This window comes from Trachurus trachurus (assembly GCF_905171665.1).
Source record: "Trachurus trachurus genome assembly, chromosome: 7".
Lineage (NCBI taxonomy): Eukaryota > Metazoa > Chordata > Actinopteri > Carangiformes > Carangidae > Trachurus > Trachurus trachurus.
This window is the reverse complement of record NC_139901.1, coordinates 10039007-10101295: the sequence shown is the minus strand read 5'-3', so window position 1 is coordinate 10101295 and position 62289 is coordinate 10039007. Positions and strand designations below refer to the sequence as shown.

General features: G+C 40.5%; 1 protein-coding gene across 3 annotated transcripts; it reads right to left on the bottom strand.

Annotated features, from left to right (window-relative positions):
- Nucleotides 1–4167: 4167 nt before the first annotated feature.
- LOC310989010 (solute carrier family 41 member 1-like) lies at nucleotides 4168–51380 on the bottom strand. Of its 3 annotated transcripts, none has more exons than XM_083975856.1 (11): nucleotides 51307–51380; nucleotides 28383–28732; nucleotides 20065–20172; nucleotides 17785–17856; nucleotides 17532–17676; nucleotides 16258–16404; nucleotides 14888–15032; nucleotides 14141–14220; nucleotides 10959–11093; nucleotides 10228–10376; nucleotides 4168–8774 (listed from the first exon to the last, which is right to left on the bottom strand). In XM_083975856.1, exons 2-11 carry the CDS (start codon nucleotides 28689–28691, stop codon nucleotides 8601–8603), a joined length of 1464 nt encoding a protein of 487 aa, XP_083831982.1. In that variant the 5' UTR covers nucleotides 28692–28732; nucleotides 51307–51380; the 3' UTR covers nucleotides 4168–8600. The 3 variants fall into 3 exon arrangements, with proteins under 3 accessions (XP_083831982.1, XP_083831980.1, XP_083831981.1); XM_083975854.1 differs by lacking the exon at nucleotides 51307–51380 and adding an exon at nucleotides 31060–31256; XM_083975855.1 differs by lacking the exon at nucleotides 51307–51380 and adding an exon at nucleotides 29766–29893.
- Nucleotides 51381–62289: the final 10909 nt, after the last annotated feature.

Here is a 62289-nt window from a genome sequence, read left to right as displayed (position 1 = left end):
TAAAGATTAATTTTATATAAAAGAAGAAGGGTTTCAATATTTTACTTTGCATGGGAAGTTACTTGCTGTTTTGGCTTTTGCACATAAATTGATGCCAAATAGAAATCTCTTCTGAGGAACTCTAAACTTATCATATCACATCTTCCTTTTACTTTGCTGAGAAAACCCAAGCTGGAGAACTAAATCCAGGTCTTATCTTTATTCGTCTCTGCACTCGCTGACCGTTTTTCAATTTGTACGTGCGAGTCATTTCCAGGGAAACCTGCAGTCACTCCTCAGTTTCAGTAAAAGCTTGTTGCCATCCCTCTTCTATCACTGTCTGTATTTAGCTCTGGGCAGGTAGGCTGAACAAACAACCACATAGCTGTGGTTGGGAGCTGGTGGCAGCCCAGGGCTACTCCTGCTCAGAGCTCTCCTTGTTAGGGTGGTGGCAGGCACACGAGGGGTTAACCCACCTCCAGTCATCTCCACCGCACTGAACAGCCTTGTTCAGCTGGGTCACTGAATTTACAGGAAAAGTACAGAGGTTAAAGTAGGACAATGTTTATTAATGACCTGAAATGCAGAAGTGTTCGTTTTAACAAAGGGTAGTTTGACTAATGGGAAAGTACACCAGTTTTACATTACTCTGTTAGCAGGTTTTGTGAAAAAGTTGCATTGTGGGTAATTGTGGATAGATCACAGATCTGATTCTGTGAATCAAATTTGATACTCTTTTCTTTTCTCTTTTTTTTGAGGTTGTCAGTATATTCTTGAGACAGGGGGTAAAATCATCCAACATGTTAACATCAATTAAACTGATCCAGTTACATCTGCCAGTAAACCAGTATCTAAGAAAAAAATAGGAACAGACTTGTGTTGTAAAAATGTATATTGAATGCATTTAGACTTAAAGTAAAAGTGTTTCTGTTTCATTTTTACAGTAGCTCCATAAATTCCTACAAGAATTGTCAGCTTGGACTAATAACAACCAAGAGGAGCTCATGCGATTCAACTTAAACATTTCCAAAAATAAACGATTAATAAATATTTACTTTGTTTTGAACAAACAGTTTAACAAGAAAACTACTCTGGAAATCTGTATCTATAATTAGTTCCAAATTACAGTTATTTCCAGAAAACCTACCAAATGATTAAAGAAGAAGCTGGAGGCTGGGGAAATAAAAGGTTGCTTTAAAATCCCACTGTCTGGCAACATGAACACAATTACTATGTTATATACGTGATGATCAGTGCTGTCTGTTGGTTTAGTGAAGAAGCCTCTATCTGCATCTGCCATCTATAATTTATGAATTATTTCAGTCCCAGCTGGATCCATATCAGGTCAAAATGTTTAAAGAAAAAAAACAAAAAAGGTCCCACATCTATACAGCATTACACTGTCTCTAATTACTGCAACCAATGTAGCCTGGATGAACTGGACCTGTCATGTCTTTGTGGGTTATTCCTGGGAACAAGAATTTAAACAAAACTCATCTTCTCCATTAAAAGCATGCAAGTGCATGTCAAGACAAGTTGGCACTGAAGTGGCAGGAAACCGTTTAGACTCTTTTATCTTCCACATTTCTCTAATAAAATATTTCTCTTTTTCTATGTCAGTCAGGTCAGTGTCGACCCACTCTGGAAACATTATATTTTTCTTGCTTTGAATGGTGCAATATCTGTGTGTGTCTGTGTTCAAAGTTGTGTGTTTGTATAAGTGACTTCCTCCTTGTATTCAAGCCTTAAATTTTGTGCCACCGTGTTTTTCATTGGCTATGGTTGCATGATTGCCATGGATAGATTACATGGGTTTTCATTTTTAAAAGGTTCTCCTTTGTAGCAGTGTGTGATTTAAGCCATAATTTGCAAGAAGCTGTAACTTGCCAAAACCCAATCACACCCTCAATGATATTTTTCTTCTTCTTCTTCTTCCTTCTGGCTGGACAACATGCTGCACAAAATATATGTTTTACCTTTTAATTTCCTTTTTCTTTTTTTTTTAATTCTGGAAAATTCAGAACACAAGTAACAAGTAGCTTGTTCTTTCAAAGAGACTACACAAGCTGTGTTTCCATCTCAAATACCCAGACGCTGCTGTGTATGAGCACAGCTAGTCAGACATTTTTCTGTAGAGATGTTCCTTTAGTCACATTGGTGACTTGGTGAGTCACTGTGAACCAGAGCACAATCTGAAAGGATCTCCAGTGCACCAGATGACTTGTGCCACAAAGCTGTGAATGTGATGATTGACTGAAGGTTCGACAAATACAATCTGTTAACAGCAGAACGCTGGGTGTGTTTGTTGTCTTTTATTGTCCGTCTCATAACTCATTTTTCTCACGGGTAGTTTGAGTCCCTGTGCTGATGCTAGAGAAGATTTCCACTGAGTTAAAGCAGAAGTAAGCGATCCGGTCGTTTTGGCTAATGCTGCGTTCCAGGCAGGCTTTTGAAAACGTAAATTACAGCTTCAAGTCACAACTTACGATTTTGTAGCGTACCAGGCAACCCACTCGTGTTTTTCCGACCTGTTTTACCTGTGAAAGTCACTATAACGGCCACTCGTAACTTCCGACCCGTGAACTCGTACCAGATCGAACTGGTACGACTTCACAGGTCGGAAAAACACGAGTTACGAGTTTCCTTGAACGCAGCATAACAGTCCACGTCCCTACGTCACCACATTCACGGTGTCCCTTGGCTGCACACACAGCCCTGCATGCCGTTCTCTCTCCTCATTGGATAAAAACTGTAGGATACGAGAAATGTTTTCTCCTCGGCTCAGAGCAGAGCAGAGTGACTGACAGACCCGTGTTTCGGTCCAAACACTCTATGTAAGTGATTGCTGTCGGAAGATATAACTATTTAAGACTTATATTAACACAAATATATCACTTACTTCTGCTTTAAAGTGGACAATGGTGACCTTTTACTCTCCTCAATGCTCTGCGTATGGCTACCTCCTGCACCAAGCCAGTAATATTTAAAAAGAAGCTACTTGTAAGTTTTCCTAATGCTCCACAGCTAACATTAGCATCAACAGCTGTTTACTTTACAATCCAGAACAGCATTTCCAGAACTTTTCCAGCTCATGGCCCATTTGGAGATCTCCAAGAGTTTTATGGTTTTTATGGTCTGGAAGGCCCAGGTGAACTGCATCAACCTTACAGCCCTGTGCTGTCTTAACAATCACCATGGCAGTCGGAGGGTTGTTCACGAGTTGAATTTTAGACAGACCAGTTGTGATACAGTGACCTGTTTCTAAAGAACATGTAAACTGCAATAAAAATGTAATTGTATACTTTTTAGGTGAGTAGAGCATCTTTCAAGTGATTCTGACCATGTTCACGAATAGGCAAGCAGGGGGAAAAGGGATCTACAGTATAAATGAAAGCTATCAATCAGAGTTTTCCAGTGTTTACATAATAAATCTGAGTATCATCATTAAAGCAAAATCTGACTGCAAATCACAAACTGCCAATAAATTACAGGGTCTACTAAAAACATAAAAATATGGCGGCAGATGAGTGTGGAGCTATAAGGAGACTTCAAATGGACACAAAGCAGATATGAAAGCATTGTGTTTCTGTTCATTTCTATTCTAGAGGTTTAGTGCTGCACTTTTAAGGATGGCCATTAAGGTAAGAGTCAGAAAAAGTAACGGCATGCAGCGGCTCTAACAGTGCAACATTTCATTCTACAGGGATCCCTATCAGCCTCTGACAAATCACCGAGCAGAGCAGGTGTTATATAGACACAAGCACATTCATCACACAGGTGAGTGTGATCTACTTGAAGCACAGTATGAATATAAACTCTTTAGTGATGGTATAACTGTTGCTTTATTAAAAATGCTGGGACCTAGTGTGTGTTTTCCTTTTTCTGACTCTTCAGTTCCTTTGGATGTGTTTGGCTTCTTCTCCTGTATTGATTTACAGGCACATTACTGACGCCAGTTAGCGCCACCAACTGTTTCTCAATGAGCAACTGATATTTAAAACAGCTGTGGGAGGAAACTTAAACAATCTGAACCAGCAGTGGACAAAACCTGACTATCATGATACATCATTGGATGCAGACAAAGTTCTTTTTTTTTTCTGGCTGATTAATTATGTGATGCTGCCAAAATAAGACCGATTTCATTACACTGTCGGTTTTTATTAAAATATAATTAGCCACAAAAAAAAAAAAAAAAATCACATAAACACTCACCAAATATTTGTCACATTTTTTGATTCCACACTTGATTTTTTTTGCGCACACAATAGGACAGCACACTGTGGGTGTGGAAGCTTGAGGTGACAGTGAACACAGCGAGATTAGAAAATGAAGGCATTTGAAAAGCCCCTAAAGTTGTCATGTGGCAGTGTCAACACTGAAGTACAGTACAAAGTTTTGCCTACAGAAAGCAAGAGAGAGAGGACTGCTGCGATTCTGCGGATAAAGCTATCTGTTGACATTGACATGGTTGTAAAATGATGAGATTTTAGCTATAAGACACAGTTAATTTTAAACATTGATTTTGTTTTCAAGGCAACAATTAAATCAAAAGTGCAAGTTTGCAATCAGATATTTTGCCATCATACTCTTAGACACACAGTTAATAGGGCTGGATGATAAATCGGTCTTTTTTGTCATTTAGGCTATTTTTTGAGAAAACATTTTTAGGAAATATCATTAATTCTTAATGAACTATATTGTTTAGTGACTTATACCACTCCAGTTGCTAAATATAAAGCTATAGCTCACAGAAAGTTAGCCATGCTTACTCAGCATTAAGACTGCTGGAGAGGAGACATGGAAATGCAAACAAATAATTGCATAATGTTTTTTCAAATTAAAAGTTAAGTTACATTTTCTTTTGAAGAGTCACAGCATGAGCTACAGAACAAGCTAATCTTCGCTATTTGACCACTGGCTTTAGCTTTAGTTTTATATTTTATTAAGCGTAATGATCCAGAAAAGTGAGGTGTCTATGAACTCATCCATGTTCTCATTTCATATTTCTGTCACCTGTGATTTTAGTAAAATTACATGTCACAGATATCAAAAAAACAAATTCAGTTCTGTGGTATAGTCTAGGTCTAGGAAATTGTGTCTTTAAACATCAAAATATTACATTCATTACCAACACCGATGAGACATTCTGTGATAATGGGAGAGATTTTACGTTTTATCGTCCAGCCCAATCGGTTAAGACACACTTATGTGCTGGTACTACACTACCTTAGCTCTAATCACAGTATCACAGTTAACACATCAATCTCATACAGTAAGCTTGAATGATACAACTGTGACTCAAATGGTACGTATTTATACTCCATTACCTTCTAGTGTAGAAAGTACTGTGTAACAGTGTCACAATAACAGCTTTTAGTAAAGCACTATGAACACTGAAATAGACTACCTCACATTAATATCCAGTCATTGATTAGACAGGTTGTTTTCAGAAATGCCTCAGATTTCAGTGTTAATAAGGTTTGTCTTTACAAATTGGTACGAGTAACAGCAAACATGTTCCACGTGATGGAATGAGTGCATTTACACACACGTTTGTATTTCTGTTGTTTTGGGATACTGTGTAAATCTTTGAGATTAAGCTCAAACATAAATTAAGAAATGCATGTATTACAGCAAGGATGTAGTCTATGAAATATAGTCTCCTAGTACAATAACACTTGGACATAATATGACCCTATGAAGATGCCTAAAAAAATATTAAAATGTTACATGACTGGGTGTTACTTCAAACAGAATGCAAGGTGAATTTCAGATATGAAGAAACAAAAAGATAACAAAGCTGTAATAAAGTTACAGGAAAGACAAAATTAGACACAGATTCATCCTTGGTGGTGCTAAAGGGGCGCTGCTTCCTGTTGGGAGGAGGTGGTGGCGATTGTTGTTTCACAAGACTTATAATTCATCCTGTAACTGGGGTATGTCTTCAGCCGGTTAACATTCTAACTTCAGGAAAATAAAAGATGTAACTGAGGCAAGAGTTAACATCTGTGTTGCTTTCCAACTCTGGAGACAGCTCTTGACAAGAGGAGGAATACAACTTAAAGCTCAACTTGTAATGTTTCTTCTAGAGATGCTAACATTAGCTACATACTGTAGCATTAGGAAGATTTAACAGATGCAAGGACATGTCTCTGCGTGAGCTGAAAACATTTCAATGGATCTAAGGGGTTCATGAATTTTGTCTCATTAACAACAGCGCTGGAGGAAAAGGGACAGAGTGAAAAACTGAAGGAAAAAAGTAACAAAACACTGGAGTTAAAGGTGAGTTACAGTTAGTGTGTGTATGATGTGAGGCCAGTTCACCTTGCTGTCTGTCTAAACACTCTTTAATTAGCGTGCATGTATATGCACTCACTGTAGTATGATGAGGTTTTATGGTTCTGACAACGTCATAATGAGCAGTAAGGCAGTAAGTGAGGGAATTCCCAAGATGCTCTGCAGCTAGACACTTGATGTAATCATAACCCTGGGTTTATGGTTGAAAAAACAAAACTTTTGCATCAGTTGACTGCTTTGTTTTTTTACACTGAGTGGCACAAGTTCACAATAAAGTAAATATTGCTAAATACTTTTTTTCAATATTGAGGCTGCTTTACAAACAGTGAGAGATGTGGACACATTTTTTTCCAAGTGCTTTGGAAGTGGGCATTTAAACATCTATTATAATGTAGAATCTCATTGCTTTGATTCATTATTTCATTATTTTAATGTGCCAGTTTGATGGCCTTGTGTATACCTACTCTATGTGTAATGGAAATGAATACATCTATGCATATTGGATGTTATTGAGACAGTTTTTGTGGGGGACAATGAAGGTTTTAAGTCACAAATGTGACATGTTCCATGGAGACAAATAAGTCCTCTTACATTGCTTTGGTAATTTGATGACTTGATGAAACTGATTTCCACATAGAGGAGGATGAGTGTGTGAAAACAAACAGCTGTCAATGGTCACAGGGATTTACACACAGACCTATAACTGTCGTTTTGCTAAGTGATGTTTTACAATGCAGGGAAGGAACATTGAAGGCAAAAACTGATATTTTGTAAAATGAACTTTCTTGGTAGATGAGAAGACTGACACCAGAGTATATTTTGGAAGCCTGGAGACAGGGGAAAACAAGCCAGACATTTTCCAGACACCAACAAGCGTACAAAACAGAACTTGTAAAACATGTTTACACAAAACCCAACACAGCAAAGCTAGCTAGCTGTTTGCCATTTTCTAGTCTAGATTTTAAGCTACATTAGCCAGCTGCTGTCATGAGAGTGCATCAATCCCCTCATCTAAGTCTCTGCAAGAGAGTCAATGTGTTTGTGTTCCAAAATGACAAACATATATTAATATATAATCTTTAAGTGTTTTTTAATTTTGTTACATTTGTCTAGAATTGTCTTTAATCCTCACTATGTGTATCGGTAGGTGCCATCAGAGACACAGGGTGGGGATGCTGGACACAAACACATCAATTATAATTGTCAGAAACTTGCTGGTGTGCGCCCCTGTCCCTCCCAAACAGTCTAAATGGTTGGTTAAGTTCATCTCTGCACCTCCTGCCCATCACGTACCATTTACAACCTGTACATGAGGTGGAGCTGCACTGCACTGTTCACAACTTCATGTTCAAGACTGATACAATCTCTAACCACACCTCCTAGTGTCATCCTTCTTCCTAATCACACTTTTTTTCCACTGTGGGGTCATGTCACTTGGCTCTGACCATGAAAATATGTCATGCTATCTGTCTGTCAGATGCTGTGACAACTGTAGAAACTGAAAAATGAATTTGGCTAAAACCTTAGAAAAATTGGGGATTTTGGTTATCAGACACAGATAGAAGCACATTAGATGGATAATAATGGAGATACACTTTTTATCATGTGATGGTGTTATTTTTGTGCATTAAACAACATCTTTTCCATTTGTTAAAAAAGTAATAATGATTCCAAACTCATATATTTGACATAGACCCATGAAAATTCCAGTTAGTGTACAACATAGATCAACCGCCACAGCCTCTAGCCTTAATGCATAGTACAGCCCGCCCAAGTGAGGGCCTCTTTAAGTCTGTTTGTTCAATTCAAGTTCAATCAAATTTCAGCAAACGCTGTGTTTGTTCGCAGAAAAGGCCATTGAAAAACATTTCATCTGGCCTGCACAGTTGATTTGCTGCCATGATGTCCTGCTTCTATGATGGGAAGTTGCTACATGTTCCTCTGATAAAGCCAAACTCAAATTTGTTAGTGCAGGAAAATTAACAACAGATATAAAGAGGAATGATTTCTCAGTCCAATGTAGTGTAGCAGATGTTCTGAAGGACAGAACTAGACTTCATTCAAGTCTTGAATAAAAGAATCAGGTCCAGCTGTGGGCTGGCAAACCTTTCACCCAGATTGATGGGTGTAAATGGGTGGGTGTCACATGTGCCGTCTCTTCACCAGTGTAGAGGTATGAATTTGTGACAGATTCCTTGATATGAACTGGCCCAGTGATAGAGATCAGAAAATGCTTTATAGTCTAATCAAAAGCATCTCTGTGCAAATAAAAATTGGTGCGGCAAGACAGTGGCTGACTAAGAGTTCATGGTAAAGGGAGAAATTCATAAACCCAGGCTCTGAACCAGTGAGACGCAGCGGAAGCACAGGGCCAGGAAGCCGGTGCCCAGCAGGTCCCCCAGGGCAGTCAGGTAGGGGATGGAGAAGTTGTCAGGGTCCAGACTCCTTCTCCACATTAAACGGACGATAAGGTCGGCAACATAAAGGAGAATAGTCACCTAAAGAGACAAAAAGCAGATCTGAGTTGGCAGCAATTAGAGGAAAATAATTATATAAACCATGATATTTAAAGCTTAAATTAGCATCATTCTGTACTGTAAGAAACTGAAAAAAAGAAAAACCCAGAGAAAGAAAGAAAACAAACAGCAAATTTTATACATCCTGATGCAAATCATTAGCATTTCACTATGGCTACAACAAGGGCCGTTGCTAGGAATTCTGGGCCCCCTGAAAGAATACTAAAGTGGGCCCCTACCCCCTGACTTTTCCACTTTTTTTTTTATTAGACTACATACGTATTATCATTTTTTATTTAGCCTTTTATTTACTTTTGATGTTAATGCAGCATTACTATGAGTATTAGTCAGAGTCTCATGCAGAATAAATCAGTCATACAAAGATTAGACTACTGGGGTTTTTTGTGGGCCCTACTGGTCGCTGGGCCCCTAGAATTATCATCACCTTTCTCCCCTATACAACGGCCCTGGCTACAACTACTATTAATCTATTGACTATTTCATTTATATAGTTTATATCTATATGATCAAAAACAAATGGTTCACCTTGAGGAAATCAAAACTACAAAGAGTTAAGATTCGTTTGGATCACATTTACTGTGTTAGGGGCTAGAAGCATGATCTCAGCCCTGAAATAAGTTTTAAAAACATGTTTACCAACTGACATCTCTCAGTTGGAGGCTCCATCACTATCAGGAGCACCAGGCTGCAGATGAGATGCAACAGATCCACATGATGCTGATTTTGGCATGAAAGGGCATTAGGTTATTTCTCTCCACATCTGTGTAAGTTTTGTGCTTTGTTTCATCACATTACCCAGTCCACTGACTCAGCAACAGCTTCCTATGAACAGTGAGATCCTTCAAGGTCTCGCTGAGATTTTGTGAACTCGAGCAAATATGAAGACTGAGCTTTATTTGAATCTCCAAGAGTTTATTGAGATTTCCGAGCACCCGTTGACTCGATACCAAAGAACACAACATCTAATTTGGTGCAAGAATACAAACACGACCGTCAAACATTGTGTGTTTAATGAGTGTCAGATTTGTGCAAACACCGAGCAGCTGAGATGATGTTATGTTGAGGAGGTCAGGAAGGTGAGTGAGGCAGCAGTGTGGTGTACTTCTGGTTCTATCCTGGAGCGAGTCTTTATCTCACCGAGCCGCTGAAACACCAACATCTGGCACGGGCCAGTTCACAGCTAGGTAACAGGTGGCAGCAGCCATTTTCATCAGGCTGTACAAAGTCTTACAATGTACCTTCTGATGACCGGTTTCCACAGTTTGTATCAGAGGGCCGTGTGAAACTTCAGGGCCAACTCAGGGCCACGGAGTTCATGAGAAACCGTTCAGTGTTTACAGTACCACCGCTGGCAGGAACACTTCTTCTGTTTCATTGCAGTAAAATACGTGTTCAAAGAAGTGCACCAACTCACCTGGAGCACAGCAGCACACAGGTAGCAGACGGTGAAGGCTATAGAGATGGGAGCCTCCTCTCCCTGCAGCAGAGAGATGGCATAGAGGAAGACCAAGTGACCGGGGATAACCAGCATCAGCAGCACACGTGCCGACTTGGAGTTCACCCCTGGGAGACACACAGAGAGAAGTGGCTTTAATTCAGCTTGGTAAAAACACAGGTAGGATGTCCAACCTTGAACTGGAAGACACTCAGAGGAGCTGCAAAGTTTTTTTTTTTTGTAGGGTCATGAGTACAGGCAACAATTCTCAAATTACTGTGTCTGTGTTTTTATGATTAAAAGTTGTTTTGGGGCAATTCTTAAGATTTTATCTGACAGCAACTTTGAAGACAGAGTGGAAGTACTGAGAGAAAGAGAGAGTAGGGGAGTGTTGTGCAGTAAACGGTCCAACCCACCATGACTCAAACCTGCTGCTCAGGGATTTTTATGTCCATGTGGTGTGTCCCCCATTTAAACAACTGTCAGTATGAAAACACTGATCGACACCGTAACACAGAGCAGAATGTGCACATATGTGTCTAAATACGTGATGCACATGGAAACATAACCAGAAGGACAGCCAGAACATAATTACATTACATAATAATTCACATTACATCACATACAGTTGCTCTTATTCTAAGATATCCTCTGTGTTTAATATACTAAGGTTTGCTGCTGTGTGTTTGTGTACATTATGGCAGTGCTACCTGAGGAGAAGAAGGTGATACAGGGATTGGGCCAGTGTTGCCTCATCTTGTAAGGAAGCACCCCCGGGATGCTCCAAAAGTGCAGATAGGTGGAGATCCTACTGGCCTGGATGGCTACCAGGTTACCGCCCACTCCTGCACAGGGGTGGAAGAAAACAAGAGCACAAACTGACTGAGTAAATCAATAAGGATAAGAATGTGACACAATGCAGAGCAACCGCTTCAATCCCTGCTTGTAACATCATTTCTGCAATAAAAAGGAACACAAGATTTATTGTCCGTTCAAAAGAGCACAAACACTTGGCAGACAAAGCCTTATTGTTTTCCCACACATTGATTTGAAAAGCTGATATTGATTTCGCATTATCATAATCAAGCGAGACAAAAAGTTCTTCCAAACATGGGACAGTAAACACAGCTTTAAAATCAGTAACGCTTAATCTCTTTCATCATCGCCTGCACATGAATTAAGCCAAGTAATGACATAGGTTTGGCTCGGACGTGATCTGGCCACGGTTTACAGAGCAGAGTCCATCTTAATAAGCTGCACAGGCCAAAGCCCAGCTGAGACATGGCCAGAGGAGTCACAGTAACTGAGATGAATACAAACCTGATACCAAGCAGCAACGCGTACTAGGTATGGAAAGAAATTCAACCGCACACAGATGTATGGTTCCTCTGGCAAAACACAAGTCATAACCCTGTTTGTGCTAAAATCATTATGTGCCTGTTCTCAAATACTGACATTGTGTCAAGATGTCGGAGCCTTGATAAGTCAATTTCATATTTACTAATCTGCCCCAGATGTTACGTAAATCAAAGCAACCAGAAAGGCTCTAACCAGGTTTAAGCAGTGAAGAGATTTAAGATCTTATCTTCCTAGTGAAAGTCGAGCCATCCGTTATATTTCTCCAAAGCCAAGTTTGTTCTCAAACAAATTTTCCAGAACCCACTGCTCAGTCCATTTTAATTTCAGTGTTGACAAGGGTATCTGTGCCTAATGCAGTTACATCAAACACCTTTCCAAGTTATTTACCCCACAAAATGGCACAGATGTTCTTTGTGAGATGGAAAAGACTCGAGGGAACTTTTTTAGTAAAATATAAAACTGGTTTATAAGCAAGCCAGTGAGGGAGAAATGGGAAATTCAAACCAGATTGGCGAATTTAGAAATTTGCAGAGACGCAGAGAGTGAGATAGAGAAACAGTGGGAAGATGGGAAGGGACAAAATAAGAAACAGTGACACAGAGAGTCAGTGGTTATTAAAGGCCCTGTCAGCTATGCAAGGGCACTGGGTGTGCACTATTAGTGGTTTAAATCAACTTCTTTCATATACTCAGTGGATGCCTGCATGCATCACCTCATAGCCAAACCACTTCTTCTTCTGAAGCTGCTTATTTTTTTTGCCTCCACTTCTCCATGTCTGAGGGGGATTCTTCAATCTGTCTGAAACATCATCCCTCTCTGATTTCTACAGTTGATAGTGATTTTCTCATGGAGAAAACAGCTGAATGCAAATCCAAAAATTAAATGACCTGTACAAGGGTCAATTTACAAAATCAGTTCATCTTACAAAACATTGTTTTCTCATTTATTGCTTCCCTCTTCTTGATTATTTCCCCTCTTCCTATCTACATCCTGTAGTGGATCTGTAATAAAGATAATGGGCGCTTCTCTTTTTCTATTTGGAAGCCATCAAATCAGTGAAATTAGAAACATCACAAGATGAAGCCTATTGATTATAGCAAGTTAGCTAGCTCATTAAGCTATCGTTGGCACTGTGAATTTACTTTTTACTGCTTTGAACTGATGGGTTTTAAAACAAGTCATTCAAACTGATTATTAAATATGCTCATGACCGTCCATTTGTCAGCCTAAATGTCTTTAATTGCAGTGTAGAACCAATTAGTCTTGATAAGTGAGACTTAAGTCAGACTTTATTGCTGGTATTTACAAAACAGTGAATTTTACTTTTAATATTACAAGAGATAGCTTGTTACTAATGTGTTTGAATGTCAGTATTTCAAGTAACTAATTTGTCTGGAGTTTCTGTTGTGTAAACAGGACAGCATTGCTAATGTTAGCATTGACTTAAGGACTGAAGAGTGGTGATTGTATTGTTAAGCCTTTATTTTTTTGTAACATAACCTCTGATACAAACAAATAAACTAGTTAGATATAATGGTGTTATAGGCTGCTGCTATAAACGGACATGCTAATGTTTGCTAACCTTATAGTGGCTACAGTTGCTATGCAATGATGCTGTTTGAAGATGGATTTTTAGCAAATGCAGAGGAGCTTCCTGTGTAGGCTATCTGGTCCATCAAGCTGACCGGCCTGATGAGGGTTGTGCAGGGTGTGTTTTCCCGTATTGTTAAAACAACTCATACATCTTTGATGAAACTCCAAAACGGGAACTTCAGAGTGAATCATCGGAGCAGTTTGATGATCCATGTGTCGGCCTCGGTGTGTCTGAAATGATGCTTCTCAAAATGTTCCAGTGGTTTTAAGGCTTCATTTACAGGATGTTTTGGCAGCTCTGCATGTTTTAGCCCAGTGACTCTGGAATTATGTATACTTTCATATAAGAGCCAAACCTTTTCCAATGTATCACATATGATTTTAGACCTCCTACCTTCCAGACAACCACTGGTTTCAGCTCATTTCACCATGACAATTTAAATGAACTGTGACTGGACATCATGAATGGTAAGAACTGCCCTGGTCTCTTTCGCTACCGCTGTGTATCTCATTGTAATACATTTAAGATTACTGACTCAAATGTAATAGTCTTAATAGTCTATAGTCTAGTCTAGTTTATACACAAAGCTCTCAAAAAGTCCCCAACGTGCTGCTGAAAACAATCTGACAGGAACACACATTTGACTGTTTAATCAAATGTGAATATTAGTTCATGTATATCACCACTAAAACCTAATTTATTACTGTTTTCAAGATCAATATGTCAATATGAATACAGTTCTCTTGCCATTTTGATTGTGTACCTTACATAGATTAATCTATGCAAGTTACACAATGCTGAACCATCCTGTTTGGATTTGTGTAGGGATGCATCACTCTGGACTGCATGCACTAACTACATAGATATAAAAAACAAATAGAACTTTGATAATGCTTTATCCTTGCGGCTTCAATTTGCTTTAAGGACCATCCAGCTCACCGTTAATGACGGGTGTGAAGACAGCCATGCCCTCAAAGTTGGGATCACTCACTGTCCTGTCAAGGATGAGTCCACCGAAGCTGGAAATCACAAACACAGAGCGAATCAGAACCAGATCTAACCTTTCAAGCTTATTCTGATTCAGTTGTTTAGTGCACAATGCATATGTGATGCTGGACAGGTTATATATTGATGTATAACTACAACATGGTGTGGTATTCGAGACATTGTACTATTTTCTCAAATTTTCTGACACCAGTTATTAGTTAGTGCTTTCCTCTGACTGGTATGACAATTGAAAGCTGCACTGTATGACTTAAAAAACAGGGGAATTATAATTACACTGTAGTTATTATTATAACTGGCTATCTCCTACTCTCATTCTGAATGCCAGATGTATACCACAGAAGCCTCCATTCACATTAGCAGTCAGTTCACAGATTACTTTTTAGTCTGCTCAGCTCAATCTGTTTCTTTTTTCTACCATATGAGAACTCTGCAGGGACTTTTGTAATTATATACTGTACACCAGGAAAAAGAATAAATTGATCAGTGTTAAATGATTTTTCCTGCAGCAGTAGAAATCAAATGTCTACTTTTCATTTTTGTTTTATTCAAGTTGTTTTCATTTCATTCAACTTCATTTTAAATCTTAAGCCATGAGCCAAACAGTGCACATTTCCATCAAGTAAATTAACGTGATAATCAGCAATTAACAAGATGAGTGTATGAATAAACAGTATGTACCTGCTGATGGACATGGCAACTATGACAGGCTGCCACCCTGAGCGGAGGACCTCCTTGATTTGAGGACTTTGTCGAGCCACCACCACCCACACAGGGATCAGAGCCAGGAAGAACAGGCACACCAGGGGGGACAGGTACCATATATCTGAAGAACAGGAACAGGTATGAGGTTGTGAAGAATACACATCATCAAACACTGCATTTCACATAAGCCATGAATTACAATGTGCTCCCCACACCCACAAAATATAAACAATTCAATTGTTCTGGGTTTTTTTGCTCTCTTTTTTGTTCTCTTTTTGACACATTGAGGTATTTTTAAGATATTATAAAATAGACATAGTTGAGTCAGTCAAGTTGCATTACAGTCCAAATTTGGAGGCGAAAAAAAAAAACACTTGAATATGATGAATATGATAAACACGACTCACAAAAAAGAGATCTCAGGCAACTTGATTAGTATGAAGCTGGGTCAGGCTTACACAGTCACCAAAACAGTTGTGATTTCACAGCCAGACAAACTGTAAACTGTGAGTGTGTCAACTGTATAAAAATCAAGGTGCGTGGTGTCTATGGCAGAGGGAGCTGCTGCCTGAAGTTTGCCAAAGAGCAGTTTGACTCTCCACAACATTGCTGGGGAAATATTTCAACGCTAAACATGATGAGTTCAGTGTTAACAGCTTCATCACTGTCGTATTGATTGCAAATTGAAAAAATCTCCACTGAGGCAGTATTTATAGTGAGAATGTCATACATATCTGTGTTATTCAAGCTAATTCCACATTTCACACTACACCCATTCACAAGTATACAATACAAGTCCTCTGTCTCTCTCTCTCTCTCTCTCTCTCTCTCTCTCTCTCTCTCTCTCTCTCTCACACACACACACACACACACAGATCCAGGCCCTAGGACATAAGGAACAGGCCACATACATTAAGAGGCTTCGGACAAAAAGAGGGAACTAAATGGATGCACATGTTTATAGTGCGGAACTAAAGCACACACGCATGCACGCACACACACAGACACACATCATGACATTAGGATGAAATATCTGAAAATAAATCTGTGTTTTGCTGCCATCTTGTGTTCTGGTTCTCAGCATGACGTTCTGTGATGGTTTATATGTTTCCTCTTATGTGATAAAGTCACATTATTACATTGATTTTAGATGAGCATCAAAAAACGTCATAAATCAAGATCTGTCAGGTTCAGAGGAGCCAATAAACCATAGAGACGGTGCATGAAGTATTGATTTGACTGAGTGACTGATGGCCAGAACACACTAGAGCAGCATAGAAAACAGCAACACAGGGTCATAAATCTGATTTGAGGTCTGGCTCTAGTGTTACTACTCATCTACTCACCTATATACTCGTACAGCGTGGTGCTGACCCCGGCCAGCAGGGAGAGGGTGATCAAATCCCCCAGACTGGCAGCGATGGGGGTGGCCACGTTGTCCGGGTTGATCCCCACCTTCCGGGAGCCGATGATCACTCCGATCATCACCAGGCCTGCAGCGCGCGAGGGAGAGAAGTGAGAGAGCGTGACCGGACAAACACAGACACTGAGAGGAATGAGAATTACCATCATCAGAGCAGACAAGACAACACAAAACGGACAAACCCTCTCAGCTGGAGTCTGTCTGGTTTATTTCTATCAATGAAGACAATTTGCAAAACATCAAGCAGCCTCACACAAAAGAGGGAAAAAAAGACTCAGACAAGCTGAATGTACAATGAAAAAAAAAAATCACATCGGAAAACGGATTTAGAGAGAAATGACTCTCCACTCAGACAAAACATCAGGAAACTAGAATCACTGCCTCGTGGTTTGTCTGCCTCCACCACTCAGACTAGTTGCCGGTCACATTCCTGTTGATCCAGATTCATATAAAATATCAACCATCTGTGTCAAATGTCATAATAACTGTCTGAAATTTGGCCAAAAGGTGTTTTTTTTACCTTAAGCCACCAAAATCGAATCAGTGTGCCCTCGAGTTCTTGTCAATGTTTTGCCAAATTTAAAGAGATCCCCTTAAGGCGTCAAAAGAGATAGCGTGCCCCCAACACTAAGACTTTTGATGTCACAGTGACCTTGACCTTCAGTCAGGCTAATATAGAGGCATAACAAAGAGCTGGTGTAGTTCTCTGACTCATCAGGCCTGATTAACACCAGAACATCTGTGGCCAGGATGAATTATAGATAATGCAGTAATTACATTTTGGAAGGGAAGATGTGGAGATAGGTGCTAAGCTGCTTGACAGTGTTTACTATGTGTGTGAGACAGCTCCTTTCTGTTCATGCATTAAAGTTCAGAAAAACGGAATCATCTACAAAAACAGTTTTGTTTTAGTTATGAAGCCTAGAAGATGTTCCTATCAACACATCTTCACTTTTGAGTCTCTCAATGCTCTTAACAATACACGCAAAACTAAACGATAAATCAAAGGTCACCTGTATCCTGTCTTCAGGATACAAACATCTCTGAAATACAGATGGGTTCATTCATCTGTTACTCCACTGGTCTATGTTAGTGGGATAGCAATTTAAAAGTTTAGAGGTCAACATCTTCAGACTATAAAATATACTGTAATAGCTGCTCCGAGGCAAAACAACAACAGCGTCACAGGCCACTGACCTAAAGACAGAGCGGCTACAAAGGCAGTGGTGATGCTGCTGGCACACAGAACAGCTGCCTGGTCCAGTTCAACACCTCCTCTGGAGATCGCCCCTAAACACACGGCGGCGACTGCTGCGAGGAAGCCAACCACTGTGGCCTGAACCTGCGGGGCATGAGAGGAGACGGAAGATTTAACACTTTCCCTGTCAGTTTACCATGTCGAAAACAGCGAGCTGTGTGAATGCATACAGGAAATGACACAGTACGTTACCTGTATTAGTGCCAGATTGCTGCACACCATGGTCCACTGTTTATCTGGATCGTCCATTTGGCCGGTGTTGGCCTAAAAACATGAAGATAAGGCAGGCTCAACTGTTCAAATGAGTTTGGGTTGACAAGGTTAAAGGGATACTTCACCCAAAATCGATATTTCACCAGTTGTCTTGTTCCAGGGGGAATATAATCATATATAATTCATAATTCATATAATGGCGGCGGATTGTGCCAACTTTGGAATCGTCCAAAACACACACTATGAAACATCCAAATACCTCCATACTGCACGTCCGTACTGACCCAAGTGTCCTGAAGCCGCGACATGAAAAGGTTGTTCGGAAAAAAATAATTTGATCTCTGTTTTTAGCCTTGTTGTAATAGTAGTAGTAGTAGCTCCCAGTGGGAGATTTTGCTGCAAGATGTTCTTCTGTGTTTACATCATAAATCCGATGGTTTACAACGACGAAGGAAAATCTTGTGGCAAATCTCGCGCATGCGCACAAACATCAATGTAGCCACTGGGAGCTACTACTACAAAAAGGCTAAAAACAGAGATCAAATTAATTTTCAAAACAACTTTTTCATGTCACAGCTTCCAGACACTTGGGTCAGTACGGATGAGCAGTATGGAGGTATTTGGATGTTTCATAGTGTGTGTTTTTGACGATTCAAAATTGAGTACAATCTGCCACCATTATATGAAAATCTGTTGCCAACCGGACCCTCCCTGGAACTCAGAAAGCGTTTTGATGACTTTCTGAACCCTTCCTTGGCATGACGCTGAGTAGACAATTGGTGGATTATTGATTTAGAGTGAAGTATCCCTTTAAGCAATGGCCCTGTTGATATACAATATTACAGCTTATTGTTTTTAACGTGCAGACAAGTAGACAAAAGGAATGCCCTCATTGATCGGCCACTGATCATTATTGGCTGATTTCAGATTAATATACGTGATCAGCGGATCACAATTGATGTGTTTAGTCACCAACCACCTGTTCTTGATATTCTGGTGACTTTTGCTGGCAGCAGGACTGTGTGCTTTGTAGTGTGGTCGACCTCCCCTTGTTCAGTTCGCTGGTGTGTGACAGGCCGTCAAAACAAAACAACATGTCGCCCATGTGGAAGTGTGCGTGACTGATACACCAAAGTCTCACACAAGCCCACACCATCTGCAGTGCAGCCAAAAAAAAATCATCAGCATTGGCCGATCTTCCTCAGAGATGATTACGTGATAGGAATCAGTGGCAAAAATGAGGCATTCCTAGTAGACAACAAGTATGATTTAAGAGGTGAAGAACCTGAGCAAATCATTAGTCTGGTCCCAGTGAAACTTCAACAGTCGTACTTTGAGTAAGAGCTTAAATTACAGCCCACGGATGATAGTGTACAGTATTTACTAATGAAATACTCAGCAGGTGGCTACTGGGAGCAAGGGGAAAGGTACAAGATATAGGAGGCAGCAAGACAGCATAAGGAGCGAGCTGGTAATACCTTTTTAATTATAAAGAAAATCCTAAATCATTACAGGATACAGTCAGGACACAACCATATTTGGTAAGTATGTCCCTTTTGCTATAAGGATTTAATTCCTGCAGACATAATACCACTACTTTCTTCAAGTTCTCACCTCTTCTGATCAACAGCAACATAAGTTACTGCTGTACCCTGTAAACTTTTCAATTTGGGGTCCATGTGTGACACCACACCTGATAAACAAAGTCATTGCAGTGTAATATGTGGGGGGCCCAGTTGCTCGTGTTTCTTTCTGTGGCACCATGTCCACAGATCTCAGCAGGTTAGGCAGCAAAATGTTACAATAAGCAGCAGGGATGACAGATCTATCAGTTCTATCTGCCAACTGCTGTAACAAGACCCTAGTATAAATCACATGTCAGTGTCTCTCTGAATAATTTAACATGTTGCATTGCCGATCATCCTCATGTCACAAACCCATTTAACAGCAAGAGGTTGAAGCAGCTGCTCTGGTGGATGTGCAGCTCAGACTGAAATAAACATACCTCACTTTGCCATTAGTTCTTAGTGATGATGATATGTGGTTTTAGAAGGACTTACAGTAAGTGATGATATTGTTTTAGAACTGACTCAACTGTAGATGGCGAGTTGTATGTTGGGAGATAAATGTGAGTATAATGAGGACATATTGGTTTTCATAAATATTGGAAAAACTGTTTTGACAAACAGTGTATTTGAATAAAGTTGTCAAGGTTTGAACCAAACGATATGAAAACATCAAACACTCGGTCCGTCTTACAGCAGTGGAGAGGCGAGCAGCCAGGGTCATCTCCAGGTTTCCTTTGAGTCCAACCAGCGCCGGCACCAGGATGAAAATCTCTGTTATCACCTTGAACACCTTCCAGTGCTGGAACACACACACACACACACACACACACACATAAACGATTACAGAGCGACAAACACAAAAAATTAAACACACAAAAATACATTTGTCAAAATACCATTCTTCCATTTCAATACTGATATCTGTTCTCCAGATTATCTGTGTCATCTCCATCGCCACAGATGAACTTTGTGAACTGTGTCTCCTCCTGATGCGATTAAATAAGCACATAACATATTCTAGTCTAACCCAGTAGCCTACTTTTCCTGTTTCCACTTCTCTGAGCTTTGTCTGACGCCACACCACGCTGTGCAGGTTCACCGGGTTTAGAAAACATACAGTTCACAGAGTCTGCCTCATATTTTCTAACTACAACTCCAGTTGGCAGGTCCAAGACTGTTTAGATCTTTAAATAGATGCACATATAAAAAAGAGAAACTCATAGCGCCGCTGCCAAGAGCGGAGTGATGTGGGGAGGAGACAGGCAGGGAAAGAGGGAATTCAAGATGAACAGAGGAGGATGAACTGACAGAGAAGACCGGAAACAGAGGAAGCAGGAAGAAAAAAAACCCTCATCTCAGGACTTTGTTATAAAATCGGTATTATAGTCTAATATAAACATCATTCAGAGGTTTAGGAGCATCTCCACTGTATATTACAAGACATGATGCATTATTGAAGAGCTGGTATGCATGTTCAGCCAGCAGCTTGTGCACACTGTAGGAGCTTTTGTATTTTCAGCAAATGAGACTCGGCATGAACCTGAAAAGATTAATTCCTGCAGCAAATGTAGCTGCTTCAGGAGCGGAGCAAAAATATAACTGCAAGGTTACTTAACTAAACATGTTTCTTATAAGCGAAAAACAGAAAAAAAAAAGAAAACAAAGAAAAATCATTTCCCATGAGAACGTGGTTACTGAGGGTTCAACATCTCCAACATTCAGTGGCTGCAGCTGCGTCACAGGTTTTCAGATGCCGAAAATTGTGCCTAATGGACAGTAGATTAGCATTACTGTAATGTAAAGCGCTACGGTGACTGACAAGGGCAAACACAGGAAACGACGGCAAAATGATGTCCAGTAGGAGAACCTCCAAAACAAATACAACGGAAGGAAACACTGTATATCCACACAACACAACAGGACCGCTCGGAAGCACTACATTGAACACTTTGAGCATGAGTTTGAGCTTTCGCCTTGAGAGGCCAGAACTGCCCCGGGGCGCCGACTGTATTTCTTGCTGTTAATGTATTAGTTTTGGCTTCCTGCTTTTACATTTCCAATGTTGTTTTGGTTTTTATATCTGTATTTGCAGCTCGTCTCTCCCACTGGACGCGTTCTAGCCTGGTTGAGTGGATCATAAATATGGAAGAACCTAAGTTACAAAAAATGTGTTTCTGTGCATCTTGTCAGCGCAAACATAAATTAAATTGACTGGAAATGTTGGCAACTTTTGTTTTTAAGTTGAAATATTGCAAAAAGGGGCAGAAATATTGGGTAAATGACCACATATATGAAACATGTGGCAGATGTAAACATCAAACGTGTCATGAGATCAATTACTACATAGAACAAACACAGATTCCATATTACATTTCCCATTTAACTGTATCATTTCTGCCTCCTGATCTGTAACATGCTGAAGTCGGGGGGGGGGGGGGGGGGGCTACATGGGGGCAGAGATGTACTTTTGTCCCTCAGTTTGCATTGCGTGCCCCTGTGCGTGTCTATTTTATGCATCACACACAGGTTCTGGACTGGTAGGTTCTAGCTGACGGCTGTCACTTGGAGGCTATCTTGGGATGTGGCCCACTTCTGCCTTAACTCTGCTATGGCTGCTCATGGCTGCTTTATTTTTGCCGTTATTGTCAATTCGACACAATTATCATTTAATCACTTGTCACTGTAGACTCATCAGCATGAGCACATTTTGTATTCTCACTACAGTCGGAAATCTGGGTTTTTTTTCCTTCTACTGCAGAATCAACTTTCACTTCTCTCAGTGATGCCATGGTATAAAGGTTTACTTTACCTCTCTCTGGCCTCCTCTCTCTCATCCTTCAGCCACTGATTAAATCAACTGTTCACTTCTATCCCAAGGCTCTCCCTCTCTCTCCCACATCCAAATCAGATTTGGACATTTCAGAGAGGTGCATGTTACACAAGGATCCATCTGTTCGGGATATACGTACAGTAGCACTGCTAATCAATGTTTCCATCAATCTCATTGATAAATCCTTCCATCCATGCAGTCACTTATCCAGTCATCTGCCTGTTTTTGAAGGAAGAACAGTCTCTGCACATAAAAGACGGAGGTCAGAGAGCTGCCTGCGTCGTGAAAATGGGGGATAAGACTGACTGGCAAGGGATAAGACTGACTGGCAAATATCCAATATTTAATAAAAAGCCAATGTCAGTTTGACCCTGATTTATACTTGTGGATATGAAATGATGCCAGCTGAGACCACAAGCTGCAGGTGGAGTCCATCTCTGCCTCTCACCATCCATTCTTCAAACTCTAATGACCCATTCAAATGTCTTACAGCTGTCTGTGCACAGTAAGTCTGAACACCTCCAGTCTTCCCTCTACATAACTCATTAATCCATGCCACCATGATGAACTGGTTGTGTATAACATCGGACCATCCAGCCATTCACCCATCCCTCAATAAGGCTACGTAATCAAACTCAAGGCTTCTTTACAGAGTCTTGACAACTGTCTGTCTCACACTAAGTGGCATTACACAAACATTTTCTTTGATTGATACTTGACTTTCAGATTCAAACTTCTGACAATTTCAGACTACTGGAATATCCTAGCATCATAAAATATAGTTCAAATGTCAATGTTCAGTGCTGGAATATGTAGCAAGGCAGAAAACACAAGTGTAGAGTTCTGGGAGGTGGTCTGATTAGACATAACCTCATTTCCAAACCCTTTAAATAAGAACTGTCCTGTGTTCACCAAACATGAATGAAAAGAGTAGGCTATCAGTATCAAGAGTGATTTTAAGGTGAAGTGTTGCTGTCAGTCATTAAGAGACCTCTTGGAAAATACATAACTGTTCATTAAGAAACTCTTTCCCTGTCCTAACTAGGGATCAACCGCTATGTTTTTTTCAGGGCCGATACCGATACCAATTATTAGTAATCAAGGAAACCGATAACCGATATTTTGCGGTAAAAATGAAAATTTTGGTGTCAGAATTTAGAATATCACACCTGGGATTTGACTGAATACAGTAAACTGTTTCTTTTTTGGACACTGTGAAAATCTGTGATAATTTTGTACACTGAAAATCTGTGCTAAAGACGTTTTATTTTTGTAGAATAATACTTAAACTCCAACACAGATCTCAGTTCAGTGGGCGGGATATTGTTACACAGCTAAGGGTGGTGACTTCAGGCAAAGGGACGGCCCCCCAAAAAAAAAGAGACGTCCACATTTGAGCCAAAGGAGTGCGTTTAAAAAATTAATTCAATTTTTTTGGTTATTGGTGAAAAAACGTCCCATACCAACTACCAAAAGAATGCCGAAAATCCAATATTATCTGCCATACCGATAATCGGTCTATCCCTAGTCCTAACTGTACCCTAATCCTAATGTTAAGTAGGCTAATTCCCCTGTACACATATTGTAAAAAGAATCAAATTATAAGAAGCTGCACTGTTGATGTAAAACTCTTACTGTGAATTGTGTTCAACCAAAAGTATGTTTATATAAATTAATTAAGTTATCATGATAAAATAAAATGTACTAATAAATTTGGTTACAGTCTCAGCACTAGCTAACCATCATGTATCACTCTATCTCTCAAAACATATTTTTTTCTAGATTTCCATACTTGAATAAGGTCCATAACGATACCAGCGGAGACCATGCCGAGCCCCGACACCAGGTACGGCACCATGACCTGAGCGGCGATCAGCCACGAGCTCTCTGGCAGGAAACCATGCTCCGATCGAGTCAACTTCCACGTCACGCCACGTAACTTTTTGCCCTGGTAGCGTAGCTCCAGCTCCAGACGAGTCACCACCATGTTGAACAAGGGCTTACTTGATCACTTTAAAGGTTAATGTGTAGTTATCCCATCGTAGGCGTAACTGCGATCCAGATGTAAGGGTTGTAAAAGTTATTCAATCGAGGCAAAATAACCCAACACATTCAGCTTCTGATGGGTCCAAATGGTCTGAATGCTGAGGAAGAAACCAATCAATGATGTTTTCCTCCCTTAAATCAGGTCAAGGGCAAATGTTTCAAGTAGCCACCGTGGTGCCTGTTGAAGAGCTGAGAGAGAATTTGTGAATGACAGCTCCGCTCTTGAGGGATTATAAAGAACTGTCCGGCAGTGCGTGAATCATTCGTTCGTCTAGGAGTGACAGAAACAATCAGCTTATTTAAATCCTTTTGACCTCTGCAGAAACCTGGAAAATAATCAACTGCTGCCACGACTTCAGGTGTTCAGAAAGAGAAAATCCAATTATAGACGTGTATGTGACTGTCCTTTAATTATCCATTTGTCCCATTTTGTTTCACAGGCAAAATCAAAGTTGGAGGCTTCAACTGAGAACTTAATGGCAATGAAGTGAGGCATCTTTGTCCTGGTGGTGAGTCAGCAGTGATGAGGTATCCATTTGTCAGCACCACTGGGGACCACAGTCATTAACACCATTTCTGATTCATAGCTCACAACGTTCTCCACAAGCAAAGATGCTCCACATCTGCACTCAAAGTCTCAGCCTCTCTTCAGCTGACTGGCCTCAACTGAGTGAAGGCTAGTAAGGTGGGTTTGACATGAACCTGTCAATGGAGAGTTTGTATTTTCTTCTCCAGAATCCACTTCAAAGTCCTCTCCTTTGAGTTTACTGTTTGTTGGATGAAGTCCTGACTCCTTCTGGTCCATTCAGGAAGCTACTTGACCTCCAGTGTAACGCAGCGCTGGGCTCCTGGAACTGATAGCAGCCGTTTCCGTGACAGCGGAAGTGACTGACAGCGCGGCACGAGGATGTGGGATGAAGAATTGTCCCAAAAGGTCTTCAGAGAGAGTTAGAAGCAGCAGGATCCCGTCATATCTCCGTCATTACAGCCCATTCCGAGCCGCAACGAGAGTGAAGAGGAAAGCGAGAGGAGCTCCATAATGTCAGTAAGTGATGTGAGAGAGGTCCAGTGACGAGATGCAGCAACCGGCTCCTGGCAGACTGGAGTGTTTCTCTCCTCCTGTCAGCAGCAGGGTAGTCCTGCTCCCTCTGCTCTGCTCTGCTCTGCTCTGTCGTGACGTAGCAGAGAAAGAGGCAGGGCTGTCTGCGCTGCCCGACATGCAAACTCATGAGGGAAACGACCGGCTTACCGCCTCTCACTCTCTCTCGCTCCTGCTATTTCTTGCTGCGTGTGTCCCTCTCATCCTACCTCGCTCCTGCCATGTGACATCCCTCTTTCTACGTCGGCCGGTCTCGGTGCACCCCCCTCACCCCCACCACCCCCCCGCCTCCCCTCCACAGCATCCCTCTTTCTCTAATCTCTCCCCCCCTTTCCCTATCGTGACTCATTTATTCTCTCTGTCCAGTCCCTCCATCTCGATTCACCTGCTACAGCAAATTCGCACTGTGATCCAGTCACAGTCACTTTATCAGTTTGTTCCAAAACGCAGCGTAATCCTGCAGAAACTGTGTGATTGAAGTCCTGTGCTGCTTTTTAAGGAAGCTGGACCCAACTTACATATTAATTTCATTGGGTCGACAGAATCTGTTTCTTTGTCATCCTTCTCTCTTATTTCAAAACATGCTATTGTAATACTGTCACTTTCTTTTAAGAATAGAGTTAATGGGTAATCTTTTCTTTATGATCATCAAATCATTAAGGTAAATAGTAAATCGCAAGGATATTCTTACCGAGTCATTTTTTCCTTCACCAATGTAAGTATGTATTAAATGTATTAAAATTTGAACTCAGAGCACTGATAATAATAATTTTATTTATGATAATAATAACAATAACAACAAAATAATAATAATGTATTCATTGATGTCTATAATATTTCAAAATGCTATTTATATTTGAACAAACACTCACTTCAATCATGTTTGTGGTTATTTCATTTGTATTGCCATGGTCTACTTACTGAATTCACCCAGCTTTATTCAAGCTCAAGTCAAAGGGTTAATGAAAGAACTAATTAGCTTTTATGTAAACAGATTAATCTCCATGACAACTAGGCAAACTCCACCTGCGATATGAACAAACACCTCAAAATAAGTTGATAAAATGACCTTGAGGATCCTCAGCCCCCAAACTACTGATTTAAATCTCTACAGTATCTTGATGCTTCCTGGCTCTGACTCGTTTTTTTTTCACAGTTCTACGCTGCTTTCTGATTCACTCAGCTGACCTCTAGCTGCAGCATAATACAGTGCGATCTGTAGGTGGACTCGTGTGTAAAAATAAGGTAGTTCAGAGGTTGAAAAAATGTAGTGCAAAAGGAAAGTATTATTTTCAGGGGAGGATAACCGACTAAAAATATTCATTATAACAGGTATTGGATTATTTTGGTGGGTGTTTTTCAACGCTGTCTAAAACATATTTTTACCTGTCGTCCCCATGCACAATAACACATGTCTCTGCCAGTCAGCTGGTTCTGGGGTTAGTCGCCCTCTGTAGTCTCAAACTTGAACAGCATGTAATGCCCCAGTCCACTGACAGAGAGGCCTTTAGTGGAGGTTTAACTCAACACCTCAATCCCAATTTGAGCTGACAAAACTTAGCAGTTGAGTATAGGAAGGGGAACAAATGATGAGAAGCTACAGTCTGTCTCAAGCCAATACGTAATGTTATGGAGGAGAAATACATTTCCATGATTGTGTAATGCAGCCCAATGACAACAGTTACATATATGACAAAGGTATATCACTGTCCTTGGGACCACAGGCTGCAGTAATAATCCTAATTACTGACATAAGTATTCTTGTCTTTATCTTCTTTCCGTTCAGATAGCCTGCTCTCTACGTCCTTCTATGTCCCCTGTGCTTTGAGACGCAGCTCTGAGCCAAACCTGTGACTAATCGTCCTGCATCAGACGCAGGAGGCTAACTCATTCTGCAGAGGAGAGAAAGTGGAGGAAAATACTCATGAGCAACAGATGGACGAGCCGCGAGAGGACAGACGAGTGTTTATCAGAGGACGACAGAGAGGAAGAAAGAGCTACCAGCTCATCATAAAGCAGCAGACAGCATTTTGTCTGATTCTCCCCGAGCCTGGCAGAGGATGAAAATGCAGCTAACACATACACACACACAAACACACAGACACACACAAAGCTATCCTCTCTACATCAATTAAAAATGGAAGACACAAACACACTCACATAATCTGGAGAGCCCTCAGGTGACATGTAGAACAAAGACTCGACAGCTGAGAACAGTTTTCGAAATGTAAAACAAAAGCTATTTGCTAACAAAATATTTCTTCATCTTTATGTATTAGTGATGCGATGTAATGAAAGGTGAAGCTCTCTTAAACAAGCTCTGTTACACAAAGTAAAGAATTCATTCGATAATAAAACACTGTGTATGTGCTTGCAAAATATTTCCTCAATCTATTTTAATATAATTTTTTACTTCATTCTTTGCTTTGTTAATAATGTCTTGTGAATAAGGGCTTCATCTTCCTGCTCCTTTTCATTTAAGATTTGAGATATTTGTGTTGGCATTTTAGCTGTTTTGTTTGATTGTTGAATGCAATAAAAAGGTATAGCCTAGTGAAGTTATTTTAAATGTCAATGGTGCGTTTAAAAGCTATGTCTGATTTAAAAGCTGACTGTCTGAAGTTTTAACAACAGGAGGATGGGATCACAGCTTCTCCAAAGTGATAACAGGTAAGAAGCAAATCAACAGTCTCCATGGAAAAAGTACAATTTTAACAGTGTAAAACTTTTAAGAGATTCTGAAAACCACCTTGAAATTACTAACTTAGATAGGGAGAAATTAAACTTTAAGTGTCATACTTAAGTTGGAAACTTAAGATGTCTTGTGCAACTGGGCCAAATATTAAAGAGGCAAAAAAAGGAAGTGACAGACACACATAATGTTGATAAACTAGCAGCCAGATGGGGGACATTAAGACTAAAACAAAGATTACTGATGGACAGAGTCAATTACAAACAGTCTCATAAATTTATCTACAACATTTTGGCTGATCAGAAATCAGCCGTGGGATGCTGCAGGACTGAACACACTCACCTGAACATTGTCCAGCACCATGCCGGCCATCACCATGCCCATCCCAGCCAGCAGGTAGGGGAAAAGCACCTGGAGACAGATGGCTATGGACGACTCCTCCTCCACCTTGGCCACCGACACCTTGGGCCTCTCCGCCTGCTTCTTGGGAGGAGGCTGTAGGACAGGGGGCAAGAAGAGCTCATCCTGTCCGTCTACGGTGCCTCCTATGCAGGCACCGGGACTCCCACCAGGGCTCTTCCCCTTGGACCGGGACTTTTTGTTCTTTCTCCTCTGGCGGGTCTGCTGCGGTGGTTTATCCTCACCAGGCATGATGGCAGCGGCTGTGACAGCTGGGACGGTGTCGGTTCAATCTGAAAAAAAAAAGTAAATAAAGTTGGACATTTGATGTTTTATCACAAGTTTAACCTCATATCTGTATCTGTGTACAAATTCAAGTTGAAAAGCCTTGTTTAAAGCTGTACTTCCCAAATAAGCTGTTGTTGGCTACTTTCTGTACCATCAGTCATCAAATGTCACCCAGGCTCCACTGATGTTACACACACACACACTAAGTTGTAGAGTCAACAGATAAAAACCAAGTCCCAAGACAATAAGAAAACCAAGATGCTGGCAAAAACACTAGAAGTGGATGGGTCATACTGCTGTTTATTTTATTAAGCAACTGGGCTTTTTTAATCTAACTGCCTAAATTATAGATAAATTATGAAATGTTTGACTTGTTTTTTGTCCTTTGACAGTTTGTTGACAGCAAAATATTTTCTTAACTCATAGCCTGTACCCCAAATTAAAATATATTTACAACTTACAATCATCTGAGCCTGGCTGCCACCATATTACATTTTAAACTCTTCTGATACACGTGACGCATATCTCATCATATTGGCATTATCATCCTGTGTGACTTATTGGACAGATGAAATCTGAAATCTTTGCTCCATAGTCTGCTGGCAAAGCCTTTTTTTCCGCAGCGTCCACACTGCCCATTGCTGCTGCACTGATTTACGCAACTGTTTTCATACTTTTCGCACATGTAGGCTACAAAACTCTTCATGCACAGAGCCCTGCAGCTTTGCTGGGATGTTACAGACTAGACTAATGTTGTCCAACCTATAATGACAAAGAAGTATACTCTATAAGCACCTGGCAACCTTGCTTGCTTGCAAACTCCTGTCCTACAATACATCAAATGTATGGTTTCTATACAATAGAAAATCGGTCTCTTTCGGACTTTAACTTCGTCATTAATCTGACTTTAACGTTGCACTGACACATTGTTCACTGCCCTGCCTCCAAAGTAACGTCAGGCTACCGGCGCGAGGAATAAAAACATCGATACACACGATGTCCACGAGAGACTCCCGCAAATCTCGCGAAAAGTCAAACCTCATCTGCAGGTCCGCGAGACGCGCAGCAGAGCAGTAATGAAAGACACGGCCGCGCAGACAGTATGGATCTATTGTAGATCCATGACAGATAGTCGCAGGCATTCCTCCACTGAAGGCTGCCATGTGTACATCCCATAATACCACTGCCCCGGTAACCAATAGTGACCGACAACCAGGCGCTCTCTGATTGGATAGAAATTGTAGTAAAATATAGTGGCACCGTGTAGCTCCGCCCCCCTATGTAAGTGAGCAAATGGTTTCATGGACTGTGAGGGAATCTCGGTGTAGGATTGTAGTCCTCACTGTCACTGTGTTTCACTGAGGTGAAAGATGGATAAAGTTGACTCACTATGCCACATCAGATTTAATTCAATTTTAATTACAGTAATGTTTAGCAATTTAAGCAAATCTCCCGAGGTCAAAGAGCCAAAAGAAACTAGACTCATCATAAATCATAACCATCATAATCATAAAATAAACAAAATGATATGATAGAACAATTTACTAGGGACTTCCTGTTATTTCCATTGATGAATCCATATAGGGACAGCGAACCCCCTTAAAAACTAAATGACTTTGTAATGGTGTTGATGAAATATTTCTCAAACATCTGTATTTACATTTAATCAAAACCTACCAGTAGCAGAATAAAGATTGAAAGAGAGGGAACTTCAGAAACTAAGTAGTGCAATGTGCCATTTGCCACTGATGGATGGAGCAGGTTCTTGGAATGTGCATGGGTTCCTCTAAGTTTCTGAGCTAGAAGTTCGACTTCAAGGGGCGTTTCTAGTGACATGGCCAACTCGTAAAGTCCAACTTGAGACCTCTAATAGTGCACTGATAACTGACTGCTCAACTCCTCACCCACTCAATCAATCAAATAGCATCACCACTGGGAGGGCACATCAGAAATATCCTATATGACTTCACTCCAAATTTAGTGCCAACAAGTTCAGTCAAGTAACTGGTTAAGGCAATGCTGTCCTCCAAAAACACTGGTAGGGACATGTCCCTGTAGTCCATATGGAAACCTATGCCATTGGAGCAAAAACCAATAAAATCCCAGTGACTGGCCTGTAACACATCCACAGCATAACCATACTGCGGTTAAGAAGCAGTCTGTGGCAGGCACGGCTGATAATGAACACACATGCTCAGTCAACACACACTCATTGACTTGTGCTTGAAGAACTCATTAATACATGTTTTTAACTGGCCAAAAAAACGGAATTAGGCCCATATGAAACACACAGTAGAGAGAAGTTAGCCGAAATTTGATTTATCATTCTTACCTTTGTCTCCGGTCCTTGTGAGTGTGTGTGCGGCTCAGCTCTCAAAAATAACTGTGTGCTTGCTATGCTGTGTATGTGTGTGTTGTTGAATCTATATTAAGGATATGTGTATGTTCCGCTTTCTATGTGCTCGCGCATTTTTGTATGCATGTATCTGCGTAAAGCTGCCAGTGTGTCTCTGTGTGTGTCTGTGTGTATATGTGTGTGCGTATATGCAGTGTGTGAGCCAGTGCGCATGCATCATAGGGCACCGTCTTGAATTTCATGGCATTAGCAGATAAGGATATCCCCCTCCTGTCTCTTTCCATCTCGGGTAAACCGGTGACAGCTACAACAGTTCCACTCTTTTCATTCATGGAAAGAATAAACTTTGCAACAGGCTCATCATGTTCAGCATTCCTCTAAAATCCTTCAATACAGAGGTCATAAGCCTGTATGAAATGTTTTTTTTTTTTTTTTTAAATCAAACACAAAACATTTTCCAAATTTGTTAATCTTTTTTCCCAGCATCCCACAGTCCAAACTGAAACCCTTTTTTTGTCTAGCATGACTGATTTGTTGCTTTCCATTGACCTGCATGTGTAACACACAGCAGCATCATGATCTTTTTATGGGAGTTCACTGTTGCTTGTAATACGACACCACACTGTGCGCATGCTGTGACTTTTAATGGTTATGTCACGGTGATGTTGTTAATACCTCCGTGGTCTGGGTCTAAATAGAAACCCCACTTGGGTATTTCACGTGGTCAGTGTGAGAATTTCTTCCTTCACTTTTACACCGAAAATACATTGCAAGTCATAGCTGCACCATTAATGTGTAATGTATTGTGTCAGCCACTGTGCAGTAATGGTACAACTACATTAAGCCCAACATTTAACTTATTTCCCATGTTGCTCAACAAAATGTATTGTTGGTGTGTAATCTGCTGTGTATCCTCTGTAGGCCTTAAAAGGACACAAGCAGCTTCTTTCTTGAAGAACAACTTGCAAACCTTATCCCAGGTTTGATGGGAATTTTTCTTTTTTTTTATATCTTGGTTATGTGTTTGTAGATGCAAATATCACATCCTGATTTCAGAAGCCATGGTAAAGCTTTATACTCCACTTCTGCGAGGACCAAATAACCAAACAAACTAGACATTGGGTTGCTGTGCCATGTAAACATAGGATTCAGGTTTCTGGTGCCATATGCAATGCCAACCTTAAAATTATGTTGTGTCTCTTTAATCTGCTTTATTATTTTTGTGGCCCCTGGAGGGCAGGTTTGCACCATGTTTACCGTTAAAGGGATAGTTCAACATTTTGGCAAATTGGCCCATTGCCATAATTGCTATAGTCATAGCAGTAGGTTTGTTACCTTTAATTGTAGGTGTAAGCTATTTTTAGTACAGCGGAGCGCAGCAGCAGGCTGCTCAGAGCTACGCTATGGAGGCTAAGGGAATTTCTTGGTTTCCCTCATCAAACTCATCAAATACAAAATCCCAAAACTCCACAGCACTTTTGTAGACAAGTTGTGAGCTGCACAACCACCACGCTATGAGATAATGACGGAACGATACGAAACGGAGCCGTTTTCGAGGTAAATTCATACAAAACCGCTGATGCGCGTTGCGTTCAGGGACAGTTTTTCAGCAAGCAGTCTCCGTATTTACCCTGTATTTACCTCGAAAACGGCTCCGTTTCGTATCGTTCCGTCATTATCTCATAGCGTGGTGGTTGTGCCGGTCACAACTTGTCTACAAAAGCGCTGTGGAGTTTTGGGATGTTGAATTTGATGAGTTTAATGAGGGAAACCAAGAAATTCCATTAGCCTCCATAGCGTAGCTCTGAGCAGCCAGCTGCTGCGCTCCGCCGTACTGAAAATAGCTTACACCTACAATTAAAGGTAATGAACCTACTGCTATGACTATAGCGATTATGGCAATGGGCCAATTTGCCAAAATGTTGAACTATCCCTTTAAGTTGATATGGCAAACTGGAAGCAAACTGTAGCTTATTACACATACAGCAGATATTAGCATTCATTTACAGCTGTGTTTGTATTCAGTCTCCTTTTATCTTTGTTATCTGTGTTCTCCACCAAGCCCCTGAGGGAAATATGTTTAGCCTCACCTTTATTGCCGCTTTATTGAAAAAGATTCAGGTGCTAAACCCCTACATAAACTCACATGAAAAAATGTGCTAGTGGCAGATAAAAACTGGAGCACAACCAGCTTTTATCATCTCACCCATGGGAAAAACAAGATCCCCATTACCATCCACATGGAAAATTGATCATCACCAGCATTTAATAGTTTGATTCATTCAGAGATAAAACCATTTTTTCACTGTTAGGCCTGTCTTGATACTCAGAGTCACTGTCCAGAGGGTATCAAATTTGATACATGAAAATACATGAGTTTTTGAGACCTCTACATCCTCACTGTGATTTTTTCCCCCTGAAAAACCTAATGTATACAATCAGATACATGCAATGATCAAATAATCCACCAGGGTGCAGTTATGTATGCACCAGCAGGCCTTCACTCGGGACATCCAATATGGCCAAATGTGTTTTCTCATGGATATTTTTGTCAATTTTGAAAAAGTTAAGGTAAGAAAAACTTAATTTTTTTTACTGAAACTTCAATAGGGATAGTTACTGCATTGAAGCAAAGTAAAACTACTTAATATTTCATAACTTATTTTATAGTAGAACCATGTTGAAAATGTGTGTATCAAAATAGATACAGCAGGTATGTAAGGTAATTTTCTATGCAAGATTTGCAATTTTTTTAATTTTATTTTTGGTTGGGAATTATTTAATTTTTTATTTTTTTTTATTTTTTATTTTTTACATTTTTAGTCAGAAGGTCCAATTACAAAAAATTGGAATTTTCTGACAATTATTTAATGGTTCAGGCTTTACAGGGTTAAATTATGTGCAGAGGATGAGTGAAAGGACACTTGAGCCTCTTTCAGAAGATCTAAGGCAGAGCAGTTTGACACCATCACCAACCACGTTAAGTACAGTATATTGTGCAGCCAGTCTCTGGCTGACAGTCCAAAAACTACCAAACCAGGTAATATTACTGTAAGACAATCACCAACTCTTTTGCTCTTTAAGTTGTCTGTACACCTGAAACCATTTTTTAGAGATTGCAGTGGTACCTGTCGACTCATGATCAGCAGGTGCCCACATGCTTATCATACTCAATTAGTTCAATGAGCTGTCCCTTACCATCTGGCTCTTAACGGCTTAACACTGTATTCACTAGCTAGTTATTTACTAGGTAATTATGAACCCAAGTAATTTTGTTTCTTTGTCTAAAATGTATGACAATGAGAGCAAAACAATGAGCTGTGTGATCATTCTTGGTTGGTTCTCCACATTAAACACTTATTGTCAGTGTTATTTCATCCATTGTGCATATAAACTAATTAAAGCAGATATCAGTGGAATGTTTTTGTTAATATAAGTCCTAAATAGTCCTATTTTCCGTCAGCAATCACTTACATGAAGTATTTCAGCCTAAACACGAGTCTCTCCGTCACTCTGCTCTGCTGTAACCCGAGGAGAAAATTTTCCTTGTGGGATACAAGTGTTATCCAATGAGGAGAGAGAACGGCATGAAGGGCTGTGTGTGCAGCCAAGGGATGCGCGTGAATGTGGTGACGTAGCACGAGGACCAATTGATGCCTGACAAGGGCGGGGGCTGCTAACTCATGGTGCGTTCAAAGAAACTCGTACTTTGTGTTTTTCCTTCCTGTGAAGTCATACCAGTTCGATCTGGTACGAGTTCACGGGTCGGAAGTTACGAGTGGCCGTTATAGGGAACTTTCACAGACAACAGGATGGTAAAAACACGAGCTACGGGTTACCTGGAACGCTACCAACTCGTAGTTGTGACTTGAAGCTGTAACTTACGGTTTCAAAAGCCTGCCTTGAACGCAGCATTAGCCGAAACGGCCGTGAAGCTGATATCTGCTTTAAGACAGTGGCTCATTGTAAAACAAAAGATAATGATGAGAAAGTCTGACATCCCTGGCAAGTTGTGATATACTCTTGTTTTAAAAACATGGTAAATCCAGAAGAGGTGGTCAATAAAAAGCCAGGCTCACCAACACCAGACACCATATGGAAATGAAATGCAAATGTGAATATGCTTTGTTGCTGCACCATGTTTGACAGCACTGAGGGAACAACATATGTGTGTAACAAAGTTGTAATATGCTCTGGGATATACAGTGAAATTACCTCAGCTGGGTTTTTACCATATGGCCAATTCAACCCAATAAACTGCACTGACTTGATTAACTATTTATCTTATGGACGTGGTACATTATGAAGCATTGGCTGTGGATGAATCAACATCCAAGGAGCTCAATAGGAAACCATATGGTAACCATTTGGACCACGACGCTGCAGTGTAGGCCTGTTACTTTACTTTCCATTGTTTCAGTTTAGGCTGCGGGACATCCCAATCCTCCTCTTGTCTACAGACAGGATCGTCAACCCAACACTTGAACTCAGCTCCTGTGTTACTATTCTCGCTCCTCTGTAATGAGCCCTAATAATTAACCAGCAGCAGATGACATTACACCCTTGCTAACAGTACAACATTTTACCACTAGATGGCAGCATGGATTAAAGAGACAGATGGTTCCAGTTCACATCTTCTGTCTGTTACTTTTAGGATTTAATAAAAAAGGCAATTGCCTGAAAAAAAAGAAATCTCACCCACTTGCAACATTATACTGAAGCTAAAACAGGACCCAGTGAAGAGACTTTGTTTTTATAAGTATACTTGAACAGTTTAGTCCTGCTCCTAACTGTTGCAATCAAAACAAAGAGGCTTGTAAAAAATGTTCAACATATTGGAGTTGACAAGAATGAAGAGCAATTTTCCAAGATTTTGAAGACGGAGAAAAAAAAAATTCAGGTGCAGTTCAGTCTTGGTGGTATCAACAACATGGTGGTCTGTAAGGATGATATGTCTCTAACAGGCTTTAAGTCCTGGTCTTATTTAAGTTTATAGAAACATGATCCATGTTATAGTTATAGATTCCTATATCATTCTATTCAGAGGTGGAAAGCCCCTGGAGGTTATGGAAATCTGGTTTACAGCCCCTCACTGTTTATTTTCAACTCATATTAACTATAATCAAAACCAGGAAAGACTAAAATTGCCTTCCCATGTGTACCGTATGTGTTTTGCGGTGTTCTTTTTCTTTGGCTTCAGATCACCATGGCTGTGTGAGCCTTGGCATTTTCAGCACCTCATTAACGCCTTCATGCAGATGCAGTGCACATGCATGCACGTGCATACCTTCATGTATTAGTTACAACATTTAAAAAGGCATTTTTCTTTCAAACACATCATCACGGACCAGAAACACCAGCTCCTTTTTGTAGACGCTCTGTTGCAGCAGTGCTGTGCAAACTGCATGCTTGGCCGGGGGAATTGTCACATTGTCAGTTTATGTAGAAAGAGATACAACATGCAAAACCTCTGAATGTGGCTAAGATAATATCTACATATCATTTCACCAACACAAATGTGACACTGTTTCAGTCTCTAGAGATCTTTCGGGACACTTTCAGTAAATGACGTCACATCACCTCAGCTGTGATGGCAGATCTAACAGGAAACCCTTAACTTATTGCATGATTGGGCTTTAATTAGTATAAATAGTGAATTGAGGATTGACAATTTCTCACTGTATCAGCAGTGGGACAATCATTACAAACTCAAACTGTTTTGAAATACACTGAACCTGTTTTCAATAATTAGTCTGGCAGTGCTCAAAAGAAGATCAAAACTACCATTGAACTGATCCTACGGACAAGTTATGCTATAAAACTAAACCATTACAAATAAACTAATGAGTAACACTTTTGTTTTGGAATAGACTCAGTTCCCAAACTGATGCTTTCAACACTCCCTCAACCAGCATGCATTCATTCACTCTCTTCCTGTTTAAGTAACATTTACTTAATCAAAATGTTTTGGGATATCTAGTCATCCATCTTTGGGATTTAAACACTATTCTGTATAATAATATTTAAAGGTTTACGTCTGTGATAAGGATGAATGGTTTTAAAGGCTGGAGACACCAACACATGGTTTGGTTTGGTGTGTTTTGTTTGTAGGATTTTACTGAGGATATTAAAAGAAAACGATGGTTACGTATGTAACCGCGGTTCTAGGAATTTCCGATGACGGCCCAGCGACCACAACCATCAGTGTTAGAGATTCCAAAGTGTCATACAAAACAATGTGCATAAAGTCACGTGCACACATCTGGAGTATTTCAACTTTTATTGTATTTAAAGTAAACATCATAGTTTTAACATAGCTGATAAACTATTATGACAGTGTCACTGAGTAATTTTTCCAGTTCTAAAATCACTTAAAAAAGATATGAAAAGAAAGTGGATGAAACTAGATGTTGAACATTCAAGTTCATTTTTTTTCATACATGTATTCAGCCTGTCCTCTGGCCATTTGTCCAGTTTACTGTCGATGTCCTGTCGAGAGGTTCAGACAAAAAAACACAACAGAGTCACATAATGGGATCTAAGGACTCCAGTGTTGTTGGAACTTTAACATATGAGCAATACAAAGTCAGGATCCAGCTCCATAATCATGTATATCTGTGGTCTCCCAAGTGTACTCACACCTTATATAAAGTGTGATCCTGTAGGCTCCATGACAATGCTACAGCATGCCATGTGGGTCGTAGCAGGCTTTGTTTAGCAAATTGTGTCGAGGAATCAGAAGAAACAAATAAAACCACTGGGGAACATGGTTATTTGAGAATATCTGATAGATTGCAAAATGTCAGAGCAGTGTGTTGTCAAAGTGGAGAGTGAGGGGAACACCAGGATATGCACACACCAGGCCGTGCCGCTGATTCAATCTAGCAGGAAACAGAAATTAATTAATGTCGTGTGCCTCAGGACAGAGTCTTGGGTCATGCAGTGTTTTATAAGCTGCTGCTAACATAGTGGCTTTGGTACTTGTGTGGTGATAAGTGCAGTGGTTGAGAGATAGCCATGTGCTTGGAGAGTCTCTGGCCTGCGTGGTGGAAACTATCATGGAAACTTGTAATGTTGCTATAAATAAATGTCCCTGTCCCCTGTTGCCAGCCGCACTATCAGTCCTTCAGTCAGTCAATCAGTGGTCTGTCTGTTTCTGACTCTGCCTTCTTGCCTGTCTTCTTGGCATCTGTTTCATAAAGAAACATCTGTCCTGTCCTTTTATTTACTACCTTGACTGTCCATTTGTCTGTCTGCGTTCATGCCCATCTGAGAAAAGGTCAAACTGTTTGATGCTGATGCTTCATATCCTTAACCAGTTGTACAATGTAGTTGTTTCATGGGATAAACACTATATACATTCGATGTTGGCAGATATTGTGGAATCGGCAAAAACATATTGGTTTCAATCTCTCTCTCTCTCTCTCTCTCTCTCTCTCTCTCTCTCTCTTGCTCTCTCATGTACCCCTGGTTTACCTTGGAGCACCTGTTGCTGGTCACACCAGCAGCTGTTGGCCTTGTGATACTCCCACTACACACACACACACACACTCACACACTCACACGCGCACACACACGTTATCAGAAGTCACTTCAGGGGACACTGCATAGACTTACACTCATTTCATTTATGGCTTTTTCCCCCCCGTGTAAAACGTATCCCCAAATGTAGCCTATTACAGCTAGACAAACAGAAACACGCACAATTACTGTGTTTCTCCTACTCTTGCAACACTTCCATGTGCAATTCCAGCTTCAATGGCAGTCTCCTTCACTGTGTGTGTGTGTGTGTGTGTGTGTGTGTGTGTGTGTGTGTGTGTGTGTTAAAAAGAAAGAACATTTTGAAAAAAAACTCATGGTAACAAACTAATACAACTTTTAATTTGCTTATTGAACATTAGTCCAAACAACTTGTAATATTTACTTGAGAACATATAGTGAGTTGGGGATTATTTAATAGCCTGGAATTGGATTTGTATCTGGAAGCCATCGTCACACCATAACGACAAGCTTGCCGACAAAGTCTCAAATTCTCACCTTGCTGCCAGATGAAAACAGCAAATACATCAATGATGATGAAATGATGCTTTGCTTCTAATAAATGCTGGTCTTTTTGTCCAGCTCTTATATGAGAGTGGTCACAGTGACTATGTATCACTCAAGACACAGAAGTTCAACTGTCGTTTAAATGGCTTTGACGCTGTAAACTGTATTGGGACCATAGAGAAAATATCTTCTGCTCCTGGTGAAATTCATCTAGTTTTGGTGTTATCAGGCTTGGTATTTTCATTTCCAGTGTCTCATATGGATAACTAGGGCCCCACTAAACCTACTATTAAGGGTGTTGTTCCTCTTATCCCCTATTTATTTAGCTATGTAAATTCTGGAGGAGCCCATTGGGGCCTGTCATCAAGTTTGCACTGTGCTTATCAACTTTTGTTTTCCTAAACTGAATTTACTGTGAGACCGTTTTTATACATAATTTGTCTATCTGTAAGCGCACCTGCAATCAGAATAGTGCAGCAGTGCAATACAATCATTAGATAGGGGAAATTTGGAAAGAAGCACAAATGACAGTGCCCTGAAATGACTCAAGAAGAGGGATCCCCTTCCCCAAGAGGCCAGCTGAGATAAGCTGCCGGTTATTTTCTCCAGCAGCGGCCAGGAGTGACTTCCACTCAGAGCAGGGATGCTGTGTTAACACCAGTCAAAAGAAGACACAATGTGGAGGCACAGCTAAGCACCAGGGGAATAGGCTACTCATCATTGTGAGAGCAGAGCTTCTTTGTCCTGCAGTCTGCACAGTTTGCAGTGTTTCCCTCACTGATGATGAAAGTAAGATATGGTGCTGTAGCTGCTGTGGAAGTGAAACCTGTTCTGTCTGCTTCCAGTGTCCTTCAAAGCAACGTCGGAGTGCATCCTCTAAAGAATGGCAGGTTTGTTTCACTCAGTTTCTTTTTCCTGCATTGCAGTGACTTTCTTTCATTTCTGACAAACAACAACAACAAACAACATTAAATCAGCTCATCTGAATAGTGAACATGTATATATACACTGAACTCAAAGATCTAAAGCTTTTTCTACAGTATGTACACAAAAGGTCTATTTCTCTCAAATACTGTTCACAAATCTGTCTACATCTGTGTTAGTGAGCACTTCTCCTTTGCTGAGATAATCCATCCACCTCACAGGTGTGGCATATCAAGATGCTGATTAGACAGCATGATTATTGCACAGGTCTGGCCACAATAAAAGGCATGAGCATGTTTGGGATGCTCTGGACCCACGCATACGACAGTGTGTTTCAGTTTCTGCCAATATTCAGCAACATAGCAAGAGGAGTGGACCAACACTCAAGGCCACAGTCAAAAACCTAAACAACTCCATGTGAAGGAGATGTGTTGCACTGCATGAGGCAAATGGTGGTCATACCAGATACTGACTGGTTTTCTGACACCCCGGACCATTTAAGACTGGCCTTTTATTGCGGCCAGCCTGGCACACCTGTGCAATATGCATGCTGTCTAATCAGCATCTTGATATGCCACACCTGTGAGGTGGATGGATTATCTCAGCAAAGGAGAAGTGCTCACTAACACAGATGTAGACAGATATGTGAACAATATTTGAGAGAAATAGACCTTTTGTGTACATAGAAAAATATCTTTGAGTTCAGCTCATGAAAAATGGGAGCAAAAACAAAAGTGTTGCGTTTATATTTTTGTTCAGTGTGTATATGAACCAATGAAATTATAGCTGAAAATGAAATGGATCTAAGAAATAAAAAATATGATTTTTTTTTTTTTACTTGATCCATAAAAAGTGTCACATTTTACACTAATACTAAATGTCGAGCTACGGTAGTTTAAATATTGTGCTAACCACCAAGCACTGTGTCGAAAGAGTTTATAGTTTGGGCAATGAAAGGAGAGATCACTTGTTCTCTTTTCTAATCTGCTGTTGCTGGTATTGTCTGCCTGGCCAAACAAGGCAGAGCAGTGACACACGATTCGTTCAGAGCCAAACTCCAAAAATAATTTGTAATATTATCACAAAAGACATCTACCACTGAAATAATGACAACTTCTAACAACTACCCAAACTGGAGGACTAAAAGCCACTGGACTGAGGTCCAAGAGCCTCATCAAGAAATCTGAAGTTTCCAGCAGCAATTCGCCAAGCAGAAATCCCCCAAAGAGATGCACATCAACAGGAAGAAGAAGACCAAAAGAGAGCTGATGAAGATCCATAAATACACTAATGAGGAAACCATCAGCAGAAAAGGGATCACCAATTAGCAGCTGCTGGACCGACATCCTCCAGTGAAAGATTACAGAGATGAGCCTTGTGCAACAAATGAACTTCTTCTCCAGAGGAAGGTGGAAGAGCTGACAGCTCTGTTCAAAACTCAGCTCTCATTCAACCACAGAGCCCATTGTGACTCACCAGCATTGCCAAGAGATTGATATCAGCCATTAGAGAGAGAGCCAGGAGGATCCTGATCTAATGGACATTGCACCTGAAGAGATCAGCCGTGCCAAAACACAAAAGTCAGTCTGGGAAACCCACCGAAGGGCCCCAATCCAGTGGCAGCATCTAAACTGAAAAGCAACAGACCTTTTTTCCAGCAGACACAAAGAACCCAACAGTCGAGGCAGATGGCTGTCCACCCTGAGCTTGGTTCTGCTTGAAAATTAAATTAAAGGGAGTTCTTCCTCTCCACCGCTCATGAATTTGAACTTTTGATGATCTGACATAGCAGGGAAAGGCCTTAGCATGCTAATGTTTACTAACAAGGTGGTATGTGATAGAGTATAATTGACGGTGAGCTAGATTAATTTCAAAAGCAATGAGTGACCCCAGTTTACAACATAGAGTAAAACTAGAAAGTAAAGAAGTGACTAATGGGTCATAAAAAGAAGAAGTCTTCTGCTGAGGCTTCAATTAGTGAGACACAATCATTTCTTTTTTTTCCTCACGTCTGCAAAAAAGTGAATCACTGTTTATAACTGAATTGGTAAATGAATGACTTGCTTATTTGATAATTTTCACCACTTGTGGGAGCTCTGCAATATTAGCTCATCTTGTGCCTTGGTCTTGTATAAGAATTTAGCCCTAATTCCTCATTACATTTAATTTTGCTCACATGGTGCATATTTTCTGAACAAAATGTGTTATATCACTAACCAACTGACAGAGAAAAGCCTTGAGCCAAGTATAGGCAGATTATTTCAGCCCTGGTTGGTCTCTGGTTGTCTGGCCCATCATATAGCTGCTATTTATAATCTGCTGTGTGGTTTAACTTGTGGATGCCAGGGGATGTACAGTAAACAATGCACAGAGAGCAGTTGGCCAAGAGCATTTTTTTTTTTTTTTTTTACCTCAAAAGCATCAAGTTTCTCCAGTCTGACTGTGACTTTTTTCATCTTTAGTGATGATTTATGTGCTGTGCTAATGCTATCACATTATCAACAAATGAAGCTGTTCACTCACCCTGGATTGGTCTTTTTTCACAGAGGGTTTGGATTGGTTAGCCCAAACATTCCTCATTTTTTATTAAAGGCTCAGTGTGTAATAACTGGCAAGGTTTATGGGCAAAATCTGAATATACTACCCATGAATATATATAAGTGTATAATTGCTATAAAATAGAATTTGTTTGGTTTTCGTAGCCTTATAATTCTTTTTTTATATACACATAGCAAGGGTCTTGCTTTAGAGAGTGTTGCCAACTTGCGTCGCCATGTTTGTACGGCAGCCCGAACGGAAAATCCAGCAGACTTTTTGTAAAATGGTTTGGATCTTCACCTCATCGCTCCATGCTCCTGAAATACTCCCAGTCGTCCCAGTCATGGTAAACATGTTTTTTTGTCCTCAGGGGCCACCGTCATTTTGCCAACGGGAGGGGTGAGTACGAACAAGCGAGGGAGTGCTGCAAACTAGAATCTGAACGCTACATATCACGGTTTTACCCCCATATTACACACTGGGCCTTTAAAGGAGTAGGGGTTTAAAGTCTCATTCTGACATCATCATTAATTTCTCGCTCCCAGACCATCTCCTAGATACAGCTGTCACATGGCTATCAGTGGCAGGATGTAAGAGACATATCTAGTCTGCGTGCCTGCAGATACAGTACATTCAATATGTATGTGCATGTGTGAGGGAATGTGTGTCAGCTTTCACTGAAGGACTGTTGATTTGCTGCTGTCGAGTGTCTGTGCAGTTAAAGGGACGTGTTGCATAATGGTGCTGAGGTTAACAGTATGATAGATGACTGCAGCTCCTCACACAGTTGTTGTGTGTGCCAACACTTCAGCTCTGGGATCTTCTTTCATCACACACTCTTCAGTCTTTTATGGGCCCAACATGCAGTGTTTTGACGATTCAAAAGGGCATTCAAGAGAGTACTAATAAAAATGTACCATTAGAACCATCATACACAAACAGAAATTTTAAGAAATGCTTAGTAATTCAAACCTGATATTATTATTCACTGGATGTGATGTATTCAACCTTTTATTTGTTAGACTTCTTTTTTTGAAGCACAGATTTATTTCCTGTACAATACAGGATTTATTTCTTTTCAACTAGACCTTTCACGCAGTGTTTGCTTGGAATAAAAATACTTACACTAAGGAGGGCAAATTATGATTTCATGGTTCATTTAAGAGAGCAAAGTTTAAAAGAATACATCGAAAGCTGGACATAAAAAAAGTTAATTATGAGTGAACTAATGCCAGTATTATAAATAACTCTCAATTACTAATCTGGCCCCTGCAAGTGCAAGGGGATTCAGGTTACATGAGTCTGCTGTTAGAAATGATTGGGGTTCAAGCATCAGGGTCAAAGAATCTTCTGCTCGGCATTTTGGGAACTCATGCTGTTTGGTGCACCAGTACTACTTGAGGGGAAGCTCAAAGTTTTGAGGTCAGTTGGGTGGTGTGAGAAGGGTCAGTGGACATATCCAGCCTGGGATGCAGTCAGTACATTTATTTGGATTACTTTGCCACTCATAAACACACTCCTTGTTTTTACAGGCTGACTCACACTTCTCCTTTGTTTCCATTTCCAGCCAATAGTCACAAATACTTTTCACAGATGAGAGCAGCAGGTGTTGCTTGTTTTTTTCTTCTTCTACGATTACATGATCACAATTATGTTTTCCAGTTTGTTATATTAGTTCGTTGGCTTTTTCACAGTTGTTGTCCAACGTCCTAACTGCAACACTTATTTTGTTGTGCAGACACTTTGAAATGAACTGTACACAAAGACGGACGATGCAACTCCATTTCCTCCCACTGAACTAACATGAAGCCAAAAATATCTCCGATACGAGATGTGCCGTGTTGCACCTGTGCCACTTGGAGCCAGAGAGATGTTTGGCCTGGTGGAGCTGCAGTACCAAGACCCAACACTTGCCCTGCCCAGTCGGTCAATCACAGCTCTCAATCATGATGTCTCACTGTTTTATAGCATCAAATAACTAAATAAAAACAGAGACTTGAACATACAGGAGCTATATAACATGATGGAAACCAAATTTGTTCATCATGTTCTTTGATTTTTTTTTTTTTTTTGGTTCGTGACTTGTCTGCTAACATTGAGGGGAATGGCTTTATGAGCGATATTGTAGTCAGTCATGGTGGGGTGAATGAGATGTTTTGGCTTCACTTTTAAAAAGTTACTTTTATTGATACATTTATCTATGTCTTATTCATCATATGGACAAAAAAGTTGTTAATATTTTTTAGGTTTTTTTGGGTGTTTTTTGTGACAGAACAGTGAGATATTGATGGTCAGAGAAAGAGAAAGAGTGATGACATGTAACAATGGGCCACAGGTCAGAATCATAGCCACTGCAGTCGGAACAAATCCTACATCCTAAAAGTATCACCTTTGCCACTACTGCTGCATCTATAATACATTAATATGCTAACGCTGCTAATAATAACATTACTACTACATTACAAGCACCACCACTACAAGCTTGTGGAAGTTAAAAGACTGAAAGATAGTTCAAAAAAGTCGATAACAAGCTGCAGTTCTCTTATATAATGAAGTGAGCAGACTCTTTGATTCCTCCCACAGAGCCAGCGGCCTGCTGAGAGCAAAGGGAAACAGGCCAGAGTGCAGAAAAGGTTGTAAAACTGAGCAGAGGAAAAAAAAAAGAAAAACATCTACAACTCGACTCTGCTATCACATAGGCCTGACAAAAGAACCACAAGCTGCACATCAATTAGTATTTGTATTTTAATGTTGCTGGTATGTCAGTATTACCATTTTACTCCCCCCGCTTCCTTCTCTCTAAACTACTGGATACATTTAAAATAGTTGTTCTGTCCTTGTAAATACATGTGAAATCACTTCCACAAAACTTCACCATGAAGTTTGTTTTATTCTGCCACAGTCTACAACTGATCCAGGTCATTAAAACATTTCCTGCCTCCGTCTTCCTCCAAAACCAAATTCACAAATCAAGAATGAATAAATCGTTTGTTGACTTGTTTCCTTTAAAGTCGCTGACTGTGCAAAACTAGTAGACAAAACCAAACTGGTTCGATAACGTGGCTTGTCCAGAGGGGGTCTTGCCACCAGTGGTGGTGTGATGTGTCAATGTCTGTGCAACACTAAAGTGTCTTCACGCCTTTCTATTGCCAAGCAAACTGCATCGACTGGCGCAACACACACATACAAACATAGCCCACCAGCAACATGGGTCAAAGGGTGTATGGCCTCAACATTTCTCAGCTCTCAAAGTAAGAAGTCTGCGGAGCCTAAGATCCTCTTGAAGGTAGACGTAAGTGGTGTTTGTGAGTGTGTATTCCCTGTCTGTGTGTGTGTGTGTGTGTGTGTGGCTTTGCTTTGAGTGTGAAAGTACTCCCTTGAATGAGGCTGTGTGACCACGTCTGCAGTTTCTGTTTGGAAATCTGCTTGTTTGAGTCCAAGCGTTAAGTACACAAAATGACGCAGAAGAATGTCACTGAACCGCTTCTCATTTTCTTTCTGCAATGACTCACACTCTGAAGGACCATCAAAGTGAATGTATCCGAGGGGGAGGGAGAGAGGGGGGCGGCTGGGGAGAGAGAGTTTTGTTGTGCATACAACAGTGGAACCTTTTCCTCTCTTTGCCAAGTAGCATTCACAGTCCCAGCAGGACCTCAGGCTGTTACTTGATCTAATCAATGGCAAAGCAAAGCTGCACACACACTCACAGATGGTAAAACCAGATCTCCTTTGTAGATTATAAAAACTTCACTCAGACTGTACACACACACCCACACACACACACACACACACACACACCTGAAGTATTACGGCAGATTTGTGTGTTGTAAGTACAATAATCATAATAATGATAACAATGGTTATTTCTGACCTTTAGTAGTGTTTTGTGCTGCTGATACTGAACAAAATGCTACATTTACAAACGGCAGTGGAGTAACTCAGGGGTGGTCAGGTGAATGGTGGCCATAGAGCAGTCCTGTCTGTGCTTTAGGCGAGAAAGTACCTTTGATTTAGCTTTTAAACATAATCATAAGTAGGTTTCAAAATGCCGTAGTTTAGTTAACTGCAAGTGGATATTATGGTGCAAGATCAGACATTGCTGTGGAAATTAACTTATTAAAGATACTTTCCACCATAAAAAAAATATCTCAGTTCCTTTTCTTAAGGGAAAAGCTAATGAATGAGTTTGAGCCAGCAATATTAATTCTATTTATTTATTTATTTATTTATTTATTTGTTTTACTAAATTGAAAAACTAAAAACTTTATATAGGGTTGGAGATCTTTTTCTGAAGCATTTTTACTGAATTGCTTGAAATCCTCTTCACACCCTGATTGCAATTAATTAAATGCTTTTTCACAAGAATGAAAAAGTCAGTCACCTGTGGTACAGACAATCCTGTAAAAACACCATCCAATCATTTTGAACACCACATTCAAGTCAATTGGATTATGATGTGTCGTACCACTCTGTGCACTAACCGCGTGCATGCTCAACATATTACGATGTGGAAAAACCACATCGTACCACACTCCAGTCACACTCCAGTAGGTGGCAATGTACCTCTAAGCTGGTTGCTGGATGGTTTCTTATGATGTTAGATGTTTTCTTACCCATGAATGAGCCATGAGAAAGATCTGGCGGAAAGTTAGCGATGCTGCGCAGTGAAGTCTCACTACACGCAACAGTATCATGGAAAGCCGCGTTGCTCACATTGGATTTACATTGGGTTGCTCCACGGAGGTATGGCCTTCACGGTGTGACCCAATATAGTCCCAATGTAAGAGTGTTTGTGGGGCTGCACCTTCATGTGAACCCAATGCTGAACAAGCATTGCACATTGCTGAGGTGTGGCTTCAGAGAGAAACCTGAGAAAAGGGACGTGGACTTTTTAATCGTGTATTTCAAAATTTTTCCAGGATCTCCTATACCTACCTAAACACCAAAACAATGAGTTGAAAGATATAAAAAAAAAACAATTCTGTAACACTGAAGGAAGCTTCAAAAAGATCATTCTCTGTGGTTCTGTGGTTCACTGCTGATTACACCAATTTGCAGTCATTTCATAAAGCAATTTTATACAACAACATCAATGAAATAGGGCTGACTTGGGCTGAATTACAAGTTTTACAGTGTGTAGATGCCTATACTACCACAACAATACACAGTTGGAGGACAATACACTCTTTCTTGAACCGTTCAAGTTAAGATATTATTTTGGTCAGAGTGGCCCCACAGTGGTCAAATTTGCATCCATATGTTCTAAAATACTGCGCAGAATTGGGAAACCATCCTTCACTTAAACCTAGCCCCACCCCGTGCGACAGTCAAGGCGCCTTAATGCGAGGAAATGCAGTTTCTAAGAGAAGAAATAACTCAGTCTTTCTTACTCCTGCTTAAATTCTGGATAGGCATGCTACACCCTCAAATACTCCCAGAACCCCAGTGTGGGGTGGGGGGGTCAGCTAAACTGTCCTATCATGTCACATCAAACTTTGAAGTTTTACAAGTGTATGTGTGTTGTTGGAACAATCTCCTGTATTTTATTCCAAGAAGAATTCAAGTGAATTAATATTTTTTAAATGTGTAAAGATTTTAAATATTCACCCTGCCGTAAGACATAGCGATACTATGTACAGTATGAATCTGTGCCATTTGCCCAACACATCAAATAAATTCTTTCTTCAGCTGGTTTTAATGAGAGGCTCTTAAAGTGTCAAACACAAAACTTGAGGGAGCAAAACACTCGTGCGCATTCCCCAAAACATAGAAACCATTTTCTCACTCCCATTCACATAAAGATCCTCTCTTAAATCTATTGGACAACATCCGCCCTGTGAGATGTGCTGGTTATGATTTTCTCTTCTCATTGTGGTTCTGGAGTGTGATGTGATGGGATCATTTTACTCAATGAATGGTTTCTTTTGGAAATGTGCAGGGCTGGTCTGACATCCATATAAAAGTGGAGAAAATTGACCATGGAACGCAAACGCACACACACACACACAAGTGGCAGAGAATAGCCCGACCACAGAAGAAACTGTAACGCTAACCAGGAAATGTTGGCCCATGATGACAGGCTCTGGAAAACAGATTTTCTCACTGGCCAATACATCTTCTTACATAATTCTCCCACAGAAGTATTGTGCATTATAATAAGCAACATTTTGAGTCTGTGAGTAAGTGTGTTAAACAGCGCTTTAACTCTTTGGCTGACTTAAAGCAAGCAAGCAGAGCCTCACGGTTTTCTGCCAAGTCGAGCCTAATCAGTCTTTTAATTGGCCCGAGCCATCAACAGCGGTAATAAAACTACAGTCCACTCTCTGAATGTATTATGTATTTCCTCCTCTCTCATATACACAGATAAGTGAGTATAAATACACAAACACTTCTCTACTTACAGATGCAGCCATATGCGAATGGTTGCATAAGCACACACTGTCTCAGTCTCTGTCTCTGTAGCATGTGGTAACATTTAAAGCTCTGCCTTTAAGACAAAACTCAGGCACTCATACAGCTCTCACCCTCTCTCCTTTTTTTGTCCATGTGTGTGTCTGTGTGTGCCTGTGTGTCTCTCCCTCTGTCTTCTCTCTTGGATGCCTTAAACTGAAGTCTTCGCAGAGGTCTCAATTTCTATACATTCCTGTGTAACAGAGAAAGCAGATATCCCAGGAGAGGTCCTGTTTTATAACAGAAACTATCCCAGGCCTCAATATTGAAGGCTCTTCCTCCAGGTGAAAAAAAAAAGAAAAAAGAAAACAGACACATATAAACCCAAATATAAGAGTCATCTGCATGACAGGCAAATACTTATGCAAATTAAAAGAACATGGAGAAAAAAGAGTGGAAAGTGAATGTCTTAAAACTGTCTTCTCCTTTCATGCTTTGGATCTGTACTTTACTATAGAGTTATTATACAAAGAGTTTGATACAGACTTCTTCAGAGATGCCAGTTGGGGAGAGTGGTAGTCCCTTTTTACTTTGTTGTTTTTGAGCTGTCTTGTGTGATGTGAGTCGTTTGATTAGACTATTGTTATTTACATGATTATTGTTATTTACATGAAATTTAAATTAAATGAACTTGAAAAGAAGATGAATATAGCAATGGCAAATGTTCTAAATATTTTAGTGGTTCTAGTTTGAGTCTCTTGATGTTTTAAATGTCTTCAATTTGACTTTGTGATTTCAATTAATTCAAGCTTTGTGTCTTCTGTTTGATTAGAATACATTTACATCATTATATTATTAAATTTACATGTTAAATTAGCTAATATGATTACTTAAGATAAGAAAATGTTTTGAGTGAATATTTTATGTAATAAAACTGCAGTTATTTTCTTATTTGTGGTTGTTTAGTGTTGCACTTGACCCCACCCGGTGGCTCAACAGCAACATTTGACTTCTCTGAAATAAATCAACATTGTAGGCTACTCTTTGTGTAATATGGGGCTGAATAAATTTATGAAACATTAGTAGACATGTGTAACTACAACATAGCAAAAAAATACTTATCTAATTGAATCAGCCCCAGAGAAATTCAGAAAATAGTCAAAAGTGTTACACTAGACTCCACTCTCCCCTTTATACTTGTAATAAAATATTGTGTTGGATTATTAGACACCTTTCATTGTGTCAGTCTGTATTGTCAAAGCTCAGCGTCTGAGTGCAGCACTAAGAGCAGGTCACTGACACTAACCACTTTAATATGTTGTTTTATTTCTTGGGCCTGATGGTTTTAAAAAGCAAATAAGAGTTTTCACTGTACTGTGTGCAATATTTCATAGGGAGATGTTTTTTTCTATTCTGCTATATTTACTGATGTAGTTACTGACTACTTTGCTGAACATTCGGTAGACATATTGCGAGACGTTCAATCGCAAGGAGGTCTTGCGGAGTCGAGTTGGCCAAAAAGGACGTGAAGAAGAAGAACGTCACATCAACGCGAGTCGCAACCATACAGTCTATGGTCGCAACCGAAAGTTACGTTTGATTCAGTACTAGTACAAGTTGCCTTGTTCATCAACCTCTGGTCCACTAGATTCCTCCAGTGAGGTGACCTGTTAGGAGTCCAAAAACTTGACATTTCTGTTTAACCCCAGAATACGTTTGCATTTTTATAATATATGAAGATCTTATTCATCAATAATATCAATGTTGCTGGTCTTCCTAAATATGTGTATTGTCCAGTTAAGTTTTTACTAAAATCAAATATATATTCAGGTCTAAAATAATATAATGTCTACTGTTTTGTTATGAGAGAGCATGTCATTTGATTAATATACTTGTCAACTGAATAGCTTACTAAGACCTCCCTTGGGCCAGTATTCAACACTTTGAAATGACTTTTCAGTATAGAGACACCCACTATGAAGTGGGTTAACTTCAAATGACAAACATAGATACATTTGTCTTCATAGATCATTCATAGATGGATTTTAACAAGAAAATACTTGTCAAAATGCTTTGTGGAAAGTTCAAAAATTTTATTTTATTTTATTCAAATCAGCATCATGTTTGAATGTATCACCTAATGATCTGCTGGTACTGTACCAACCGCCCACCGCCTAATATACCACCAACAGTTGAATAAGGGGAGTACCAGCACTTTTTTCCCCCCACTTAGAGCACTGAATCAAATAAAAGCCGGGGCTACTATTTCAGAATTTACAGTAGCCTATACCTTCCAGTACACACAATAATAGACTCTTCACTCACCTGTGGCTGTAGGTTTGGACTCTGGTTCACCGTGGCATTTTCTTGAGGAACTGATGGAGACAGCAGCAGTTGGGCACGTTGTCCTCTGCCTTCTTCTCCTCTCTCTTGCTGTTGGTAATTAAAGATTTACTTTATGTGAAAAACTTAAGGCAAACTCCCAAATTGTTTAACACAGTCCAAAATAACAAATCAAACTACTCACCCTCTGTGATTGGTCTCAGTGTGACAGATAGCTCAACATTTCCACTCTTGCTCTGCTGGCATCTCCCAGGTGTGTCTCATCAGTGGCTAATTAGTCTCACACAGCCAGACCACTCTCTCCAGCTCTGTCAGAGCGAGTTCAGAGCAGCCAGACAGAAGACTCTCCTCAGTGAAAGACAGATGAAAGCTGCTCCGAGTTTCTCAGACTGTGAGAAATACTGTAGGATTCTCTGGTCTGATGAAACTAAGACTGAACTCTTTGGCTTCAAGTCTATGAGCTTCATGCCTATAGGAAACCATGGCACTGCTTGTAAAGGCAATCCTGTAATCCAAACTTCCTGAAAAGCTCCAGATAGCCTATGATGTGTGCAGTTAGATTGCCACACAACCAAGGAAACAAATATATTTTATTTATAACTTAAGCAGTATGTAACATGAAAATAGAGTATATTCGATTACAACAGACTCAATTGTTCTCTGACCTCGAAGTGGGATGAAAAAATTGATAATAACTTGAAGCTATTTGATACTAAACCACTCGGTTTGGTGCTCTGAAAACCTCCAATATAAGGAGTTGTATCTTTATCTTTGTTATACCGACCCACCTTAGCTGACTCTATTCAACCTGAAGGAGCGGCGACTCTACCCCGAGCTCCCTACAGATGGCCGAGCTCCTCACCGTATCTCTATGGCTGAGATAACCTACCTTACGGTGTATAACCCTATGGAAAATCAAAAGAAAAGCACTCATTTATTATTATTTTATTTTATTTTTATTTTCTTATTTCCTGTAAGAAATACATATTTTTGTGTGAAAAGAATGTAAAAGTAATGTTTAAGTGTAAAAATATGAATTAGTTTAAGTTCACTTACCGTTGGGAGATCCAATCCGTGATCAGGGTGAGAGTTTGGCCGGAACCGGAAGAGGAGTCACAGGAGAAGCCACGAGGAGCAAGGGAGGAGAGAGAAGAAAAAAAGGAGAGTTATGAGCTACATGGCGGCGAAAAGTTACATCAGAGCAAAAGACTTTGAGAAGTAAAGACGCTGGCTGAGGAACGTACGTCGAGACAAACGGACAGTGAGTCTCAGAGTGACTGTTCAGTCAACGCAGCATTGTGTTTGATTCTAAAGGAGCAGTATTCTGGAAAAGAGTGTTCGATGAGAAGCGCAGCTAAAAGCTAGTGTTGCTCACGTTAGCTTACCTGACGGGTGTTCACTGCTGAGCAGCTCACTCAGCCACTCGCCTCAGTGAAGCCTGTTATCCTGCTGTGTAACTGCATGAGCGGACCCGCGGTGAGTGTCTACCACGGACACTACCGGGAGAGCGTGAGGAATCGTCTATGGCCCAGCAACATGGTGCACCGCAGAAAGTTGAGTTTTAGTGTGTCTCAAATTGCATACTTGTCTTGAGTGTGCATAGCGCACTACATTTTCACACACGGCTCAGTGTAAACGCACTTATGTACTCAAACTCAAAATATTAAATGTAAGTGCAGAAGTATGCGATTTGGGACACACTATTTTTGTCCTATTGTTTTCTTTTGCACTGTGGCTTGAAGCAGCCATTGTGGTTTTCCGGCTCCCACGCACGCAAGCAGTGCACCTCAGTAATAGACCACTCGTCAAGAGGGCGCTACACGGAAGAATAAAGGAAACTTTATTTCCTTAAATAGAGACATTCAGGACCACGGTTGAAGATTCACACCAACAAGACAATGACCTTGACAATGGCCAATACAATGCAGGGGTAACCTTGGGACAACGTTTGAAAATCACAGTGTGGTGCAGACAGGACCCTGATTTGCATATCTGAAGAAACCTGAAGAGGCTGTACACTGGGGCTCACAAGCCAAGTTGATGATGCTTGAGGGGATCTGCATAAGAACATCTTAAAATCCAAATGAGAAGATTCTATGAAGTCATACCCATGAAAACTGAAGTCTCTAATCGCTGTTAAATCTGTACCAACTAAGAACCAAGTAAAGGGTTTACTTGTGGCAAGTATATTGTGATATTCAGTTTTTCAATCAAAAACAATTACACTGAAACCACTTTAACATTAGGCTGCAAAAAAAGAAAACATGAGAAAAGTCATGGGGTCTGAAAACTTTCTGAATGCCCTATAAAAACTCTTCAAACTAATGTCCAGGCTGTAATTACAACTGGAAAACTCCTGCACAGCTAACTTGATACTTAACCACATGGATGTGCCTGAAAAAGCAAAGTAATCCTCCCTCTCGTCAAAGTCCATAATTCAAGATAATGAAACCCAAATTCAATGGCTATACTACTATTTTGTCAATGCAGTGTGATTATAACACGGTTACAGTCACCACAGTGACAGTGTCGGTTACCATCGTGCATTGGACATGAACCCACTGGCGTCCAATTTCATTTTATTGCAACACACAGTGAAAGAGTTCAGATGCAGCTGGTGCTTTACTCACTGACACTTCAGTGGAGTGGATGTTTGCTGACACTGTGGCATGAGTCCAGGTTTTCTGGTTGAGTGACAGTGTTTTTAACCAGCTGACAGCCTCGTTGCTGATGCCCAAAAAGCCAGAGGAGCTGCAGGCCTGCTCCTGGCGAAGGCCTCGCCAAATGAGTACTGAATTATTTGAGTCCTGGGGTAAGAAACCAGGCTATTTTTTATCCAGGCTCCAAGGCATTGAAAAGCTTTTGGAGCACACCCTTAGAAAAAAAAGAAGAAAAAGTTAAATAAGAATCTGTCAGCTGGATGGAGCAGCTAATGGACTTAGATTGATGGTCAGGACAAAGCTCTGCTTGAAGGCAGCAGAGGCAGTATGGCTGCTCCTTGCCCCCTTTAATTGGCCTGATTTACCCCAGAAGCCAAACCCTAAATGGAAAAAAAATGTCATTTCACCCAGAGTTAAAAACCCTCGAGCCTCCATTAACACTGAGTTCCATCTTTTCATCCGCACTTTCTCCTCTAATGTGTTTAAGGGTATTAGCAATGAATCTTGGTAAAGTGGGCTTAACTATAAAAATATTGTAGAAATACATTACAAGTACGTTACACTACAACATCCAGGACATAGCTTGTTCCTCTTATACAACTGAAGCCAGTTCTATTATTTATCCTGCATTTAAGTTCTAAGTGGGTTGGGGATTGGGCCTTTCTGCCTGGGAGTCAGGAGGCGCAATGAGATTGCCTATCAGCGAACACACTGAAAACCCCTCCAATTCAAACAAACACTTGGCAGTACATGGCACTGCAGCAATTACACACTCACACACAAGATTCAATTTGATCTGGTGAATGGATTGAGTGTGCAAGTGTGTGGCCCGGTCTGAAGGGCTCGTCTGACATGGGACACAGATGGGAAGATCATAGAGAAAAAGGAAACGAGGGATAAGGGATGACTTTGTGTCTGAGAGAATAAGAATATTTATCCTTTTATTTTTGTACCTGAAAGATGCTCTGTTTCACACAGCAGGAGCTCCGAACTGATATCTGAAGTGGGATTTGTACCAGGCTTACAGTGGACACAAAGTACTGCTGTGTGTGTGCCAGGTTTCTGACTGTGTGTGTAATGTCCAACTTGCAGTATCTGATTTGGACAACATGCAGGAAATTAAGACCAATTACAGGTCTAAGATTGGCACTATCTAAAGTCCAAAGTAATTCATTCAAATCATGTGTTTACAGATCAAGCTATATGCAAATCAAATGCATGTGCTCGAGTGACTGCGTGTTTGTGAGGAGAGGGAATAAAAGTGCACATAGAGGTATGGGCAGCGGAGCGCGTTCACACTGGCCTGACAAAGACCTTTTTACTACAGGAAAATTAATGAGCTACTACAGAACATATGATTCAAAACAGAATAGAAAAACGACGCTAAAATCTCCACTGGTGGCTTATAAATGCCGCTATATACGTAAAACAGCTTCAGGTTGAGATATTTAGTTTCCAGGTCCTGCGTGCTGCGGAGCCGCTGCCAGCAGCATTAATAAAGAATCGGCCCCCGAGTTTGTTAGTCAACTGGGCACTGAGCTGAGAGGGCTGGCACAGCGGGCTGGAAATGTGACTGAGGAGGTCACAGGTTCACATCACAGGTTAATGAGGAACTTGTATGATGGAGAACACACACACAGTTATTCAGCCAACAGGAGGTGTTTCTTTGCCTGTGTGTGTGTATTTTTTAAGTGTACTGTACAAATGGCACACAAGTGTTCTTGTGGGGCCTCTAGCAGGCAAGGAAAGAGTGAATTTAACTTTCACTCATTTAAGCCCAACTAGACGGAATTTATTATAACAGAATTTTGATTTAAACATTTAATTTTAAGATTGATTTAAAATTATATTATACCACCACACACTATTGAGTTAGCAGACATGTATACAAATGATGTATCAATTCAGAGTCTCCAATTCACATAAGTGTTGTGTAATGGCTGTAAATTGACTGTTACTGAGGAAAATTGTTCGAAGTGTTCAAATGTCAGCTCACGCCACATTCCTATGATTTGCAGGAGCAACAGGAAAAGAGCAAAATGGCTGCTCTTTCCATTCCAATTCAGTATACCTCATATACCAATTATGCTCCTTGTCAAATGTGTCACAACTATTCATTTGGATTGAAGAATGAAGTGATTGATGATGGCCATTGTTGTTTTTTGTATTGAGTACAGTTTGTCTTGCATCGGTTGCATCTAGCCTCTATTAAGTTGCCCCATAAAGTTTCTTGTATAGAAAAAAGTTTATTGTCATCTAGCCTCTATTAAATTGCCTCTTATGGATAAATAAAGTTTATTGAATAGAAAAGGGAGAAGTAAATACAATGACAATGTAAATGAGGTAAAAACCAATAAATTGGTTACTGTACTGATATCACAATATACACCAACAAGATAGGGAAAGGTTAAAAAATAAAGATAAATACATGAAAAAATGCCATCAAAAATACTTCAACTGTTAAAATAATACAGCAACATCACAAATTACCATAACTGTAGCCATAATTGCTGTTACATTACCATTTCACGATCATAATCTTAGAAATTGAAAGAAAAATATTTTTCACATGCAGAGTCTTGGGTTGGACAATAATCAAACAATCTACTGTGATGATTATTCTAAAACCTGTTGGTTTTCCAAGTTTGGCACACTGGCTCATTGGATAATAAAAAGTGAGGTATTTGGTCATGTGCTCTCATTCCTAGAATACATGGAGATTTTAGAAAACACTCATACCCAAGTTTCAAAGCTGGGTTTTATGTCTCAATCTAATGCCTGCCAGCTGTATCCTACTGTACTCTAGCTGAACCAAATCAAAACTCTGGGTTCACAAAGTCCTTTTCTCTCAAAGATAGTGTTTATCTATTAGTTTTACTACAGAGCAGCTATTATCTGAGGTCCAAGGAGCTTTTGGGAACTCATGGGCCCCAAGTCGGTAACTTTCCAAGCTTGGCTCAGTGCTTGTACTGCAGTGCAAGGAATGCAGTGGTTGTTTTAACATTACAATGGCTTGGCAGGACTCTCTGTGGTCAACCACTTGGTCCCAGACACCCTCAGACATGCCCTGCAGGGTGCCTCCAACAACACGCCTCGGAGAGTGGAGGCAATCAGAAAGATAGGTTCTACAGACAGTAAATCCGAGGAGCACAGTAGGGCATCCCAGAACTTGTTACCTGAGACGAAAACATCACAGCGATACCATAAAACAAGTTGCACACCATATCAAACTGGGGAAGAACTGGATGAAAGGCATGTGAGGAATGTAACCAACATTATATTGGAAGATTATTAATAAACCAGACGGGTGTATAAAGGATCAGAGAAGTAATTTTAATCACAGGTGAAATATTGACTCTGACTGAAATCGTTTCTCATGCATGTGATTTTATACTGACTCCTTCCTGATGTTATTGTCATTTTATCTCTGTTGGTCAGGAACAACAGGTAAAAGCAGTTATTAAAGAATTGTAGGTGGTGATAGTCTATACTTACTGTAAATTGCAGAGAAGCACACAGAAAACTATGTAATAATCTGTTCTACAGTAGTTTCTGATTTCCTGTGCATGTGGTATCTGGAAGCTCACCACTGAAACAAACACATACTTTAAAAAGAAAGACTGTGATTTTATTTAGAACATCAAGGGACTGTAATTTTTATCAAATGTTACTTGAACTGAAGTATTTTGTATTTGTTGGGGACTATTTTCAGTGGTTGATGGATACACATTTAATATGCAGGAGTTGTCACCCTGGTTTCCTTGAGGAAAAGTCAATAGGATTAAACTTTCTTTGTCACTGAGCTTTTTCTACTGTTCGCTTAGCAGGTATATATATATATATATATATATATAGCTGGAAGTAAACTCACTCACCTATAAAAGGCGTGCTAACCAATTTATGAAGCGGTTGTTAACCGCTTTGCGAGGCGGTTAGCATCGTCACCTCTGGTGCGGGAGGTCGCGGGTTCGATCCTCACTCAGGGCAAGTCCAAACCAAACAACATCGGTCACATATATATATATATATATGTTTCCTAACACCTAACATCGCAAAAATTAAATGAACTACACCATGGCATACACATGTCTTCTATGTTACCACTGCTAAACTTTGAACTTGTCATCTATTTGTGGCAAGGTGAAGAGGGCCCGGGCGGGTTTCGAACCACAGACTCCCGGGTAAGAGTCATGCACGCTAACCACTTGGCCAAAGGGACATCCCCTTGGCCAAGTAGCCAGGGCGCATGATCAATTGGAGGCATAGTGACAGGACCCTCAACTGTCACATATTATTATAGTAGCTAATAGTTTGACACAATAAGGCTGTAAAGGTTATCTAGTGAGAAAATCACGTTTCGTGGTCCACGTTTAACATCCCCTCACAGCCTCTGTATTCTCATTTGGCCACTTGTTACCAACCGGCCTTGTATAATCGGTCATATAAAAGTTTAAAAAATCTGGGGTATTTACTGATTTATTTTATGCTGTAGTATAAAATACTTAAGCTTGTGGAAACCACAAACCTTACTTCTGGCAGTCAACCAAAAGCTCATTAAAAAAACCAAGAGACTGTGAAAGGAGGGACATGTAGGTGAAAAATATAGCATAGTTAAGTTTCAATAGTGAATATATCTTTTGTTATCTTTCCTAATATATTTTAAATTACAATTTTAGATAACTTTTAAAATTTAAGTAAAATTACTATTCATTAAAACATTGGCTTTATTTTAATAGCTCTGGCCAGTGGTTCAATCGGTTGGAATAACATAGTACTAATCAAAGTAATTACAGAGAGCTGGAAACGCAGCAACATTACTAAAAATAGTTCCAGTAGGGAACAATACAATTGGTCAGACAATCACTCAGACAACAACAGCCCTCAGCTGGTCAGACGTATTTCGTAGAGCAGATGAAGATGGATGGTTACCCAAACTGCACATTATAGAAAGTCATAAAAAGCTACAGTTACAGCTATAGTACATTGACAATTGACAGAATGTGGGGTTGAAACGGCTTGATGAATATGCATCATTAGATTCAAACCATGTGTGTGCTGATGGTAACAGAGATATGAGTTCTGCCCTGATTGAGCACTACACCGTCAGACTCCAAATACCCAGTTGAAAAGAGGAAGTATAAACACTGATACAGCAGAATCAGATATATTATCCTTTTAATCCGGTGGATTTTTCTTCCATGTCAAAACCTGGCATCAACATACAGATGGTTTCAAGCCGCAAGCAGAAATACGAAACAGGCTGTGGAGGTCTGGTAAGATCTGACTTCTAACACCTCATATGCAGCAGCACCAAAACATGAGGACAGACTTTGATGTTTGGAATCAGTGGTGTTCTCCTTTCATTTGTGTGCAAATGTTCAGCCTGCCAGACCTAACTCGCTGTAAGATAAACAAATTTCTTTCTCTACTTGTATCTTATTGAGACTATTTTATTGAGAAATGTCAGCAGAATGCAGATTGAGGTTTTGACCTACAGTTGGGCTTTACAACAATCTAGTTTATCTGATGTGTGTTCCAACTGCACACTGTTTAGTTGTTACAGACAGCAAATATTTCCAATTGCTACAAAATTCTGACTTTGGGACAGTGTGTCAGTATGTGGTTTCTGAAGCTTTTTGACCGCCCTACAAGGATTTTGGTTGATGCAACTTCATTATGGGTCTGAAGGAAATGCATCATTGATGCTGCGTAGAAGTAGAGATGTTTTGATCCATTTCTGATTCTGTAACATGGGTATCAGCCAATACTCAGCAGCAGTCCAATGACAATTTAACCCCAAAATACCCCGACTCAACCAAGTTAATACTTAACGTTAAGTGAAATATGAACAGATACGTGGGGGGCAATTGCTTAGTGGCCAAAGACACATTGATCAACCACATATGCTGGTTTGCTCACAGTGTTCTTTTAAAGAGGAACAATGTAAGATTCTTACCCTAACTTAAGTATGCTACATTTTTCCTTAATTAAACAGCTTTGGAGTAATTGTCATGGTTTAATAAATGACTTGTTACTTGTTACAAGGGGAGAAGGAGGCTCTCTGCCTTCGACCTTTAGCTTCTTTTGGCCGAAAACAAAACTTACAAGATCAGCGCCACCGACCCGGTGTCCCGGGACAAATCCACCCCGTGACCCATAATATCTTGTTTATGACATTTATGATAAGACCACAAAGATATATGATCAGTAACTTTATCTACCACTCTATTGATTGTTTTCTTGCCAGCTTCATTAAAAACAAACGGTGAAGATGGAAAAACTGCACTGGCTAAACAAATAAACAAAAACAGACAACAAAAAAATCGAAGATTCTTAATAATTTACATAGACGTCTGAAAGGACAGTAAAATGGGCACACAGACTGTTCTATAGCAGCAATAGAGTTGATTTCTGGGAAAACTGCCTTTATCTATGGATGTAAACTAAAACTTTTATGAAAACATAATGGGCCCTAGTTTGCTGGCGCAGCGCAGGTGGCGCAAGGTAACGCAGCCGGTCTAATGCAAGTTTCGACCAGCGCAGCCGAGCGCAAAGTCAGATTGGAAGATTGGCAGATCGCTCTGCGCTGAGATAGGCGTGGCCGCGCAGCAGGGGGAGGCGTCACAGATTCTGCTTGGTGCAGTGGAAGTTTCGTCCGAAAATGTCCCGCCGAAGTTGCGCTGAAAGCTCGCCACCTCCAACCAGGTCTAGTCTCAGCGCAAGGCGAAGCGCAGCAGGTGCAGTGGAAGTTTGGCTGACTGACCTGCAGTGCACACACGTCACCAAGACCTCACAGGCAGATCTCCACAGTTCCAGACACATTTCAATGCAATAAATATCCACAATAACCACTATTTAATGCAACTAACGGAATCAACACGTGAATTTATATCTATATAGATTGTCCCGTCACATCTGACGTCAGATCAAAGCAGAGATCAAAGGCTGTCGGCGCGTAATGGAAACTCCACCTGAATTAACACAGCAGGGACGAACTGGCACTGAAAAGCAGCTGTGGATGTCCCAAGCAGGACTGAGGGTGGATGACTGCATGTCGCTGCCGTGTTGAGATACCACTCTGCCCTTGTGATGATCGCTGTATTTATTTATTTACTTATTAATTCATAAGCACGTGCGACCGCATCACGCAGCCGTAATGAAAAACAAAACACAAATCATCATCTCTCTTAGTCCACCACCACTGCCTCGGTATCAGATAGTCAGTATATAGCCTACTACAGTATATTCAGCATCTCTATCACAGAGAAAAAAAGAGAAAAAAAGAGACGGACAGAGAGAGAGCGAGAGGAGGACAGAGAGAGAGAGAGAGAGAGAGAGAGAGAGAGAGGGAGAGAGAGAGAGAGAGAGAGCGCGTCCTTGCTGATTTCATCCACATGGTGTGTGTTTATGTTGTGATTAGTGTAGCCTACACCTCTGATCTTATACACAGGGTTTGAATAAATGTGAGTTTCTTTATTAGTTTATTAGTTGTTGTTTCTTAGATTGCGTAGGGGTTCTCAGTGTATCAGATCAATCCTGGTTAAGTATATTAGTAAACTCATTATTGGTCACTCTGAGCTCGGACCTCCGGGGAAACAGCTGTTTCCTCCGGGGAGAGGTTCGGCCTCTGGCGTCGCTGTTTCCTCCGTCCATGTCCAAGTATAAAATGACAAACTTGCAGCGCGCATCACCCGCCGCGCAGTTAAAGGTGAGGAGAGGAGCTCCTTTGATTGGTGAAGATCTGACTCGGCTGTGTCAAACCCACTCCACGCCTTTCTCTCCTCCTCCCGCCCTGTCTCCTCCCTCTTCACCGTTTGCGCCGGTGGGAGGGACGAGGGGAGCGGCTGCGCCGGTCTAAGTCTGACTGCGCGGCCCACCAATCTTGCGAAATGGACCTGGACCACACCCCGTTGGCGTGGCGAAGCTGCGCTGATCACAGACTTCACCTGGTCGACGAAACTAGGGCCCTATGTGGTAATGGGCTATTGCAGATAATTACTCACTTGCCGGATTCCAATCAACATTTTAAAGGTCTAGTGTAATAATTGGCCAGGGTTATTGGCAAAATCAGATTATACTATCCATGGATATTTTTGGATAAGTGTACAGTATAATCGCTATAAAATATCATTTGTTTGGTTTTCGTAGCTTTATAATTCAAGGGTCTTACTTTAGAGAGTGTCACCATCTTGCGCCGCCATGTTTGGCTGGCTGGATTCTCCGTTCGGGCTGCCGTACAGAGAGCACGTTTTCGCGAGTTTCATGTTCATAAATAATCCAACATAGAAGAAGGAGGAAGGAAAGA

Bases quoted from the DNA above. Each gene is read 5' to 3' on its own strand.
- LOC310989010 (XM_083975856.1), bottom strand. From the start codon at position 28,691: ATGCCTGGTGAGGATAAACCACCGCAGCAGACCCGCCAGAGGAGAAAG. The intron at 15,033-16,257 runs GTGAGTAGATGA...CCTGTTCTTCAG, and splicing joins CACGCTGTACGAGTATATAG to ATATATGGTACCTGTCCCCC. The intron at 11,094-14,140 runs GTGAGCTGGATG...ACCCCTGTGCAG, and splicing joins CTTCACACCCGTCATTAACG to GAGTGGGCGGTAACCTGGTA.